At 46.8% G+C, this 71576-nt stretch overlaps 4 protein-coding genes and 2 pseudogenes across 4 annotated transcripts; 4 read left to right on the plus strand and 2 right to left on the minus strand.

Annotated features, from left to right (window-relative positions):
* Positions 1-5565: 5565 nt before the first annotated feature.
* LOC109742620 (oxalate oxidase GF-2.8-like) lies at positions 5566-6595 on the minus strand. Its single transcript, XM_020301720.4, has one exon. The coding sequence runs from the start codon at positions 6506-6508 to the stop codon at positions 5834-5836; it is 675 nt and encodes a 224-aa protein (XP_020157309.1). The 5' UTR covers positions 6509-6595; the 3' UTR covers positions 5566-5833.
* Positions 6596-10156: 3561 nt separating this feature from the next.
* LOC109742625 (oxalate oxidase GF-2.8-like) lies at positions 10157-11047 on the minus strand (annotated as a pseudogene).
* Positions 11048-16646: 5599 nt separating this feature from the next.
* LOC141021615 (uncharacterized) lies at positions 16647-18341 on the plus strand. The gene is made up of 6 exons (XM_073497456.1): positions 16647-16707; positions 16807-16863; positions 16969-17021; positions 17136-17560; positions 17694-17989; positions 18166-18341. Exons 1-6 carry the CDS (start codon positions 16647-16649, stop codon positions 18339-18341), a joined length of 1068 nt encoding a protein of 355 aa, XP_073353557.1.
* Positions 18342-22739: 4398 nt separating this feature from the next.
* On the plus strand, positions 22740-30934 carry LOC109742628 (oxalate oxidase 1-like). Its single transcript, XM_020301729.3, has 2 exons — positions 22740-23123; positions 30535-30934. Exons 1-2 carry the CDS (start codon positions 22740-22742, stop codon positions 30817-30819), a joined length of 669 nt encoding a protein of 222 aa, XP_020157318.1. The 3' UTR covers positions 30820-30934.
* A 32719-nt stretch (positions 30935-63653) lies between these two features.
* Positions 63654-64927, plus strand: LOC109742616 (oxalate oxidase 2-like). Its single transcript, XM_020301716.4, has one exon. It carries the CDS (start codon positions 64056-64058, stop codon positions 64674-64676), a length of 621 nt encoding a protein of 206 aa, XP_020157305.1. The 5' UTR covers positions 63654-64055; the 3' UTR covers positions 64677-64927.
* A 2015-nt stretch (positions 64928-66942) lies between these two features.
* Positions 66943-67806, plus strand: LOC109742626 (oxalate oxidase 2-like; annotated as a pseudogene).
* Positions 67807-71576: the final 3770 nt, after the last annotated feature.

The raw sequence follows: 71576 nt of genomic DNA on the forward strand, positions 1-71576 counted from the left end.
GAGGAGGAGCGAGAGGGGAAGGGCTGCGCCGAAAGAGAGACGTTCTCATGTCTTGGGCAGCCCCAAACCTCAACTATATATAGGGGGGGAAGGGGCTGCGCCCCCTCTAGGGTTTCCACCCCCAAGGGCTGGCGGCCAGCCCTAGATCCCATCTAGGGGGGGCGGCCAAGGGGAGGAGAGGGGGGCGCCACTAGGGTGGGCCTTAAGGCCCATCTGGACCTAGGGTTTGCCCCCTCCCACTCTCCCATGCGCCTTGGGCCTTGGTGGGGGGCGCACCAGCCCACCTGGGGCTGGTTCCCTCCCACACTTGGCCCACGCAGCCTTCTGGGGCTGGTGGCCCCACTTGGTGGACCCCCGGGACCCTCCCGGTGGTCCCGGTACATTACCGATATCACCCGAAACTTTTCCGGTGACCAAAACAGGACTTCCCATATATAAATCTTTACCTCCGGACCATTCCGGAACTCCTCGTGACGTCCGGGATCTCATCGGGGACTCCGAACAACATTCGGTAACCACGTACATGCTTTCCATATAACCCTAGCGTCATCGAACCTTAAGCGTGTAGACCCTACGGGTTCGGGAACCATGCAGACATGACCGAGACGTTCTCCGGTCAATAACCAACAGCGGGATCTGGATACCCATGTTGGCTCCCACATGTTCCACGATGATCTCATCGGATGAACCACGATGTCGGGGATTCAATCAATCCCGTATGCAATTCCCTTTATCTATCGATATGTTACTTGCCCGAGATTCGATCGTCGGTATCCCGATACCTTGTTCAATCTCGTTACCGGCAAGTCTCTTTACTCGTTCCGTAACTCACATCATCCCGTGATCAACTCCTTGGTCACACTGTGCACATTGTGATGATGTCCTACCGAATGGGCCCAGAAATACCTCTCCGTTTACACGGAGTGACAAATCCCAGTCTTGATTCGTGCCAACCCAACAGACACTTTCGGAGATACCTGTAGTGCACCTTTATAGTCACCCAGTTACGCTGTGACGTTTGGTACACCCAAAGCATTCCTACGGTATCTGGGAGTTGCACAATCTCATGGTCTAAGGAACTGATACTTGACATTAGAAAAGCTCTTAGCAAACGAACTACACGATCTGTTGCTAGGCTTAGGATTGGGTCTTGTCCATCACATCATTCTCCTAATGATGTGATCCCGTTATCAACGACATCCAATGTCCATGGTCAGGAAACCGTAACCATCTATTGATCAATGAGCTAGTCAACTAGAGGCTTACTAGGGACATGGTGTTGTCTATGTATCCACACATGTATCTGAGTTTCCTATCAATACAATTCTAGCATGGATAATAAACGATTATCATGAACAAGGAAATATAATAATAACCTATTTATTATTGCCTCTAGGGCATATTTTCCAACAGATACTACGTTTGTGAGTCCATCCGCCAAACGACCTATGAGCGGGGCTACTCTAAAAAACAATATGAAGTGCGTAAGCAATAATATTCACAATTTTCTTTTATTACCATCATTTGTGTTGAGTTTCATCCATATATATGTAGTGACTCCCTTTTTCAAATTAGATGTGGCAGATGCGGGATGAACTCCTACCATAAGATCGCATGAAAGCAATTCAAGAGGAATTGGCGGGATTCTTTCTTGACCACGTCATCAATAAAGCCGGAGAATACTATGTGGAAGTTGAGTACAGATATTAGGGGATTGTAAGAGATCTTATATTGTATATATGTAGCCAGTAGTAGCGTCGGATAGATATACGAAAACTTGTTGTTGGACCAATCTCTCGGAGAAGGAGAGGCCGATATCACTTCTCTCTGTATGCATATGTTCATGATGATCTTCTGTACTTAATGCTTTCCTTCATTTGCTTACTAGCTAGCGTGTCGAGTCCTCTCTATACGTATAGTATGTAGCGTCGATCAAGCACGAAGATAAGAGAGGACACTTCTCTCTATTAGCTAGCTAACACAATATATGAAACACCTAAATTAACCCTACAAAACCCCCAACCCCCCCCCCCTTCAGAAAAAAGAAACAAAAACCCTAGCCCCTGAACTGCTGACGCGTGGTAGATTATTGGTCCCGGTTGGTGCTACCAACCGGGACGAAAGGCCCCCCCTGCCAGGGCAAGCCACAGCGGCCACGTGGAGACCCATCTGTCCCGGTTGGTTTAAGAACCGGGACTAAGGGTGTAGGGCATTAGTACGGACCCTTTAGTCCTGGTGCCCGAACTGGGACAAATGGGCCTTATAAACTGGGACAAATAGCCCTTTTTCTACTAGTGTAAGGATGTCAATTTTACCCATAGACACGGATACATGTAAATACCTGACCCACATCGATTGGGTATGGGCACATTTCGTGCTATGGGAAGTATCCAAACCCTATCCGATTAATCATGAGTAGGGCATGTGTATAATTTTGTGTCAATAGGTACATTCAAATCCTATCTAATTATCTTACCAGTGGGTCACATGTGTTATAAACCCAAAGCTACCGCGTCATTTTATGTAAGGTCTGTTCCATATCCTTCTTTCAATAACGAATTTCAACCTATGGTTGGATGGTTAGGAAGATAATGGTGTTGCCAGCCCACCAATGTTCATGTCTTAAAGTTGACATTGGTGGTCCCATTTTTCTGGATTTAGGTGATGTGTGTTCAGTTGGAGGAGATGTTTCCGTCGATTAAGAAGACGCCTATGGCGACTTCGTCAATCACAAGATGATGTGTCGGCTCGGTCTCTTGGAGGTGCTAATAGGGACAGCATCTGCATGCCGTATGTATGTATGTATGTATGAGCATATTTGTCTGTAGTGTGTTAAAAAAACTCAATTCAACAACCATAGAAATCTCTCAGTTGCTCGCACCTCCATCACACATAAAATTAGCAATTACACCACCACTCCACATTTTCCCCTCCAAATTACAATATTGCAAACTTGCAATGCAAGACACCCTCTTACTTTGAATCGAAGTTTGACTACGAATGTTACTTGCAAAAGGTAAGTTATATATATCTCGCAAAAGGTATACTATTAGGACGAGTTCGAGAGCACCGGAGAGGAGACCTGATGCCCCACAGCGCCGCCTAAAAGCTGTGAACCCCACTAGGCTTTCTTTTCTAGCTTTAGCTATCTTTTCATGTACAAACTGCTCTCACATTATTTGAGGATTTTTCACTTGAAGGGAAAATACCCGTTTTTTCCTATTTTTTCAAATAGTAAGCTATAGCAACTTTGTAGCGCAAGGTCCCGCTAAATCTCACCTATGTATTATAATTAAGTTGTTTTAGTTGGATATAGTACCATTTAGCAGCGTTCTAGCGCCATTTAGCTTATTTTGAGTTTGATAGCTCGCTATTATAAACTTTTGCTTTTCCTGAAACCAAAAACACACAACAACTAACACTTGGCACTTCATTAATTTGTTAGTCCAAATAAATCATAAAACTATGCATATTTACTTATTTAGTTATATTAAAGCATGAAAGGTAATAATCTTATGGGTTCATTTAAAACATATCAATACCACAAGCATATTGATCCATGATGCCGCACAATTATTCATCTCGATTCTGGTGTTATTCATGAACACACATAAATATATGAGATATGTTACTCATATTCATCCACGACGATGTCACAACACAAGCACCTATGCATGAACCTCCTAAGCAGGGCAAGCACGAGCAGTAGATGATGAGCTCACTGAGAGTGTCCGTTGACGAGGTAGAGAAATGTGGTGTCATCCAACATGAGAAGTAGGAGGCAAAGGTGGAGTAGAAGAGGTCGAGGAGGCAAAGGCGGGTTGAACTTGGGGACGAGGCATCAACCGACGTCGGAGGTGAGCAGTGACAGCGGGGGTGGAGACCAAGGAGGGGGAGGGACACATGATTCAGCAGTGAGCGCGGAGACCATGCCATGTGCGGGGGGCACGCGGAGGCAGATGTGGTGCGCGGTGCTAGTGGCGGTAGTCGGTAGGCGGCACCGGAGTCAGCGTGCTCGATTGGGGATTAGCACATGTGATTTGGGAAAAAATTAAGTCCCGTGAGGGAAGTATATGACAAGCGTAACTCGTCATTGGTAAATCTTTACCAGTGACAAGCACCACATACTTCTCGAAAAAAACAAGCACACCACATATCGCTCACTCGTAGAACTTCTTAGATTTTACTGTTTGAGCTAGGCTTAAGGTCCTTTTTCTTGAAAATTTGACACCGAAGGCTCCAAACATTTCCTACATTTAACTTCCAACATCTCGAAGTTCATGTCAAAATTTTGCATTAATTTGCTAATTTTTAGGCACTAAGTGATTTTTATGGTTGATATAATTAAAATTTGAACTACAAGTATATTAAAACAATGCCTACAATTTGGAAGAAAGGTCATATTTAATTTCTTAAGTGCCGTAGGTGTAATCCAAGAGATGTATGGAAAATTCAAAAGTTTTAGTTGGTAACATTCTAACTCTTAGTTGCATTTATTTGTTTTATTTAATTCTAGAAAGGTAAATGAAATATGAAATATGAAATATGGCATGGCACCATGATATGACCTCAAGGGGTAGTGTTTAAAATTGGAATCAATTTCACAAAACTTGGGGTGTACATTGTCGAGCAACCGAAGCATCTCCGGGGAAGCATCATATGTTTCAAAGTGGAATTATGAGGTTTGAAGTCAAACTCACTATGGCTTCATCATTTCAACTTAAAATTTGTATTCCAACTTGATATTATACTATTATTCCTTATATGCCTTCATTCTGGATCTTGTTATGTAATACTCCGAATTTGTTTCTTGAAATAGGGAGTTAAGGCACCATACAAAGTACGTATGTATAGAAAATATTGATCCTGAAGGCTCCTGATTTTTTTGTAAAAATGAAAATACAAATTTTAAAAGTCCATATCAAAATTAAGCCTCATTCTGGATTGGTTTGCTATTTTTAGGCATTAAAATGAATTTATAAATATTGGAGGGATATAATTCAAACTGGAACTACAAGTATATTTAAAAGTACCTACTATTTAAAAGTGAAAAGGAATCATATTTAAGTTATGAAGTACCTTGGGAGATGTTATCCGAGAAATGTATGAAAAAAAATCGAACATCAATTTAAAATCGCCCTGAACAACACAATCCCCCCCCCCCCCCCCTCCCCCACTGTGGGTGAGCATGGAGGTCCACCATATAACTATACGTCGTGACCGTGAGCCACTTGACTGAAAGATGATGATACACGTCGTAACAAGAAGAAAAAAAAAGAATGAAATATTTTGAAACAAGATAATTTTTAGAACAAAAAGAAGTAGCATGAATCTCAAAGCAACAACGGACGGTGGATCCATGTACGGGATATTCCGTGCATGGTAGAAAAAACACTCTCAAGTTTTATGCACGTTCTGGAGATTGCTACAATGCATGGCACATTTTGCATTCTGACAATGTATTCACGTAATTTTGAGAGATTTTTTTCTGAATGATTTCGAGATCGCTCAACATATGCCGTCGTGACGTAAACTATAGAACATGTTTGACTTATAAAAGGTAATCGGACAAATATACAAAAATACTTATTATATATTCCGTTCAATCGAAAGAACAAAAAGACGACAATAAAAGGTAGTACATTCAATTCCTCATATTGGTTCTGATCGAAGGCTAAACCATGAGGCTAACTTATTCAATCTTATTATTACAACTGCATGCAAGAGATTAACCTGAAACTTGAATACATGTCTTCTGGTGAGAATTATTAAAGTTTGCTAGCATGCATATATGGAATTATATATTGACCATTTCAAGGAAGGCTCCCAGAAATTAAAACCCAGCGGCGAACTTGGACTTGAGAAGTTTCACGACCCCGGCCTCAACCCGGAGTGCCTTGGTGAGCACCGGCGTTGGGATGGGCGGGTTGGAGCCGAAGAGCGTGAGGGGCACGAAGACGATGCCGGGGTACTGGCTGTTGAAGGAGACGACCATGGAGGCCTCGGTCTTACCGACGTTGAACTGGAAGTGCATGAGGCCGCGTGGGATGAGGAAGGTCACTCCGGCACGCACCACCCTAGAGTAGAGCTTGTTCCCGGAGTCGAGGCTGCCGAGAATTCCCACGAGGAGCTCACCTTTCATCACGATGCCAATCTCGGTGGCACGTGGGTGGACGTGTGGTGGGTTGGTGCCTCCGGGAGCAAAGTCCACACGGTTCATGGACACACCCAGCGTATTCGTAGCGGGCCACTCGGCCACGTCGAGCTCCGTCACAGCCGAGCCGTTCGGGGTGGACGTGTTGCCGGCCTTGGCCAACTTGGACAAGAAGAGGAAGTCGTCGCCGGCTTCCGACATGGGCTTGCACGTGTGCCCGTTCACGGAGACTGCCTTGCCATCGAGGTCGGCGACACAGAAGTCCTGGAGAGGGTCTGGGTCGGTGGCCAAGACGGCCGGAGCTAGTAACAGCATGGCGAACAGGCCAGCTACTAGGGTTTTAGAGCACCCCATTGCTTGCTATGCAACTGATCAGCTAGAGTTTGTTGATTGAGAGTGTCTAAGGCACTGGTTGTTGCTGCTGCTAAGCTGTGGTGGATGAGTGAGTGGTGAGGCATATGGAGTCCTTTATATATATAGGGAATCGGTGCACGTAACGCATGCATGGAGCTAAGCTAATTAAGCTATGCATGTGCACGTCGTCATTGCATGCATGTGCAAATGGACACACGAGGCAAGGCGGAGCCTTTATCAAACATAGTATATTAGTTGCGTCGGGTTCAGGATGAGCTTGTGATGAAAATGGAGGTGCTCAGGGTCAGAGTCAAGGCCACTGCCGGCTGCTAAGGAAATGGGACCAACGAACAGAGACAAGGAGGAGGTGTATCTCAATGGATTGTTGCGCTTGGAAACGGATTCATAATATTCGTGCACACCTCTACTCGTCAATCATGCTTCATGCATATGGGTTTCGTCTAGGCTTATCAAGTTCAGGCCTTCAGGGGCCGGCGTGCTGATGGTGAAATGCCAGTGTCTTCTACCACCAAGCCCTTTGCTCCGTTGATGATCTATCCTGCAACCGTTGATGTGATGATTAGTCCACCATTATGCTGTTGAAGGCCTTGGCATTATTTCTCAGCAAACAGGTGACCACGGTGCGAGGATTTCATTCTGAGAGTAAGAACGTAGGTTGACTAATTATGCAATTTTTGCGTTTCTCGGCTGTCCACCGGCTAGCCGTGGCCGTTCTGTCCATCGTTGGGCTTGGGCGAGTGCGACGCTACATCAGAAACGGGAGGCTTCTCGCCGCGGCGTACCCACCTACCGTGAACCTGACCTGAACCTGGTCTCTCAAATTCTTTGTTTTGTTTCTCCTCTTGGTGGCTGCGATCGATCGACGACTTGCCAATAATAGCACGTTCGAGTAGGGAACGGATTCTCATTGGCTACGTGCGAGCCTGATGAGTGAGCAAATCAATGGCAGATCGATATCTCGACACAGTTTAAGGCCAGTCATAGTGGGAGTAACTTAGGTAGTAACACAGTGCACTTCAAGAAACTTTTGCTTATGTGGCATATAGTTAATAAGGAAAGAGGTGTTTAGAGTAACATAATATGTTACTGTCACATAGCACTTTCTGAGAAAGGATGAGTCTACAAGCTAATAAATGAAACAATCTATATGACACTACTACTATATTACTTTGCACTATGAAGATGGTAACTTACACCAATGTCATGTATCATATGCATGACACTGGTATAATTTACTCCCCACTATGACCAGCCTAAATATTCGCGAGACGCCAGCCAAACAACGAAAAAATGGTTGTCAGTGAGTCTCCTGAGTACCCGGCCGGCTGGCCCCTCCCCCAGTTCACGTCCCAGCAAGCACCCGACCTGCATGTGCCGTGTCAACTCGAAAGGAACAACATTTTTAGGGAGTGCTGTTGCAAGGCACCAGGTTACAATTTTACTAGCTCGTACTTTGACTAGCATATGAACATTGTAATAGAGGCTGCGTCAATTAATACAGGATCGACGGGAATGTTAAATTGTGTTTAAAAGAAAGATTTTTTTATTTGACTCACTCTTTATTTTATTAGCCAAAGTTCGACCCAAAATACTACGATGCCTTACAAACCATGATAGAGGGAGTATATGTCATGTAGGCTAGACCGCATTTTACTCGCAAGATCACTAAAAACTAAACTTTACACTGCCATTGCCCATTGCCCATGGCTTTTACACATCGAACCTAAACGCCATTACGTTTGTTGTTTCGCAAATGCGCCGATCATGCTAAAATTTATAACACAGTTTCCTGTTTACAAATTTCAAATTTTAGGCTACACATTGCTATTGTTTCAAACACCAATGGTTAGCACGGATATAATTCTCATCATTTAAACAAAACTGACTCACGCCCTGGTACATCGAGCTATCTCAATCTCTTCTTACACCCTGAAACCAACATGTGGTTGTATTTCTCTTCCACCAATGACCGCGTCGATAGCGTAGTCCTTGATGACATCGCCATTCTTGAAGCTCCACAATTCTCGTTGCACGTTTAAACACACATTTGGTAAAGGCTTGATAAGCATAAACGCATCATCAGCGAAAAGAGACAATCAATGCCGAACACCCTACTGTTCCAAACCTGCCAATATCACAATATGTCACTACTCTCAAATTTCAACACCATGGCGTTCGACATCCATAATCAAAAGAAAAAAGGAGAGGCGACCATGGCTCACCCCGGCTGAACCCACGCGCATGCCAAATTATGTTGCTCTGGTGTCCATTGATCAAAACTCTCGTGCTGGCCGAAGAAAGTATAGACAAAATCCAAGAGCATCACCTCACCCCAAAGCCACGAATCTACATCACATTCAGCAATAATGGCCACGAAACATTGTTGAAAGCCCTCGTGACATTGAACTTCAGTAATACCATAGGAATCTTCCTCTGATGGAATAACTTGATAGATTTTCTAACCAACATGAAATCATCTTGAATTGTCTGCCTTAGAATAAAAGTGCTATGTTTGTTGGCAATGAGATGATCCAAAATAGTGCCCAAACGAAGCGCAAGGGCCTCGGAGAAGATCTTGGGGATCCCATGAAGTAGATTAATGGAACGAAAGTCCACAATATCGGTCGCCCCATCTTTCTTAGTAAGGAGAGCAATGAAGGTCTTGTTGAGAGAATGAAAATTCCTACCATTACCACGAGCAATCTGTTGCATTGCCACCATAACCGCGTCCTTGATAATAATCCATCAAATCTTGTCAAAACGTGCAGAAAACCCCTCTGCCCCCTGTGGCTTGTCCAGGAAATTGGGATATTGCAATATGGAACAGTAAAAAGAAGATGTGGATACATTTACATATGTGTGCACAAAGCTTGAACCAATACATTTACAATGCCGGCCAATAACTTGCGAGCATGCTTTTTGGGGAAATGATATTCTACCATGCATGAATCCACAATCAGTGATTGCTTTGAGTTTCATGCTACTTTTTTGGTTGGTGTTAAAACTTAAAATATATCTTTCTTCGAAGAGTTACAAGATTTTTTCCTCTCGTTTAAAAGTGCATCCTAGTGGTTTGTTGTGTATCATCATTTATCAAAAAATCTGATTTAAAACAAGTGCATTTTATTATTGGTACATACTGAAATATGATGATACACATTGAAACAAAAAAAAAACATTAGGAAACAAGATAAAATTTGGCATTAACAAAAAAATAGCACAAATCTCAAAGCAAAAACGGATAGTGGATCCATGTACAGGATATCCCCTGCATGGTCGAAAAACCATTCTCATGTTCCTTTTGTACATTTTGGAGATTGCAAGAAGGCATTGACTGGTACATTTTGCATTCTGCCCGTAACTTGAGGACATGTTTTTTGAATGATTTGGGCAGTGCTCACCACGCCGTAGTAGTCTTGATAAATACTTTAAGACTTTGTTCCTCAGCCTAGTCTATATCCACAGTTGACGTTACTCCGTACCGATACCTTTCCCTTTTTGATGTAGAGTCGAGAGCATGTCTAACTTATAAAAGGGTAATCGAACAAATATAAAACAATGATATTATATATTCCGTTCAATGAAAAGAACAACGAAGACAATAAAAAGCAGTACATTTCAATTCCTCGTATTGGCTCTGAAGACTGAACCACGAGGCTAACTTATTCAATCTTGTTACAACTGCACGCGAGCTTAACCAGAAGGAACATGCATATATTAAATTATTGAGCATTTCAGGGAAGGCTCCCGGGAATTAAAACCCAGCGGCAAACTTGGACTTGAGAAGTTCCACGACCCCGGCCTCCACCCGGAGCGCCTGGGTGAGCACCGGCGTCGGGATGGGCGGGTTGGAGCCGAAGAGCGTGAGCGGCACAAATACGATGCCAGGGTTCTGGCTGTTGAAGGAGACGACCATGGAGGCCTCGGTCTTACCGACGTTAAACTGGAAGTGCATGAGGCCGCGTGGGATGAGGAAGGTCTCTCCGGCACGCACCACCCTGGATTAGAGCTTGTTCCCGGAGTCGAGGCTGCCGAGAATTCCCACGAGGAGCTCACCTTTCATCACGATGCCGATCTCAGTGGCACGCGGGTGGATGTGTGGTGGGTTGGTGCCTCCGGGAGCAAAGTCCACGCGGTTCATAGACACACCCAGCGTGTTCATACCAGGCCACTCGGCCACGTCGAGCTCCGTCACGGCCGAGCCGTTCGGGGTGGACGTGTTGCCGGCCTTGGCTAGCTTGGATGAGAAGAGGAAGTCGTCGCCGGCCTCCGACATTGGCTTGCACGTGCGCCCGTTCACAGAGACCGCCTTGCCGTGAGGTCAGCGACGCAAAAGTCCTGGAGAGGATCAGGGTCAGTGGCCAGGACGGCTGGAGCTAGTAACAGCATTGCGAACAGACCAGCTACTAGAGTTTTGGAGCACCCCATTGCTTGCTATGCAACTGATCAGCTAGAGTTTGTTGATCGAGAGTGTGTAAGGCACTGGTGGTTGCTGCTAAGCTGTGGTGGATGAGTGAGTAGTGAGGCATATGGAGCCCTTTACATAGGGAATCGGTTCATGCAACGAATGCATGGAGCTAATCAAACTATGCATGTCGTCACCGCATGCATGTGCAAATGGACACATGAGGCAAGAGTTTATTAAACATATGGTAGTATTACTTGCGTGGAGATCTCACCTTGTGATGAAAATGGAGATGCTCAGGGTCAGAGTCGGGATGAGCTAGCTTGTGATGAAAATGAAGATGGGGGCAAGGTGAGAGTCAAGGCCACTGCCGGCTGCTAAGGAAATGGGACCAACGAACAGGACAACCAGGAGGTGTTTCTAAACAGGACAACCAGGAGGTGTTTCTAACCAGGAGAGTATTGCGCTTGGAAACGGCGGGTTCATAATATTCGTGCACACCTCTACTTGTCAATCATATGGATTTCGTCTAGGCTTATGAAGTTCAGGGGCCGGCGTGCTGACGGTGAAATGCTAGTGTCTTCGACCACCAAGTCCTTTGCTCCGTTGATGTGATGATCAATCCACCATTATGCTGTTGAAGGCCTTTTGGCACTCCCTCCGATCTATATTACTTGTTGTTGGTTTAGTATAAAGTTAGTATTTCTCCTCATTCTGCAAGTACATACGTAGGTTAATTTTGCATTTCTCGATCGGCTGTATCCACCCACTTTTTCTGTCGTTGGACTTGGGCGAGTGCGACGTGTGTTGCCATTAATTTCAACCGTGCTAATTGGTCTCGCCGGAGAAACGTGTTGCAAGCTATTGGATCGGCAAGGCAGCCGTTGTGTGGTCGCCGGTTTATCTGCAGTTGTGTACTCGCTGAAGGGACGTCTCCATGCTAACGTTTAGCGTGTAGCATGATGGTCAGAGATGGGAAGCTTCTCCGGTCTCAAATAGTTTCTGTTTTGTTTCTCTTCTTCGTGGCTGCGATCGATCGACGACTTGCCAATAATAGCACGTTCGAGCAGAGAACGGATTCTCATTGGCTACTATAGTACTCCCTCGTAAACTAATATAAAAGCGTTTAGGCTGCTGCCAATGCATCGGTGCTTAGATGAGGTGTTAAGCACATTAAATAGTTTAGCAACTATACTTCTCAATGTATAGGTGCTTAGTGTGTGGTAGCTAAGCTTGCTTCATTTAATGATTTAGCAACTAAAACTCTTCATGTATTGGTGGGCTTCCTTCATTTAAATGTTTTGCCTAGGTTTACGCGCTTAGCATTGTTTCTTTCTGGGTCACCACACCCATCTCTCTTCTCTTAAATAACTTGCCACATCAAATTTTATGCCTACATGAAAGGCTTAGCACATGTACAAGATGGAGCATTGAAAGGGGCCTTAGATCACTAAAATAGTAATCTAAACGCTCTTATATTAGTTTACGAAGGAAGTATGTATGTGCCTCACCTGTAAAAAAAAAGTAAGTATGTGCCTGATGAGTGAGCAAATCAATGGCACATCGACATCTCTACACAGTTTAAATATTCGCGAGACGCCAGCGAAGCAACGAAAACATGCTTGTCAGTGACAATCAAGGAGCCTATTGTGTTGCAGGTCAGACTTTCTGACCGTGTTCGATCCATCCAGCGCACCGGAGTACCCGGCCCCTCCCCCGGTTCGCGTCCTAGCAAGCATCCGACCCGCATGTCACCGACCCGCATGTCACCGACCCGTCAATCATGCATCACCGATCAAGGCCTTCCCGCTTCTCGCCAAAGTTCGACCCAAAATACTACAATGCCTTACAAACAATGATAGAGGGAGTATATGCCATGTAGGCTAGACTGCATTTTACTCGCAAAATCGCTAATAACTAAACTTTACACTGCCATTGCCCATGGCTTTTACACATCAAACCTAAACACCATTACGTTTGTTGTTTAACAAATGCGCTGATCATGCTAAAATTTAGAACACAGTTTCCTGTTTACAAATTTCAAATTTTAGGCTACACATTGCTATTGTTTCAAACACCAATGGTTAGCACTGATACAATTCTCATCCTTTAAACAAAACTGACTCACACCCTGGTCCGTCGAGCTATCTCAGTCTCTTCTTACACCCTAGAACCAACATGTGGTTGTATATCTATCCCACCAATGACCATGTGGTTGTATATCTATCCCACCAATGACCATGTCGATAGTGAAGTCATTGCTGACTTCGCCATTCTTGAAGTTCCACAATTCTAGCCTTTAGTAGACTAGAATCGTTGCACGCTTACACGCCCACTTATCCTTCCCACCTTCCATTTTTTGAACATATTACCCACCTCTCCAAGGACCACTCTTAATCTTCATAAAACACCAACCAAATATTTATAATATCTGCAAAAAGATTGCTAGAACTGATATTTTTGCGTGACTCCCAAAATACTCCTTCCGTAAATTAATATAAGAGCGTTTAGATCACTACTTTAATAATCTAAATGCTCTGATATTAGTTTATAGAGGGAGTACAAGTGTATTGGGCTTTTGAAAACTCAAACTTCTTAATCTTTGAAAAAGTTTATTTTGTTATTTTCTAAAAGGTGTATCAATCTTTTTTTCGAAAGCTAAAAAATATGGTGTATTGATTTTTCTATAAGTCAAACTTCTTAATCTTTTAAAAAAATACAGTATCTTCAATATTTTGAAACGGAGGGAATATGAATTAATAATAGTTGTGGGTACTGATGTGACATTTTTGTATGAGTAATAATATGATATTTTTGCATGAGTACTTGTGGTGGACTGGTGGTTACTAATAGTGTGCTTATCCTTCTACCCTGCCATTTCTGCCTGAATTTCCGAAGCCTAGACAAAATCAAGATGATCGATGTGTACACGAATCTTGTGGACATCTGTTTCCAAGCGCAATACTCCATTGAGATACACCTCCTTGTTGTATCCGTTTGCAGGTCCATTTCCTTAGCAGCCCGGTATGGCTTGACTTCTGATCTCGGGCCATCTCTATTTTCATCACAAGGTGAGATCTCGACGCCAATAATATCAATAATATACTCTATCCTTCCCATTAACTCTGCTTCCAGTGTTCCCACATGCGGCATATGCATGCGGTGAAGACGAGTTAATTGCACAGAAGTACCACAACTGAGGCATCACATGCAGATTGGTATCACGATTCCTAATTTTTGCGTGTCAGTACAACATTGTTCTAGGTTGTTGCAAATAAGACTAAAACTTTGTTTTATACGTATTGACGCTATATCCGACAACTCGGGCCCACCCTTCAGGTGCCACGCTGGCCAATCGGCGTGTGCCCGCGCGCTGACTAGGACGAGCCGCCCTCAACCCCCGGTCCGGTCGCACCGGTTCGTCCCCCACCGCACCATGCCCCTCCCCTCCTCCTCCTCGACTCAAACCCTAGTCCATGGCGTCGGCGACTCCGGCAGGCGACGGCGAGGGCGTCGACGGCGGCGGTGACCTACCATTCTGGCTTAGAGGCCCAGCTGGCGTCGACGGCGACGGCGGCGACGACTCCAGCTCCGCGTACTCGACCGACGACGAGGAGGAGTCGATGTTACGCTCCATGGAGCAGCTGTTGCAGTTGGCGCAACTATGGGTGGCGAACCCTACCAGCAGCCATGAGTTGACGCATGGACTTGGCGGCGTGCTGTAAGTATCCTTCTCCTCCTCCTCCTCTGATTTATCAAATTGGGGATTTTTAGGGTTTGTTCATCTTCTGCTTTATCCAGTTGGGGATTAGGGTTTGTCCAATTAAAGTGAGTAGTCTAGGACAATTACAGTTACCTAGTAACCTAGTGTAGTGCGCTATCAAATTAGTTCAATTACAGTAACAATTTGGGATTAGGGTTTGACTAATTGAAGTATTCTGTCCTTGTGTTTTTCCTTGAATTTGCTATTGTGCTGAAATAGGAAACTACATTGATTCATGTTCTGTCATCTGTAATAGTAATAGTAAATTTGAGACTTACAGAAAAGTTACTTCAAATTTTCCTGTACTGTACTGTTGCTCTCCAAATTCAGAGTTATGGTAATGAATACATGAAATTTAATTTGTTCTATAGTTTGGATGAAGACATTTGGCAAGTAAGGATCCATTTTGATGCAAGAGAACCATTGGAGATGAAGCTGTGTAGTCCAGATATTACTTTTCTGAATTTGGTTGCAGTGATGGAAACCCAAGGATTTAATGCATATGATTGTTTGTATCACATTGAAAATCCAACTTTAGGAGAGAAGGGCTGGATTTGGTAGACAGTAATGCAGGATTACAGATGATAAAGAGGAAGATCCAGGACAAATTGGTGCTTAATTTGCTAGTTAGGGCTTGTCCACCCCCTGATAGAGATTTTGAGATGCAGCAATGTGAAAGGCCAGATTTGTCCACTGTTGTGTACCAAGAGCCTGTTGTTTATGATATGAGTGAGCCTCCTGTCTTAGCTGTTGATCAGCAAGGAGTAGTTTTTGAGAGTCAATGTAGCAGCTCTAGCACACCTCATCCTCCCGGTGGTTGCACACAAGAAAGCAAGAATGCAAATGCCAAGTTGAAAGCTGTTTTGGAAGAAGAAGAAGAGGGATATCAAGGATATGAGGTATATGAGGACAATGATGCTTGTGCCTCTGATGAGGATGGTCAAATTGGAAGTGACCCTAATTATATGTGTGATGATGAAGATGTAGAGGTGGAAGAGACAGAGAGAGCTAGAAGTACAAGAGGAAGAATCAGATGATGAGCAATCAGAGGAGGAACAAGTGCTGCATTATGAGGGTGACACTGAAGTTAAGGACCCATTTGAGGTAGAGGAAGATATGACTTTTGAAGAAGAACAACAAAATATAGTTGTACCTGTAAAGAAGCAGAAGCTGCCAGTTAGAAGAGGACCAACAACTAGGTCACATTCCAGTAAGCTACCAGAGGTTGAACCTGATTTCAGACCATCATCAGATGAAGAAGAGAAGGGGTTGTTGAGGAAGAGTGATGCTGATGGTTTTGAGCCACTCTCATTTGTCCTACCAAAGAAAAGGAAGAGTAGGGCAAAGAAAAGGCCTGCTAGGAAGTGGTACAATGAGAAAATGGAGCAACCACATGAACAACTATGTCTAAAGTTGTGTTTTAGGGATCAACATCAATTCAGAGATGCTTTGTTGAATTTGCACATCACTCAGGCCAGGAATTTCAAGTATCACAGGAATTCAGATCAGAGGATAATTGTTGAGTGTACAGATAAACAATGCCAGTTCTTTATGGTGGCAGCAGTTATAAAAGGGGAGAAAACCTTTGTAATTAAGAAGATGAGACTAGAGCACACTTGCCCTAGTACTACTGAGACCACCAAGGTTAGTGCTAAGTGGCTAGCACAGAAATATGAGCATCTCTTCAGATCTGATATATCTACTGGTATTCAGACTATAATTGATGCATGCATGGAAAAATATGGTGTAGATGTGCCCAAGTGTATGGCATATAGGGCAAAGAACATAGCTATTGAAGCTATGTTAGGAGATCACAAGAAGCAATATCCTAGGCTTAAAGACTATGCTCAGGCTGTCATGGACACAAACCTGGGAGTAGAGTAATAATCACTACTGTTACTCCAGTAGCAACTGCAAAAATACCCCACCCAGGCCCAAGATTTCATGCCATGTTCTTTTGCATGAATGGAGCAAGGGAGGGGTTTCTCAAGGGGTGCAGGCCATTCATTGGTTAGTTCCTGAACCTTGTGCAACATTTACATATTGTAGAGTACTCCATATTGCATCTCACTTAAATGTATTTAATGTTTGGAAATGTTGATTATGCAGGTGTTAATGGATGCTTCATTAAGCTCACTACAGGTGCTCAACTCCTTGCTGCCACTGGTAGAGATGGCAACAACAACATATATCCACTGGCATTTGGCATAGTTGGACAAGAGGATACACCTAGTTGGTGTTGGTTTCTACACAAACTCAAAATTTGCCTAGGGGGAGAAGTGGGGCAGTTTGGACCTTATACTATAATGTCAGATAGACAAAAGGTATGTGTTTGCATATTTCATTCTGTTTTGCACAAGTGTTTACAGTAGCATAGAGTTTCATTGGTGCATATTTCTTTAGCTTGTAGCTTAGACTTGTTAAATTGTTTGTGTCAGGGGTTACTGAATGCTGTGTTTCCAAATTGCAACCAAAGATTCTGCCTTAGACATTTATATGCAAATTTCCAAAATGCTGGGTTTAGGGGTGAAGATCTTAAGAAGTTCATGGATAATGCTAGCTATGCCTACAATGAACATAAATTTAATATTGCAATGAATGGTCTTAGAGCTGAAAGTGAGGAAGCTTGGGAGTGGCTTCCTGCAATACCAAAAAAAACATGGGCAAGGCATGGATTTTACACAAACTGCAAGACTGACTTGGTAGTGAACAACTTGTCTGAGGTGTTCAACAAGTACATTCTAGATGTTAGGAGAAAACCTATAAGGACAATGTGTGATGGGATAAAAGATAAGCAGATGGTGAGGTGGCACAGGAACAGAGAGTGGAAAGGCAGCAAGATGGGAAATAACACCTCATTACAGTGAGAAGCTAGAGGTTGAGAAGGAGAGGGCCAGATACTGCAAGCCAATACAAGCCGGGGTCAACTTATGGCAAGTTACAAGTGGGCAGCAAACACGTGCTGTCAACCTGGAACTTGAGACTTGTGGATGCAGGAAGTGGGGCCTTAGTGCCATACCATGCAACCATGCCATCTCTGCAATAAACAAGGCTAAAAGGAAACCACAGGATTATGTCAGCAAATTCTTCAAGAAAGATTTTTATGTTGCAGCTTATGAACCAATGATCTTTCCTGTGCCTGGAGAGCATGATTGGACAAGGGCCCCTGGTCCAGACATAGAACCACCTGCATTCAAAGTCAAGAGAGGAAGAAAGAAAGAAAAGAGGATCAAGGGCAAATTTGAAGTACCAAAGACAAAAGACAGTTCAAGAATGGGGACCATAACATGTGGCAATTGTGGTTTCCAAGGACATAGGTACACAAACCGTCTTAAACAGTTGAAGCCTGAGCTAGCTTTGAGGAAGAATAAACATGTGGTAATAATTTTTCACCTTGAAATATACTAATGTTTCCTTTCTTGTACATTTCTTTCTAGTATTATTAACCATTTTCCTTTTCTTTGCAAGGCTACTCGAAGCAACTCACGGCCAAGAGCTACTGGTCCTTCTCCTACACCAACAGCAAGACAGGCAAGAGCTGCTGCTTCTACTCCTACACCACCATCAAGACAAGGAAGAGCTGCTGCTACTTCTACTACATGACCACCATCTGGAAGAGGAGGAGCTGGCAGAGGAGGAGCTGACAGAGGAGGAGCTGGAAGAGGAGCTGGCAGAGGAGGAGATGGCAGAGGAGGAGCTGGAAGAGGTGTTCCAAGGCCATTCACTGCCCCCAGGCAATATGCTGCCTCAACTTATGTTGATATTCCTACTGATGGTACACACACTGGATGGATGTCCTACTTCACTTCTAGCAGAGGAAGAGGTGCCATGTAATGTTGAACTGATGTGGTGTTATTTTGGTTCATGCTTGAATGCTGTTATGCTACAAAATGATGCTCAAATGACTTGACTGAACTTGATGTTGATGTTAGTTGATGGAGTACTCTAGTTGATGTATATTTTGGATGCATATGTTGATGATTATGTAATGCTACAAAGTTTGCCTGTCTTGTTGTTGATGATTATGTAATGCTACAAAGTGAAACTCGTATGTTGATGATTATGTACAAGCATATATGGTGTTGCCAGTGCCTGTTGATGTGGTGTTATTTGTGAATTATGGTTGTTTGTTTAGTACAATCCAGTACAGTTAATTGCAAAGCAGTACCACATTTGGGAATACTTGTTGCATGTCAGTATCAAGACTTGTGCTACTTGTTGCATGTCAGTACCAACATTGGGGCATCACATTACCATGCAATACCACATTTGGGGATTCTGACAGGTGGGACCGATACCTCTCCTACTATTAATGGGACAGCACAAGCTTGTATCGAGCGAGTGGGGAACGAAACTAGGGTTCGTCAATGCGGTGTCAATCCGGAGCGCAGCAGAGGAGAGATCTGAGCGTGGAGGCGGTGACTGGGGCCGGTGGCGGAGAGGGAGATGTCGTGGTCGTCCAGTGTCGGGTCCGCTCGCGGATTCCGTTGAGCTGCAGGAAGGAGGGGGAGGAGACACGCTCGCCGGTGCGCTACCGCGAGAACCCAATGGCGTACGAGCCTCCGGTGATGTGCCACCGCAAACCTCCGAGGAAGGCGCCAAGATGGATCTCCTGGAGCAGGCTGAACCCTGGTAGGAGGTACTATAGTTGCGTGGATGCTATGGTGAGTGTGGTTTTTGGCCTAATTTTCTTCCTTTTTCTTCTGTGCAATAGGATTATTCTCGTTTTTCTTCTCTTATGTGAAATGATATATATTTGGAAATTTGTTTGTGCATCTTAGTAACACAGTGGCTGTGGATTTGTGGACTGGCATGATGATCCATTGCCCAAATTTTGGAATGAGCTCATTGGGGATCTGTGTCATGAAGTCTGGAGGCTTAAAGGTGCAACTGTTGCTCGATCTGAAGATCAATTTGCAATGCTAGCTCCCAGTGAAGATCAAGGCACAAGGGAGGCCATGGTTCTGTCTCTGCAAGCTCAATTGAGAGAGAAGAATGCAGAGATTGCTGGGATTAGGGCCAAATTTCATAATGTGATGTTTCTTTTCACTATATTTGTGCTTGGCTTAGTTGCAGGCAAGATCTTAAGTTAGTTGGTTTAGTTGCAGCCAATCTAAATGCAATGTACTGTCTGGTTTAGTTGAATTTGTACTGGACAAGTTAAGTTGTAGCCAAGTTAAGTTCTTGGTTTAGTTTAAGTCAAGTTGTCTTTTGTATGCTCTTGCTTAATGTGTAATGGATTAGCGAAGTTATCTTCTGATGCAATGAGATTGAGTCAGTCTTGATCCTCTTTTATTTTGTATGACATGAGTGTTTTGCTTCAACATTGTCATAATGTATCATCATTAACATATCCATCTTCATAATCAGCATATCCATCAACATAATGTATTCAAGGCTGATCCATGTCTAGCAATCGTATAAAATTTATTCAGACATGGCACTAAAAAATAAGAAACTGATCCATGTCTAGCAATCATAGCACACATTAGTTACTGGAGTTCAACTGATTATAGCCATACATAACCATTGTTACAATACATAGAGGAGTTCAAGTTCAAATGCATAGTTCATCCTTTTCTCACAAAAGGATGAATAGCATAACTACTACATACATACACAGCCATAGTTCACAATTAGTACAAGCATACAATACACAACCATAGTTCCTAGATGCCAGGTCATTACGCAACCATCATTCCCAAAAGGTCAGCAATGCCACTAATCTCATTTTCATCTTCTTCAGCTCTCCAAGATGGCCTGAATCCCCTTGAACTTCTCCTTCAGCTTTTCATTTCCCATCATGAGCTTAGCATTCTGAAGCTCTAACTGGCACTTCTCTTGAATATGCTTTTCCTTTCCCTTGAGCAGATCAACAACCTGAAGCTTCAACTCTAGCTTCTCTTGGGTGAGCTTCTCCTGACACTTTGTTAGCTCTCCATTCTTCAGCTCCAAATTCATCCTAGCATCAATCAGCACTTGCTTCTCTTTCATATTGTTCAACTTCAAGTTTTGAATGACTGTTGCTTGAGCTCTTGTCAGGTTAACTAGCAGTTCATACTTCTGAAGCTTTTGGGTCTCTGCATCTTTCTTTGCCATCTCAGTTGCCATTTGTGCCTTCATATCATCAATCAGTTCTTTTCTTACCTCCTGCTAATATGTAAGGTTAGACTACAGATAACTGAAATCAATCACCCTTTCCTTCTGGAAATTCATAAGTTTATGCACATCTTGGACTAACTTGTCATAGTTGGCCTCTAGCTTGTTCTTCTCTTCTGTCAGATTATGAATAGCTAAAGCACTTTCAAGATTATCATTGACCCTAAAACTTTTGGCATCTTAAACCATTGCCCACAGCTTCAACAATGCATTCTGCATTGTTGGGGGCCACTGGTGATCAACCCATTCAACAAAGCCACAATTGTTACCTTCCTGGAAAAAAACAACAACACCAATAGAGTTCATACACCAAGTAATTACAGAAGAGAGTAAGAGCAAGATCACTGAAAGAACAACAAGAATAGCTACATTTAGCATCAGAACAAGAAGAACACTACATTTCACAGGAGGAGCAGCCACTTGAGTAGCTGACTAAGTAGGTTAGTTACTCTAGTGGTAATTACTCTAGTTTCCATTTCAGTATTTTCAGCAACTTGTACTCTGAAAAACTAATGAATCTGAACTCCGCAACTGGTACTCCAAGCCATAGTTGATTTATAAATGGAATACTGATTTATAATGGGGAAACAATGAGCTTCATTTTGATTGATCATCACTTGGCTTCAGGGTTATCAGATTTCCATGTTTAGTGCAAAATCTGTATGCTACTCCATATCAACAGTTTAAAATCTTTGAGTAATATAAGATGCCTAGATCAGGATAAGTTGTTCATATCAAGGAGTGTTCAACCATTTTTAAACATATGTCCAGTTCAAAAATGCTCACAGCAAGCAAAATATATGGTCAGTATGAAAATGGTTCTTATTCATTTACTCCATTTTTAAATCAACAAGAAAATAGTGGCTGATCCATTATTCTAAATAAAGCACTGTACTCATGCTTGACCTAAATAAGCTACTCTAGTACAACTATGAACCAAAATGACTATGCCATTGTACTCCAGTTCAATATGCCACTGACAAACTAAGAGAAAAACCCACTATGCCTACAATTCATACCGGCTGTGCACATGCTAAAAACCTGTTGCTTGTGTCTGTTCCTTCAAAGGCAACAAGCCTCTCAGATGCCATGCCGTGCTTCTCACATGGGGACATCAAATCCAGCTCAAGCCCCTTGTAATCTGGATCGTCAAGGCTGAAAGGGACATGCAGAAGCTCGTACAAGGACAATGGCCAAATCAAAACCTACCTAAATCAACCAAATCAAGAAACCCCAAATCTGAAACCCTAACCCTAAACCTAGCTCAACTCACTATACTGACCTGGTTAAGCCCGTCGGTGGAGGAGCAAGAGTGCATGTACGGGAGGCTAGACTGGTCGTCGCTGCTTTCGTCCTCCAAAACCATGGCGTCGGTGGCGCGGTGCGGCAGCCGACAGTCGGGAACGCGGGCGGCGGCGACGGAGGGAACGAGCGAGGAGGAGGGGAGGGGAATGGTGCGGTAGGGGACGAACCGGTGCGACCGGACCAGGGGTTGAGGGCGGCTCGTCCTAGTCAGGGTGCGGGCACGCACCGATTGGCCAGTGTGGCACCTGACGGGTGGGCCCGAGCTGTCGGATATAGCGTCAATACGTATAAAACAAAGTTTTAGCCTTATTTGCAACAGCCTGGAACAATCTTGGTACTGACACGCAAAAATTAGGAATCGTGTTACCAAACTGCATGTGATGCCCCAATTGTGGTACTTCTGTGCAATTAACTCCATGCATTCATGAATGCACTGATCCAGGTCCTATATAAAGGACATCATATGCCTCAGCACTATCTCATCCACCACAGCTTAGCAGCAACCACCAGTGCCTTGGACACACTCGATCATAAACTCTAGCTGATCAGGCCTACCTAAGCTTGTTCCGTGGCAAGCAATGGGGTGCTCCAAACTCATAGCTGGCATGCTCACCATGCTCCTCCTTGCTCCAGCTGTCCATGCCACGGACCCTGACCCTCTCCAGGACTTTTGTGTCGTCGACCTTGATGGCAAGGCGGTCTCGATGAACGGACATCCATGCAAGCCCATGTCGGAGGCTGGTGATGACTTCCTCTTTTTGTCCAAGCTGCCCAAGGCCGGCAACACGTCCACCCCGAACGGCTCGGACATGACGGAGCTCGACGTGGCTGAGTGGCCCGGTATGAACACACTAGACGTGTCCATGAACCGCGTGGACTTCCCACCCGGAGGCACCAACCCGCCGCACATCCACCCGCGTGCCACCGAGATTGGCATCGTTGTCGGCGTTCTGGGAACGGGGGTCCCCAGACTTGCCTGCCTGCGGCCTGCGGCGTGGCTCACCAGCGGCCTGGTACGACCCGTCTTCATCAACAAACCTTCAAGACCCTCGCGAGGGACCAAGCCTCGTGAGGCGGACGACGCAAGACCTCCTCAGGGGCGGCCTCACCAGGCTGGCTCGCGAGGAGCGGAGAGATCAAGGCAAGGGGCACCTCGCGTGGTTCCAGTGACGCAAGCCATGACGACCAAGGCCAGGCGGGCGCCAGCCCGCGTAGTGTCCTCATTTCCTCTTTGGTGCTAAAGAGGCAGGCGCAGGCGAGGAGTCCCAAGGCGTCAAGCAAAGGTTTCCAATTGGTGCAACGAGACCAAGACCAGTAGGACGGCAGCATGGAGGTCACCGTGGAACCCAAGACGGCGTCACCACCACAGCCTTTGGCAGGCGAAGACCACCTTTAGTCAGGAGAACTTGTACTAGTTGTCCCCCTTCTAATTTGGTCGTTGTTGGATCCCTTCCCGCTCAATATTTGGGAAGAGGACCAGGGCCTCTATAAATAGGACTAGCCACCACCTTAGCAAGGGGGACGGATTTGGGAAATCATTCGAATCACTCTCAACCACACTAGCTCGCCAAGCGCAAGAACACCTCCCCTCCGGAGGCTGTTCTTCCCTTATATTGTTCATCCTCTGCCCAAGGGGCAATCCACCACCACACACTGGAATAGGGTTTTACACCACATTGGTGGCCCGAACCAGTATAAACCTTGTGTCCCTTGTTCTTCGGGCTCGACGCGCTAAGCCTTGAGATCGCGGTGTGGGCGTGAGTTAGGGAAGAGAGAGATCTTCGTGCGCACCCCAGAGTTCAAACTTAAGGGTTTTGCCGGAACCCGAAATCCGACATTTGGCGCGCCAGGTAGGGGTGCGCCGAAGCTTTTCTTCCACCGATCTACGTTCCATCGCTTCACCGCATCCATGTCGGACGCACGTCGAGCCCGCGCCGAGCGCCGGGCCGCCCTCGCCGCTTGGGTCGCTCAGACGGCTCCTGTCGGCGGGCCTCCCCGTCATTCGCCATCACCCGCTGCCAACACAGTCACCGGCCCGGCAAGAAACGAGTAGCAGGCGTCCTCGCTGCACCCCTCTATGCAGCGGGACGGCCGCACCGCCACCCCGTCGCTGACTCCAGCAGGCTCGTCGTCCCACGCTCAGTGTTCACCCGCCGACGCGCAGGCCGCGCTGCTCATGGCGCGCGAGCTCCTGCGTTACCGCCCCGTCGACGACCTCCACGAGGACTGGCTGGACCACATCGCCAAGCTCGTCAGCGCCGCTGGGGGCTCGCCTGTCCCCTCGTTCTCGCTACCTCGCCCTCCTCCAGCCGCGGGCGACGTGGCCCACGGAGCACCTCCGCCGCCTCCGCAACAAGACGGAGCTCTAGCGCCAAGGTGCACAGCCCCCCGGCGCGACCCGCCGCGCTGGGTGCCCGCGCTAGAAGAAGGAAGCTGTCAAGAAGTCCCTCGGCCTCGAGAAAATGCCCCGGCGCTCCCGGCGCCACCACGACAAGACTGCGTGCTGCCTGCGCTGGTAGCGCATAGACATCAAGGACAGGCTCCACCTCTCCAGAAGGCTCCGGTGGCCACGGCTGGTTGTCGTGCCTTCACTCCGGAGCTGCAGCGTCGTCTGGCCGGGCAAGTTCAAGCCTGACCTGCCTCCTCGCTACGACGGCACCCCCGACCCCGCGGAGTTCCTGCAGCTGTACGAGCTGAGCATCGAAGCAGCCAACGGCAACGAAAAAGTCATGGCAAACTGGTTCCCCATGGCTCTCAAGGACGGAGCTCGCTCGTGGCTCCTGAATCTGCCCCCAGGATCGATCTCCACCTGGGGTGAGATGCGCGACCGCTTCATCACCAACTTCCAGGGCACTCGCAACCGGCCGCCGGCCGCGGGGGACCTACGCCGAGTCAAGCAGCAGCCAGGGGAGACCCTGCAAAAGTACATCTAGCGCTTCAACATCGTTCGCCTCAAGATCCCCAAGGTGACAGATGAGGCCATCATTTCAGCGTTCTTCGATGGCGTTCGCGACGTCAAGATGAAGGAGGAGCTCGCCATCCACGAGGAGTTGTGCACGGCCCTGGAGCTGTTCAACATGGCGACCAAGTGCGCACGAGCTGAGGAGGGGCGCCTTTCCCTCCTCGAGCTCCCTGCAGTCGATTCGGAGGAGAAGAAAGCCAAGGCCAAGAACGTGAAGCACAAGGGAGTGGCCGTGCTCGCGGCCGAGCCGGACACGAAGCGTGCCCGGGACCACCCCGAGTCATCCAGGAGCAGCCACCCGTTCTGCGCCTTCCACAACATGCACAGCCACAACACCAACGACTGTCAAGAGCTTAGGGCCATTCGAGATGGACGCTTCGGTCGACGCCCCGAGCGCAACGATCGGGGATACGGCCGAGGAGGAGGACAAGGCGCAGGACGCTGGGACGATCGCGGCCCCCGCCAGGAGTGGCGTGACCGGCCTCGTGAGGATCGCTGGCAGGACCAGCCTTGTCAGGGCGCGTGTAGGGACCAGCCTCGTGAGGATCGTCCTCAGGGCAATGCAGGCCTTCCTCCACTGCCGCCGCCAAGGAGGAACGACGACCATCATCAGGATGAGGGGGCTGGGGGCTTCCAAGAGTCGCGCGCTATCGCCTGCATCTTGGGTGGAGCTCAGGCCCCAGCGTCCCAACGCCTCTTCAAGCAGTTTTCCCGTGAGGTGAACGCGGCTCTTCCCAGGCTCGAGGCCACACGCCCGCTTAGGTGGTACAAGTGTGCCATCACCTTCAGCTCGGCGGATCAGCTCAAATGCGCAGCCACTGCTGGCGCCCTCCCGATGCTTTGCTCACCCGTCATCAGCAACGTCCAAGTCACCAAGACCCTCATCGACGGCGGCGCAGGGCTTAATGTCCTGTCCGTCGAGACATTCGACAGTCTCCAAGTGCCATACGGTCAGCTACATCCTACCAAGCCCTTCTCGGGAGTTACCGACGGCTCCACCACCCCGATAGGGCAAGTCCGCCTCCCTGTCACCTTCGGCCAGCGCGACAACTACCGCACCGAGCTCATCAACTTCGACGTCACCCACATTCGTCTGCCGTACAATGCCGTCCTCGGGTATCCAGCCTTGGCCAAGTTCATGGCCGTGACCCACCATGGCTACAACGTCCTCAAGATGCCGGGAAGCGGCGGGATCATCACAGTCCCCTGCGAAGAAAGAGATGCGGTGTGCTCCCTCGAGCGCGCCTTCCAAGCCGCAGCAATCGAAGACCCCAACAACGAAGGCCCGCAGTACCGTCCTGAGGCCATCCCCAAGAAGAAGAAGCAGCTACTCCGCACCGGGCCTCAGGAGGGCGGCATCTCCAGCCACGCCACCTCAGGATCGGCGCTCACGCCTGGGGCGCCTCCCTCCCTTGCATAGGAAGGCGCGCCTGGCGCCCTCCTCGGGCAAAGCTCGGGGGCTCTCTTCTGGAGGGCCTCAGACCTAGCCAACATCACGAGGGAGGCGCTCGGGCACCACGTGGAGGCATGCTTTGCAGCACGTTTCCCTCAAGAGGGCACTGGGCAAGGAGCGCCTGGTGCTCAGGAGTTCATCGACAAGGCCACCCAGGAGCCTCAAGAAGCAAGAGCCATGCGCGGCGACCGCCGCCCACCTAGAGCAGCCCCCCATCCTGGCGAGGACGGCAGGCTACGCGTCTGCATCGACATCCCAGGGCTCAACAGAGCCGCGTCTCAGGAGCACTTCTGGCCTTCGCGCGCTGGGCGTTGCGAGGGTCCACCTCACAGCTTCGTCCGCATGCCATTCGGCTTGCCGAGTGTGGCGGCGGCCTACCAGCGTCACCTCCGGAGCATCCTGGCTGCTCAGGAGGCAAGGCATCATGCAGTCCTGGTGGAGATGGAGACGATCCTCAAGGAACCGCCCGAGCCCCCAGAGCCTCCCGAGTCTTAGGGTCTAGGCGGCTCATGAGGAGCGACTCCTTCGGCACGTGCCTTCAGCTACCCCAACTCTTCTTCGACGACGGAACCATGTGACATTTTCCGAGTTTATTCAGCTGGGAGCGCCCCTCGGGCTGCATTATTCCCAGGTCGCACGGGCCTGCCCCTGCGACTTATATCCCTTTTACATCTTTAGCTTACTTTGCTGGGGGCGCCCCTCGGGCTGCATATCCCCAAGCCGATCGGGTCCGTCCCAGTGGCCTCTATCGTTTTCGCGTTTATCTAAGCTAGCTCGCATCACCTCGTGAGTTATTATGGTTATCACCTGCTTGACTGTTACTTACCGTGGCCAGCCCTATCGCCGGTCGGCCCCTCGCTCATCCTGCAACGAGGACTGCTCATGCTGGCACATCGCTTGTGCTCGGGTCCGTCCCAGCAACGCTGACAAATCTGAGTGGTCAAGCTCTGGCTCATGGCACGCCCGCGCACGTCACCTCACCAGGCCCTCAGTGCCCTCCTCTCCTTGCGGAAACGGCTAGTGGCAGACTGGCAGGCGTGGCCGCCATTCGCGCCCCACCTTGTGTTAACTTGCAGGAACATCCCGAGGGCGGCGGCAGGCGGTACCACGGGCACTCTCCCTTTTTCCCACGTAATTCGCTCGCGCGTTAAAAGGGGGGCTCCTGAGCATCGCGACTCAGGAGCTCTTACTGGCTCTCCAGCCCTCACCCCCTGGCCTTGACCACGGCATCGCGACCTGGCATACCAGCGGCGGCTGAGCTCGCTCGAGGGTCGGGACCTGAGGACGTAGAGCACCTAGAAGAACATGGGGAAGAGGGGGAGACCCGCACGGGCCTAACCTCGCTGTGCTGCAGATGGCGACGCGCGAGTCCGGCGCGGTACAAGTAATCGACTCTAGACTGCCGAGATAAGTTTCGCTCCCAGATTAATCAAACGGCATAGGACCCTCACTTGTTGCAGCTTTGTTACGGCAACGCGGCCTCCCTTTTCTACCTCTCGGTGGCTGCTTGCACGCTAAAGGGGACCTCTTGGGCATCGCGCCTCAGGAGCTCCTACTGGACCTCGGGCCGCTCACCTCCTGGCCTTGACCACGGCATCGCGACCTGGCATACCAGCGACGGCTGCAGCCTGCCTGGGGACCGGGACCTGTCAGCATAGAGCACCAAGCTATCGCGGAGTGGGAAAGGGAGAGACTGAGCCGAAGCAAAACATGCATCCGTAAATCTCCATAATAAGGATGATTTCAACAAAAGGCATTACAGACCCTTTACACGCGCCCCCACGGGGTTCGACTCAATTCCTCGCAGGGAACAAAAGGAAAGGATCGCTAGAAGCCCTATCTACGCGCGCCTACTCCATCATCAACAGTGGGCCACGAAGGTCGGTGCCAACCCCATCCAGATCAACGGCGTCGGCGCCCGCGCACCGAGGCTTTGCTCCGGGCACGACGAGAGCTCGGAGGCACGTAGCTGTCGTCACTTGTCTCTGGAGTCTCAGGGCTCGGGAGAGTCATTGGACTCCCAAGCGCCGCCGCTACCAGAAGAGCTGCTGGTGAGGACGGTGGCTGGACAGGCCCCTGCCGCAGCACCATCCCGGCGGCCCCCTCCGGGGCAGCACTCCAGGCGGCGGCCTTCCTCGTTGAAGGCCTTGAAGAGCATCGTGGATGCGCCGTCGTCCTCGAAGTGGATGGCGAGGGCGCCTTCCGTCCGGCAGACATGAGATACCTCGCCCCAGCCGCGTGTCATGAAGATCTTACCTGGGGAGACGAGTTCAATCTCCGCTCCGGTCGCCGGGGCATCGCAGTCGGCTGTTGCAGCCATAGCTTGACGGGACCTCTCGGCGGCACCTCGGCGGAGAAGAACTGCGGGAAGCGAATCCAGGTGCGCGGAGGCATCGCCGCCCACATCACAAGCTCGCGCGAGGAGCCCTCGGCGTGAGTTCCTGGGGCGACGACGCGCGCCACCGTGGCGCGGCGACCGCTGTCGCGGCATGGGCGGCGCTGGATGTCGCCTCTCTCTCTCCGGAGCCCTCGCCTTGGGCGTACAGAGGCAGCGGATAACCGGGAGGAGGCCCCTCGTACCAAGGCCTCACCACCTCCGGTCTCGCGACCACGTCGCGGCGGTGGGCCAACCTCTTCTTCGGCGGAAGAGGCCCAAGCTCATCGCGGGGGGCTTTCCCCTTTTCGGCGGTCGAGAACCTCCGAATCGGCGCCATGAGAATCGATGCGGGTGAAGAGGCAAGGAGGAAGAAGCAAGCGGAGCAGGAAGAGATGAGCGACGGGGGTTCTGCCCCCTCCTCATTTATAGCCTGAAGGAGGCCAATCGTCGACCCCCACGATCGCAGGTAATGATAACCCGCTTTTGCATGCAGCAGGGACTCGTCAAATCGGGCAGTTGCCGAGGCAGCGTGGGGAAGCGGAGACGCCCACGTCCCATCAATCGCCACGCGTCAACCAAGGCTGCAGGCTGTTGGGGCCCGCGGCGCTCCGCACTCGAAGCCAAGTCCGAGCGCGCCTTGGGCCCGGGGCTACTTTCGGCGTTCTGGGAACGGGGGTCCCCAGACATGCCTGCCTGCGGCCTGCGGCGTGGCTCACCAGCGGCCTGGTATGACCCGTCTTCATCAACAAAGCTTCAAGAACCTCGCGAGGGACCAAGCCTCGCGAGGCGGACGACGCAAGACCTCCTCAGGGGCGGCCTCACCAGGCTGGCTCGCGAGGAGCGGAGAGATCAAGGCAAGGAGCACCTCGTGAGGTTCCAGTGACGCAAGCCATGACGACCAAGGCTAGGCGGGTGCCAGGCGGGCGCCAGCCCGCGCAGTGTCCTCATTTCCTCTTTGGTGCTAAAGAGGCAGGCGCAGGCGAGGAGTCCTGAGGTGTCAAGCAAAGGTTTCCATATTGGTGCAACAAGACCAAGACTAGGAGGACGGTAGGATGGAGGTCACCGTGGAGCCCAAGACGGCGTCACCACCACAGCCTTTGGTAGGCGAAGACCACCTTTAGTCAGGATAACTTGTACTAGTTGTCCCCCTTCAAATTTGGCCGTTGTTGGATCCCTTCCCGCTCAATATTTGGGGAGAGGACCAGGGCCTCTATAAATAGGACTAGCCACCACCTTAGCAAGGGGGATGGATTCGGGAAATCATTCGGATCACTCTCAACCACACTAGCTCGCCAAGCACAAGAACACATCCCCTCAGGAGGTTGTTCTTCCGTTGTACTGTTCATCCTCTCCCCAAGGGGCAATCCACCACCACACATTGGAGTAGGGTATTACACCATATTCATGGCCCGAACCAGTGTAAACCTTGTGTCCCTTGTTCTTCGGGCTTGACGCGCTAAGCCTTGAGATCGCGGTTTGGGCGTGAGTTAGGGAAGAGAGAGATCTTCGTGTGCACCCCAGAGTTCGAACCTTAAGGGTTTTGCCGAAACCCGAAATCCGACAATTGTGATGAAAGTTGAGCTCCTCGGCAGCCTTGACTCCGGGAACAAGCTCTACTCCAGGGTGGTGCGCGCCGGTGAGACGTTTCTCATCCCGCGCGGGCTCATGCACTTCCAGTTCAACATCGGTAAGACGGAGGCCTCGATGGTCGTCTCCTTCAACAGCCAGAACCCCGGCATCGTCTTCGTGCCACTCACGCTCTTCGGTTCCAACCCGCCCATCCCCACACCGGTGCTCACCAAGGCTCTCCGGGTGGAGGCTGGGGTCGTGGAACTTCTCAAATCCAAGTTCGTTGGTGGGTCTTAATTCCTGGGAGCCAGCCCTGAAATGATCAATATATAATTCGATATATGCATGCTAGCGAAATTTAATAATTCTCAACAGAAGACATGTATTCAAGCTTCTGGTTAAGCTCCATGCAGTTGTATTAAAATTGAATAAGTTAGCCTAGCAATTCAGCCTTTAGAACCGATACGAGGAATTGAAATGTACTACTTTTATTGTCGTCTTTGTTCTTTTCATTGAATGAAATATATAATTATCATTTTTGCAATTTGTCATGTTGCCCTTTTATAAGTCAAACATGCTCTCAAGTTTACGTCGCCACGGCGTGGTGCATAATCTCCAAACCATTTATAAAACATGTTCTCAAGTTACGGAAATATATTGTCAAAATGTAAATTGTGTCGGTTCAATGCATTGTAGCAATCTAGAAAATGTACGCAAATATGAGAGTGGGATTTTTCTACCATGCATAGGGTATCCCATATATATGGATCCATCATCGTTGTTGCTATGAGATTCGGGCTACTTTTTTGGTTGTTGTCAAATTGATCTTGTGTCATAATGTTTCGTTTGGGTTTCTTTTTCTTGTTTCAGTGTATCATCCTATCTCAGTATGTACCAATAATAAAATACACTTGTTTTAGATTAGATTTGTTGATAAACGGCGATACACAACAAACCATTATGATACAATTCTGAACGAGAGTAAAAACCTAATGCAACACTTTGAAAGAAGATAAATTTTAACAACAACCCAAAAGGTAGCATGAATCTCAAAGTGATCACTGACGGTGGATCCATGCATGGTAGAACATCATTTGTCGGAAAAGCATGCTCTCAAGTTATTGGTATGCACTGCAAATGTACCGGTTCAAGCTTTGTGTATATATGCAAATGCATCCACCTCTTCCTTTTATTGTTTCATCTTGAAAAATCCCAATTTCTCGGACAAGGCAATAGGGACAGAGGGCTTTTTGGCGCGCTTTTAACAGATTTGTCGATCTATTATCAAGGATGTGCTTATGGTGGCAATCCAGCAAATTCCTCGTGATAATGGTAGGAATTTTCATTCCCGCAATTAGGCCTACATTGCTCTCCTCCCTAAGAAAGATGGGGTGGCCAATATTGCGGATTTCCATCCCATTAGTCTACTTCATGGGATCCCTAAGATATTTTCCAAGGCCCTTGCAGTTTCTCTGGGCCCTATGTTGGATCATCTCATCATTGATAATAATCAAAGACAATCCAAGGTAATTTCATGTTGGTTAGCAAATCTATCAAGTAATTCCATCAGAGGAAGATTCCTATGCTATCCCTGAAGCTCAATGTTGTGAGGGCTTTCGACGTTGTTACGTGGCCATTCTTGCTGCACAGATGCTGATTGCGGCTTTGGGGCCAAGCAGTAGCGTACTCAGGGGGTGCCACGTGTACCATGGCATACCCAGATTTTTGGAAAATATTTTTTCATCATGTAAAAATTAGCTTATTTTTAAGACCCATGCAAGCTAATTGAAATAGACTTCAACTTTGTTGAAGTGTGCACACCCTTCATTTTATTTCTAGGTCTGTTACTGGGCTAGGTGGTGCTCGGGTGAAGTACGCGCCTGATCGATCAGTGAGCAAATCAACGACCGATCAAAGCATAGTTTAAAAATTCGTGAGACGCCTGCGAAACAACGAAAACGTGCTTGTCAGTGACAATCAACGAGCCTGTTGTGTCGAAGAGTTAGACTTCCTTTGTGACCGTCATCCATCCAGCGCATGCATCGGTCCGCCTCTCCCTGTCTCCGGACAATCTCTCCGGTGTACCCGGCCGCCTCAGCTGGCCCCTCCGCCAGGTGGAGCACAACATATCCGCATGTCACCCACCCATCAATTATCAATTTTTTTAAAAGGAGGATGACCCCGGTCTCTACATCTGAACAATGCATGCATTCATTTTATTAATTATTCGCAAAGACTTTACAAAGTAGTATATCAGTAAGTCTGAAGCCACCATCTTGGCAACATCTGCCACTGCTCATATCCAGTTAATGAAGGGGGGCCGAAAGTCCGAGCCAAATACCAAACATACCTCGCACCAAAGCCTAACATCTAAAGCCCGAGGCCCCAACCAAGCCTCATACCGGGTCTGGGGCACACACCGGTCCGACGAACTCTCAGAAGTCGACGCAGCCGTCTTCCACCGATCCATCTTCAGAGCAGGCACTCATGCATCGACCTTGCCAGACGCCCCCACGACACCAGACAGGGCCGTCGCCCTGCGCGAGTCCATCAACTCACGTCCGTCACCGAGACCCTGCTGCACCACGCCGCCCAGACTCACCGTCGTCGACACGGTAGATGTACACCGCTCCACTCCTTGCGTCCTCCATCTAGCAACTGCTCCAAAACAATGCCGAGAGTGACACTGAAAGCGTCGCCATCGTCCAATCCAGGATACCCGAATCTAGGGTTTCCCCGGAACAGCGTGAGTGAGAAGAAAGGTGTCTACAATGGCGATGCCTTCAACAAGGTAGCGACGCTTAGACGCCGCCATCGCCTGCCATGACCATAGTTGGAGCTCAGTTTTCACCAGCAGCCACGCCTCCCCAACTAGCCGCCGGGACTAGATGTGAGATCCAGAGATCCACCACAGCCAGTCGGCCGACCAACTCGGGCGGGGGAGTAGGCCGCCACTGCCCGAGCCTTCCCCATGCTGCGGGACTAGCCCAGGAGCACCTCCACGTACCTCCATCGGAGCCGTCGAGATGTAGTAGGGACAACCACATGTAGGATGTGGCCCGCCCAGACCCATCTGGTCCCAGAGAACTCTATTGGAGCCGGGAAGATTGGAAGGATGCCTTTCGAGACAACTTCCAGGGTACTTATGTCCGACCGCTGGACGCCGATGACCTTAGTCACATAGTCCAGCAACCCGGAGAGTCAGCCCGCAAACTCTGGACTCGGTTCTTAATTAAAAAAGAACCAAATTGTTGTCTGTCCAGACGCCAAAGCCTTAGCGGCCTTTAAGCACAGCGTCCGCGACGAATGGCTCGCACGACACCTCGGTCGGAAAAGCCGAAGACTATGGCAGCTCTTACTGCACTCATGACCCGCTTCTGCGCGGGCGAAGATAGCTGGTTGGCTCGTAGAAGCAACAGTACCAGCGAACCTGGCACTTCGGAGGCCAGGGATGGCAACGGAAGGCCACGATGTAACAAAAACAAGCGTCGGAACAATAATGACGAAACTGAAGAAACAACGGTCAACACCGGATTCAGTGGCTCTAAACCCGGTCAGCGGAAGAAGCCATTCAAAGAAAATAGGGATGGTCCATCTAATTTGGACAAGATATTCAATAGGCCTTGCCAGATTCATGGCACCCCCGACAAGCCTGCCAACCATTCCAACAGAAACTGCTAGGTTTTTAAACAGGCCGGTAAATTAAATACCGAACACAAGGGGAAACGGCCTCAAAGCGAGGACGATGACGAGCCCCGCCCACCGAACATAGGGGGACAGAAGAAATTTCCCCCTGAGGTGAAAACATTGAACATGATATATGTCACACATATCCCTAAGAGGGAGCACAAGCGCGCACTAAGGGACGTCTACGTCGTAGAGCCTGTCGCCCCAAAGTTTATCCCATGGTCGGCTTGTCCGATCACCTTCGATCGCAGGGACCACCCAACCAGTATCTGGCACGGAGGTTCAGCGGCCCTGGTACTCGACCCAATCATTGATGGATATCATCTCACTCGGGTCCTTACGGATGATGGCAGCGGTCAAACCTTGATTTATCTAGATACTATCCGTAAAATGGGTATTGACCCTTCAAGAATCAAGCCTAGTAACACCACCTTTAAAGGAGTGATACTCGGTGTAGAGGCCGCTGCACGGGCTCGTTAACATTGGAAGTAGTCTTCGGTTCACCGGATAACTTCCGAAGCGAAGACTTGATCTTCGACATTGTCCCCTTTCGCAGCGGTTATCACGCTCTGCTCGGACGAACTGCCTTCACGTGTTTCAATGCAGTCCCGCACTATGCGTATTTAAAGCTCAAAATGCCCAGACCGCGCGGCGTTATCAGTCAATGGAAACATGGAGCTCTCCCTCCGTACTGAGGAGCACACCGCGGCCCTTGCAGCCGAGATGCAGAGTGGTCTCATCAAGGCGAACACTTCATCGGTCATCAAGACCCCGTACACTGCTAAGCAAGTCCGGCCTACTATGCAAAACGACAACTCGGTGGATCGAGAGCTGGACTAGCAGTTTCGCCTCCGCCGATTGCCCCATAAAACTGCGGCATATGTACCCCGTGTGTGTGCATAATTACACACTTAAAATACCTTGGGCAACGACGGAGGCACACTGCGGACAAGGTCTATAGTGCGGCTTGACCCTATTTGGACCTCAACCTTTTTTTTCTCTTCCTTTTTTTCACATATTACAGGTCCATTAAAACCTAGCTACCCTACGGTCGTGCAAGGGCTCTTTTCCAGGCCCCTTTTGTATAAACGACCGTCGACTGCTCCTCTCAAAGGATTTTTTTACCAAGGAGAAACGACGCAGACGTGCGGCAGGGCATCATGACTACCTTTTCTTTTTAGGCCCTGTATACAGCTTCCCCTTGTGTATAAATTCTCGGCATGTAAAATAGCCTTGATGTTCACGGCATTATCCGTAATAGCACGTCCTGACGTATTAATCAGAGTATAAAGGAAACCGTTTATCGCCAACCCCTGTTCGGTATTGGTTTATTTTACCATCTGTATCCCCTCCTTGCTTCAGATTGCCACATATACTTTGGTCCGGCCAGAATGCCGGGGGCTCTATTCGGCCACGTATATTTTCAAAAGTCCGAACACCTATAGGGTACTCTTCGGCATCCCGAATACTGCATTATATGCATCAGCTCCGAATCATGTCTTTGGTCTATAGTTGGGTTGCCCGGCTCTTGTGTTTACCACCTTACGTTCCGCTAGTTCGGCTAAAATAGTAAAGGGAGAACTACTGCGATTGTGTTTCTAGTTCGTCCGGTCAAACACCTCAGTAGAGAAAGCTGAAAACTGACTGTCATGGTATGGCGAGAGCTGGTCGGCGATTCGGCGACTTACTACAAATCTTTAGTGATTTACTCCGTGTTATACGAGGGGCTGGTTTTCGCCCAGCCATGCGACAAAGGCATCCTTGTTCGGATTGCTGCTTACGCACCAGGGGCTAGTACTTAGCCCCACCATCAAACTCCTATGGCTAAGTGAAAGTAATAAAGCCGCATAGTACGGTTGCCTGGTTCACTGTGCGGACACCTCCTTTACGGACCAAGACATTGGATAAAGTGTGATCACGCGCTATACCAAACACCCCTGTAGCATCTACGCGGGGGCTGAAGCCGACGACTGGCAAACTTTCAGAATTAGAAACGGCCGCACAGGAGGAAAATAAGCCAAGATAAAAGCATAAATATATGAGAAGCCTTGGTTCACAAAATAAAGTTTTGACAGCCCGGATACATTCACTCAAACATAACATCCTTTGAGCATTGGCCCTCTACTATTCGGGCACCCGCTAGGACATCTTCGAAGTATCTCTCCGACTTGCGATGGTCCTTGCCTTCGGGCGGGCCTGCGGTCGCCATGTCGGTGGCCTTTATCTTTGCCCAGTGCATCTTGACACGGGCAAAGGCCATCCGCGCACCCTCTATGCACGCCGAGCGCTTCATAGCTTCAACTCGAGGCAGCGCATCGACGAGTCGCCTAACCAAGCCAAAGTAGCTACTAGGAATTGGTTCGGGTGGCCAAAGCCGGATTATGAGATCCTTCATGGCCAAGCCGGACATCCTATGCAGCTCCGACAGTTGCTTCATCTGGTTGTTCAGAAGCGCCGGATGCTCCGGCGCCAGGTGAAGGAAATATGCCCTAGAGGCAATAATGAAGTTGTTATTTATATTTCCTTATATCATGATAAATGTTTATTATTCATGCTAGAATTGTATTAACCGGAAACTTAGTACATGTGTGAATACATAGACAAAATAGAGTGTCCCTAGTATCCCTCTACTTGACTAGCTCGTTAATCAAAGATGGTTAAGTTTCCTAGCCATAGACATGTGTTGTCTTTTGATGAACGGGATCACATCATTAGGAGAATGATGTGATGGACAAGACCCATCCGTTAGCTTAGCATGTTGATCGTTCAGTTTTATTGCTGTTACTTTCTTCATGACTTATACATATTCCTTTGACTATGAGATTATGCAACTCCCGAATACCTGAGGAACACCTTGTGTGCTATCAAATGTCACAACGTAACTGGGTGATTATAAAGATGCTCTACAGGTGTCTCCGAAGGTGTTTGTTGGATTGGCATAGATCGAGATTAGGATTTGTCACTCCGAGTATCGGAGAGGTATCTCTGGGCCCTCTCGGTAATGCACATCACTATAAGCCTTGCAAGCAATGTGACTAATGAGTTAGTTACGGGATGATGCATTACGGAACAAGTAAAGAGACTTGCCGGTAACGAGATTGAACTAGGTATGAGGATACCGGCGATCAAATCTCGGGCAAGTAACATACCGATGGCAAAGGGAACAACGTATGTTGTTATGCGGTTTGACCGATAAAGATCTTCGTAGAATATGTAGGAACCAATATGAGCATCCAGGTTCCGCTATTCGTTATTGACCGAAGATGTGTCTCGGTCATTGATACGTCTCCGTCGTATCTATAATTTTTGATTGTTTCATGCCAATATTATACAAGTTTTATATACTATTCGAAACTTTTTATATGATTTATTGGACTAACCTATGGATCCAGTCCCAAGTGCCAATTCCTGTTTTCTGCATGTTTTTTGTATTGCAGAGTATCCATATCAAACGAAGTCCAAATGCAATAAAATTTCACGGAGAATTATTTTGGAATATATGTGATTTTTGGGAGTTGGAATCACCGCAAACGGAGGCCCGTGGTGGGCACAACCCACCAGGGCCTGCCAGAGGAGCTAGGTGTGCCATGGTGGGTTGTGCTCACCTCGTACGTCGGTTGGACCTCTACTTCAGGCGCAAGGAATCTTATATCCATAAAAAATCGTGTTAAAATCTCTGCGCAATCGGAGTTACGGATCTCTGGGAATATGAGAAACGTTTTTTGGCCAGATCTGGAGGACGCGAAACAGAAGAGAACAGAGAGGGAGATCCAATCTCGGAGGGGCCCCGCCCCTCCGCCACCATGGAGACCAAGGACCAGAGGGGGGACTCTCCTCCCATCTAGGGGGGAGGCCAAGGAAGAATAAGAAGGAGGGGGTCTCTCTCCCCCTCGCTTCCGGTGGCGCCGGAGTGCCGCCGGGGCAAGGATCGGGACAACGATCTGCATCAACAACCTTGCTACTGTCCACACCAACTTTCTCCCCCTCTATGCAGCGGTGTAACACCTCTTCCCCCCGATGTAACCTCTACTTAAACATGGTGCTCAACTCCATATATTATTTCCCTATGATCTATGGTTATCCTATGATGTTTGAGTATATCCGTTTTGTCCTGTGGGTTAATCGTGATCTTGGTTGGTATGATTCTATATTTTATTTATGGTGCTGTCCTACGGTTCCGTCCGTTCTTGCGCAAACGTGAGGGGCCCCCGCTGTAGGGTGCTGCAATATGTTCATGGTCCGCTTACGGTGGGTTGCGAGAGTGACAGAAACTTAAACCCGAGTAACTGGGGTATGACGTAAGGGAGTAAAGAGGACTTGATATTTAATGCTATGGTTGGGTTTCGCGACCTTAATGATCTTTAGTAGTTGCGGATGCTTGCTAGAGTTCCAATCATAAGTGCATATGCTCCAAGTAGAGAAAGTATGTTAGCTCATGCCTCTCCCTCATATAAAATTACAAGAATGATTACCTGTAACTTGTAATCGATTGCCTAGGGACAAATAACTTTCTTGTTGACAAAAGCTCTCTACTAAAATTAACTTAGTTGCGTATTTATCTTAACAGCCCCTAGATTTTATTTACACGCTCTTTATTATCTTGCAAACCTATCCTATCACACCTACAAAGTACTTCTAGTTTCATACTTGTTCTAGGTAAAGCGAACGTCAAGCGTGCGTAGAGTTGTATCGGTGGTCGATAGAACTTGAGGGAATATTTGTTCTACCTTTAGCTCCTCGTTGGGTTCGACACTCTTACTTATCGAAAGAGGCTACAATTGATCCCCTATACTTGTGGGTTATCAAGACCTTTTTTAGCGCCGTTGCCGGGGAGCAATAGCGTGGGGTGAATATTCCTATGTGTGCTTGTTTGCTTTATCACTAAATAGTTTTTATTTCCTGTTCTAAGTTGTTGTCACAGCCTGATTTTTGGCCCTTTCTTTTTCTTTTGTTTTTCTGAGGTTTTTGCTTGAGTTTTCTTTTTCCGTGGCTTTGTGGTCCGGAAACTGAAGAAGATGCCCTCTTCTTTCTTTTCAGAGTGGCTTGTCATCCTCAAACCCTTCCCAAGACCTTTCCATTTCACCTTGGACCAAATTCCAATATTCTTTTTATTGGGAATATTCCTTTTCTATTAAAGGAATAATCCTTTTTGCCCTAGGTTGTGAAGCAACCTATATTTCTATCACTCAAAAAATTCCCAAATAATTCCTATAAATTGTTTGGGTCATATCTTCCTCAAATATGGAAAAATCTTTCAGTTGCCATGTTTCCCATCATGCTCAATTAATTATTTTCCTATTCAGTCCTGAGTGGCAAATTCTGAAGCAAGTGCCATTTATCTTTGCCCAATTGACCCCAAACTTCTTGGACACCTTTTCATGTCCATATTATTGCCTCATGCCAAAATTCAACTTAATTTGCCTAGTAAATATTCATGAGCAATTTTTCAAAGTTCCTGTCTCAGGGAATTGATTGTGAAGGAAGTACAAGGTAGGCATATCCAATTGAGTTGAAATTTTGCAAGGCCCTTCATATGATCAAATCATGACTCTCCACCAAATATGAGCTCATGTAACTCATCTATGTGAGCCCAGCTCGAAATCTTGGTTTCTGGTCAGATTTTCAGGATGAGAAGCAACTATATTTTATATTGCTTCATTTAAGCTGAAATTTTCCAGGGCATTCTAATATCCATATAAACACTCTCCGCCAAAATTTGGCTCAATCCATTTCATCATTTGCCCTGTGTAATTTTTCCAAGTTTCTGTCCAGAGCAAAGCTATATGAAGCAAGTGCTATTTTGGTTCATCCAAATAGCATGAGACTTTTTGAGCATCTTCATAGGACCAAATGACTCCGCCTTGCCCAATTTCAGCTCAACTTGCCTCTCCATGTGAGTGCATCATCATGCTCACGTTTCTGGACTATTTTCGTCAGTTGCAAAGCAAGTGTATTAAACCTTGACACATTGCTCTTCAAACTCCCAAGGACTGTAGTCCTTCCTACCCTAAACCTCCAAGACATCACACTTGCCCCCTAGCCCTTCTCAGTTGATCACGCTAACTTGATCAAGTTTGCAACAGCAAACTTCAGAGGTTAAAGCCCACTTAACCAGAGAACCTTTTACCAAGCCACCACCCCAATTGAGATCTCCACTGGAGGGACTAAACCCCAGACACGTTTTGGCCGAACCCCGTGCACTGTGTGCACCAGTGCCCGTGGTGACCACCGTTTTGGCGTGCAATGGCCGTGTCCAGAGCGTTGTTTTGCCTCGGCCCTGCTCGTCCTCATCGTCTTCGCGCGCGTGAGCCTGTCCAGCGTGTTCCCCTCGTCGTCGCCACCTCTCTGGACCCCTCTCCCCCTCCGTCCGCTTCCTCACCGACGCTCGCTACCGAACACCCACGGGAGCACAGTGCGCCGACCATCGTCTTCCTCCTCGTCCCTTCCTCCCCGTGCTCTCTTGTCTCTCTCTGCCTCCTGAGCTCGTCCATGTTCCTCCCCGGCACCTACCTCCGAGCTCATGTGCGTGCATACGCGTCCGCGGCGACGACAACGCGGCACCTCCCTCTCCTGCCTATTTAAGGCAGCCCCGACCCTCTCCCGAGCACCCCATCGCCCTTGCCTCACTCCTACACTCCTCCCTAGCTCCATGCCCTAGCCCCGGAGCCTCTCCTAGTCTCAGATGGCCGCCATGGCCACCGCGAAGCTCGGCTTATATTCGAGACATCCGAGCCCGCAATAGCTCCACCCAGTCTCCGGTGACCCTCCCCTGCCGTTTCCCTCATCCTCTGGCGCACCAGGGCGACATGCCCATCTCCTCCCGACGCCGCCGTCCGCCGGCCTCGTAGCCACTGCTGCCTGAGGCCACCACACCGGTCGTGGGTGGCACCACCAGATGCACCTCTCCGCGCTAAGCTCGCCCATAGGTGGAGCGCCGCGGGAGACGGCCGGAGTCGCCAGCAAGCCTCGCCGGAGTCCGCACCTCCATCGGCCAAGCGCGGGCACGATGGAGACGACGTCGCCCCCGCCAGCTGGCCAGTGGACCCCGCAGGCCCCGCGCGTCAGCCTCTCCGAGTGTTGACTTGGACCCTGTGACGTGGATAAGTGGACATGACTTTTGCCCATGTACGCTTTCATCCACCGTAAGCGCATTTTCCTCTTCTTCGGCCCTGAATACGTTTTCATCTCTGGAAAACGTATTCTCAGAAAAGACACGTTCGGTTTAAACTACCAGGGACCTATTTGCAGAAGTATTTTTACAAACTAGTCCCTGAGCTTTAAACGTCCGTATCTTTTTACCCGTAGCTCGGAATGAGGTGATTCCAAAGCCCATTTCTTTGTCTCGTCGAGCCCGTTCTGTTGGTATCATTTTCACCATGTGTTAACATTCTGAAATGACCATTTTGCCCTTGCGCTTAATCAGCCCCCTCCGAGAGAGAACGTTTTTCGGCAATTCTTTCCGCGAGCTTCTCGCACTTCTTCCCAGTGATTTCTTGCACCCTAGGAAAGCCACAATACCCACTTGCATGATAGTCATGAAGTAGCCATGGTTTTTAACTTGAATATTTAATCAATGTTTGCTTGTTTAAAATATGGTTACCATTGTTCCGGTGATGCGTGGAGTTTCATGTTCACTCTCGTGCTATATTGTCTTGCATTTGGTTATCATGTATTCCAGCTAGTATTCCTTTCATGCTTATGCTTACTAGTAGTGCATGTTGATGTCGGTGATGGTCTTCGGTGCATGACTGCCGTCTGTTCCGAGTGCCGTTGTTATGCATGTTCCATTGCATCCAGTTGGTTAAATGCTTGCATGGTAGCATTGTTGATATGTTCTTGCATGATATTTATCGTTGATGCTAGTAGTTCTGCTATGTTTATAAGTAGTGTTGTACTTGGGATATTCATGATCGTCATTATGCCATGCTTAGTTGGATATGATTCATTGTTGATATGGTTGTCGCACCCCATGCTCATATATTGTAGTTGCATCATGTTATTTTCGTATGACTCAACTTATTGCACTCAAGTTTAACCGGACTTAATTGAACTTGAACAACTGTTGGCTGAGTCATGGTGCCACCATATCGGGCTGACAAGTGCAACCACATTTGCCTTTATGGGGAGGCCGTTCGTCCTCCGTTGGCATGCCTTTTGTCGGTGCCTCCAATTAGGGAAGGTTATTGGCATGCGTTACCCTGGCCCGGTAAGCAGACATAATATTGTGGGCCTGTTGTTGTTATGGCACCGTGTCCCCGTTTGGGACTGTTTATTTGCCACGATGGTGGTAGTTTTGCCTTTGGTAGGCTGGGTCACCCAGGACTAAGCCTAGTGGGGTGTTGGTCGGAGTGGCCGTAAGAGTGTCATGGCAATGGGAGAGTTTTGTCGGAATGCCGTTGGTCCACCCGAATGGGAGTGCGAGGCCATGGGTTCCGTGGTGTGGGTAAAGTGCGCTACCTCTGCAGAGTGTATTAAATCTATCGATAGCCGCGCCCACGGATAAGGGCCTAGTTTGTAGTTGGTCACACTATGGGTCAACAGTAATAATAATAACTTGCTTAATAACTACCCTGGTACGATGATGAGAAAGAGATTGGTTGTGATCGTGAGGTGATCACCGTGGTATCGAGGATACCGAGTTGATGGATAATTGGTTGTGATCGTGAGATGATCACCGTGGTATCGAGGATACCGAGTTGTTGGATATTCGTGATGTTGTGCGAGAGTCAAGGGTAAAGATCAAGCTCCTTGTGGTCATTTAATGATTACTACGGTATTGTTTATACCAAGCTTGATTTGATCCTGAGATGATCGTGTGATGTCCGAAGCTGCTAAGTGATGCATGTGATGGTTACGAGGTAACCCGAGTAGAATAAGTGGTGCATATAGTGTCATCATGTTGCATGCTAGTATCGTCAGATTTATATGTTCATGCCATGCTCATATTGTTCTAGCTGTATCATGTTCATGTTGTTCATGCCATGTTATTCTGATGATCCAATGATAATTCCTGCTTAACCTGTAATTGCCATGCCGTTGTCTGTCTTGATTGCTTTGGTTGCTGTGAGCTTGCAAGTACATTCAATGTACAGACCTGGCGTGTAATGCCAGTTTGCAGGTCATGCCGGACTTGATTGCTTGTTTGCCATGGATTCCTTGTTTGCAAGATAGGATAAGCGTTCTAGCCAGAGTCCCTGCGGAGTGGAGTTCACCATCGTCGTCGTTGTTCCGCTGCTAGAAGTTATTCCGCTACTTCGAGTTGTTCTGCTACTTGCATATGAGCAACAGTGGCAGGCGTAGTGTCACCGTGCCGATGTAATTCCTCGTTATATCGGAACCCCTTGTACCCAATATAGATTGTAATAAAGAGCTGATTTGTTCTATGCTAAGCAGTGACGTATTCCAGAAGACTTCTCCTCGATCTCTGGGCTGGAATATGGGGCATTCCGGTTTCTCTGAGTCGGGGTGCCACAGGCTTGGTATCAGAGTAGGTCTAGCTGTAGGACGCCATAGCCCGCGCGAACGTTAGAATGCGGTAGTATTGACCCCAGTTGGTTTGTTGCACTTGATTGCTGCATTTGTTTGTCGCATAGCATGCATATAGATTATTATTTAGTCGCTAACAGTTAATATGGTGAGTATAGCTGGTATTGGTTTCGATCCACTACCTGCACCCTCCTTCTTAGCATGCCTGCTCTTCGGTGTTTGGCGTCATCTCTGTCCCAGCAGAGTGATGCCCTGGTGCCAAGTGTTCCAGACGCCATTCGCAGGAGTTATGCTCAGGTATCGCATCGATATCTTTCCATCACCCACCCATAATATTTCGGTGATAGACTTGTCTCTATCCCGAATCGTGTCATCCATCTCGTCCCTTTGGCAACCCTTACTGCTATTTGTTATTAGAAAAGGGCAATGCCAGCAAGCCTTGCCTTTCCACCCACATATTGCCTTGCCATTCCATTCTTTGGACTTGTACGGTTCCCCTTTGTACGCTTGATGATGATGTGGTCGTGACCTTGTGTCTCGCTACTTAATCACCAAGTCCGTCCTCATCTCCGTATCTATCTAGATCCAGCCGGTGTTTAGCCAGCGCTTGGTGTAGCCTTGGTTACGCCAACTCCTTCCACATGTAAATTCACTTTCGTGCACACCGCCACAGCATGTTAGACCACAGTACCAAAGTTTCCGCGAGATTTGTGTTCTTAGGCGTGCATGCATATTATTGTTGTGAGTAGCGGTAATATGTAATGTTGCTTGATTATTTATATTATTCGTATGCTCTGTGTGTTTTTGTTTTCGTCGTTTCTTTTGCTTATTCCTTTGGGCCCTCGGTGTTCCATATTTTCCCCTCATTAAAGTTGTTCGTCAACCGACGTTGGACCCAAAGAGTCAGCAAGGAATGCATATATTTGGAAACTCAGCTAAATCGAATGGAATTTTCAGCAGACTGCAGTGAAATTCGGAATATCTTGTCTGGATACAGAAGAAATCCTGGATGGACCGTCAGTATCAAGTTTGCATTAGTGTGTCCTCCTCACAATAGTATGAAATTCTCAGCCGACTGCTTTGAGATTGGGGATATCTGATCATGATTCTGAATAATCAAGTTTGTCTCAGTGTGCACTCTTCATAGCAGAAATGATCAAATCAGCAAGAAGATAAATTGTGTGCAAGATTGACAAAATATTATCAGTCAAAGGTATGGCTCAGAAAAAAGTTTGATTCTTTGTTGAGGATGATTTTGAAACACGATATGCCTGGAAGCAAGCAAAAATATGGCATGTATTCAATACTCCTAAGGAAGGATAGTCCTGCAAAACCCCGTTTCATACAAGAAATCAGCATCAGAAATATTAAGATGGTATGGACAGGTGGTAATCGGTCCGCATATCACAATGAGAAGCTTCTGGTGTAAGCAACCCACTTTTCCCTCGCAAGCAACCAGAGAAGCTTCCAAGGCAAGGATCATCTATCTTCCTCAGCATGATACATGGATGATTTCCCGTGCAAGGTACTCTGCCGTCTTCAGTAAGCAACCGCAAAAGCTTCCGACATAAGGTACCGAGTCTTTCCCCAGCAAAGTCTTTAAGGGGGCAAGCTTCTGAAGCACGATACCTGGTCTTCCTCAGCAAGATACTCTCGATGGTTTTCCGCATAAGTCATCCAATTTTCCTCAGTGTGGCATGGGTACAACATATGACACGGCAAATTGACAACATATGACCGTGAATCCCAAGAATCAGGTTCGCAACAGTTTGGTCAGAAGCAAGAATCATTCAGAAACCAAGTCTGCCTTAGGAATTAAATTCTCATTTATATTGTGAGCATGCTGCCAAGCTCTTGCAAGTCAGTGGTAAAATGATGATGGCCAGGTGAGGATCCGGAAATCTCACGAGTCATGCCAAAATAAGAAAGTCCATTATACACCTCAGTTGGTGATGCAAGAACCGACAACTTTTGGAGAAAAACAACATGGGACAGCAAATTTTGTCAGTACTCAGTCAGGCCAGATTCCTCATACCCGACAAGGTGATATCATTCGCCACCACTTGGTATGTTTTATAGCAAAAATGAGTTAGATGGAAGCACATGTGAACCTGGTATAGTTCCCACGGTACATGAACAAGGATAAGTTATGTGTGCCGAAATATTGCACCCGACAGTCCCTATGGCCAGACGAAGAATGCAATATGATAAAGCTATTTCAGCAAAGAATTCAGAATAAGAGCACAGTAATGAAGGAGCAAGACCGGCAATGCAGGTATGAAAAATTGTTGCATGACCCACATGGTGCAGACACCCTGGACAGTCTGAGTCAGTATAAATAACCATGAATATTCATCTGCGGGGTCTACTCAATTTTGGTAAGGACCTCATATCAAGGAAAGACCCGCTCAATTAATAGTATATGTTCAGATTTGTCGGTATCGAATATCTGGTTTTATCAAGTCAGACCAAAGGTCAATCCAACAGTTGATTCCAGCAACTATGGTAAAACATCACACAGCCTACTATCCCCATGGATTTGCCGACAGAATGAATGATGAGTATGAGGAATAATAGTCTCGAAGCATGTGCCCCTCACTTATGTTAATCACCAAAGGATAGCCTGTCTGGAACAAAATTCTTCTGCCAGAACCACCGTCAGTCAGGACCGCGGATACTATCATATAAGGTCGTACCCCTTTTATGCTGGCCATGACAGGCGATAATCAAATATTTGGTATGAATCTGAGACTCAAGATAGTGGAGCCAGTTAGGATGATTCAGAAATTCCTGCGATAAGTCAGAATCTGTCAGAAAAACGGTTATGCCTCAACTCACTGTTTGGAACCCGAAGTACCCACATTTATTGGAAGAAACCAATGCAAGGAGTAAGAGCTTGGGGGTTCATCAAGAAAAATCTGATCACCAATTCATGGAAGTTTGCCAGTACAGCCACAGCAATCGAAAATCACTCTCGGATTTGTGAGGCGGAGATATATTTCAGTCATGATAACAAATCACACTCCGCCAAGTTAGCAGATATGAAAAGAATTGGAGCCACTATAAGCATGAAAATGGGAAGTAAGGTCTGTCAGGATATGGATACAGTAAAGTAAACCACCCCAGAGCCAGTCAGGTAAGTCAGATGAAGAATTTTATGGGAACAATCAATAAAGGAAAAAGGATACCCGAGTTGGAAACGGTCTCCTTAAGTCAGTATATGCATACTTGTTCCCTGAGCAACCAAATCTCGAGGACGAGATTTCTTTAAGGGGGGAAGAGTTATCACAGCCTGATTTTTGGCCCTTTCTTTTTCTGATGTTTTTCAGAGGTTTTTGCTTGAGTTTTTTTTTCCGTGGCTTTGTGGTCTGGAAACTGAAGATGATGCCCTCTTCTTTCTCTCCAGAGTGGCTTGTCATCCTCAAACCCTTCCCAAGACCTTTCCATTTCACCTTGGACCAAATCCCAATATTCTTTTTATTGGGAATATTCCTTTTCTATTAAAGGAATAATCCTTTTTGCCCTAGGTTGTGAAGCAACCTATATTTCTATCACTCCCAGAATTCCCAAATAATTCTCATAAACTGTTTGGGTCATTTCTTCCTCAAATATGGCAAAATATTTCATTTGCCATGTTTCCCATCATGCTCAATTAATTATTTTCCTATTCTGTCCTGAGTGGCAGATTGTGAAGCAAGTGCCATTTATCTTTGCCCAATTGACCCCAAACTTCTTGGACACCTTTTCATGACCATATTATCGCCTCATGCCAAAATTCAACTTAATTTACCTAGTAAATATTCGTGAGCAATTTTTCAAATTTCCTGTCTGAGGGAATTGATTGTGAAGGAAGTACAAGGTAGGCAAATCCAATTGAGTTGAAATTTTGCAAGGCCCTTCATATGATCAAATCATGACTCTCCACCAAATATGAGCTCATGTAACTCATCTATGTGAGCCGAGCTCCAAATCTTGGTTTCTGGTCAGATTTTCAGGATGAGAAGCAACTATATTTTATATTGCTTCATTTAAGCTGAAACTTTTCCAGGGCATTCTAATATCCATATAAACACTCTCCACCAAAATTTGGCTCAATCCATTTCATCATTTGCCCTGTGCAATTTTTCCAAGTTTATGTCCAGAGCAAAGCTATATGAAGCAAGTGCTATTTTGGTTCATCCAAATAGCATGAGACTTTTTGAGCATCTTCATAGGACCAAAATGACTCTGCCTTGCCCAATTTCAGCTCAACTTGCCTCTCCATGTGAGTGCATCATGATGCTCACGTTTCTGGACTATTTTGGTCAGTTGCAAAGCAAGTGTATTAAACCTTGACTCGCTCTTCAAACTCCCCAGGAATGTAGTCCTTCCTGCCCTAAAGCTCCAAGACATCACACTTGGCCCCTAGCCCTTCTCAGTTGATCACACTAACTTGATCAAGTTTGCAACAGCAAACTTCAGAGGTTAAATCCCACTTAACCAAAGAACCTTTTACCAAGCCACCACCTCAGTTGAGATCTCCACTGGAGGGACTAAACCCTAGACATGTTTTGGCCGAAGCCCATGCACTGTGTGCACCAGTGACCGTGGTGACCACCGTTTTGGCGTGCAATGGTCGTGTCCAGAGTGTCGTTTTGCCTCGGCCCTGCTCGTGCGCGTCGTCTTCGCGCGCGTGAGCCTGTCCAGCGTGTTCCCCTCGTCGTCGCCACCTCTCTGGACACCTCTCCCTCTCTGTCCGCTTCCTCACCGACGCTCGCCGCCGAACGCCCATGGGAGCACAGTGCGCCGACCGTCGTCTTCCTCCTCGTCCCTTCCTCCCCATGCTCTCTTGGCTCTCTCTGCCCCGTGAGCTCGTCCCTGTTCCTCCCCGATGCCTACCTCCGAGCTCATGCGCGTGCACATGCGTCCGCGGCGCCGGCCACGCATCCGTGGCGAGGCCAGCGCGGCACCTCCCGCTCCTTCCTATTTAAGGCAGCCCTAAGCCTCTCCCGAGCACCCCATCACCCTTGCCTCACTCCCACACTCCTCCCTGGCTACTTGCCGGAGCCCTGGAGCCTCTCCTCGTCTCAGATGGCCGCCATGACCGCCGTGAAGCTCGGCTTAAATCCGAGCCATCCGAGCCCTCCCCCTCCCTCCTGACCTCACCATAGCTCCACCCAGTCTCCGGCGACCCTCCCCTGCCGTTTCCCTCATCCTTTGGCGCACCAGGGCGCCGTGCCCATCTCCTCCTGACGCCACCGTCCGCCGGCCTCGTAGCCACCACCGCCTCGGTCCACCTCATCGGTCGTGGGTGGCACCACCAGATGCGCCTCTCCGAGCTGAGCTCGCCCATAGGCGGAGCGCCGCGGGAGACGGCCGGAGTTACGGCAAGCCTCGCCGGAGTCCGCTCCTCCCTCGGCCAGGCTCGGGCGCGATGGAGACAACGACGTCGCCCCCGCCAGCTGGCCAGTCGACCCCGCTGGCCCCGCGCGTCAGCCTCACCGAGCATTGACTTGGACCCGGTGACGTGGATATGTGGACACGGCTTTTCTCCGTGTACGCTTTCATCCAACGAAAGCGAATTTTCCTATTCTTCGGCCCTTAATTCGTTTTCATCTCTGGAAAGCGTATTCTAAAAAAAAACACATTCAGTTTAAACTACCAGGGACCTGTTTGTAGAAGTATTTTTACAGACTAGTCCCTAAGCTTTAAACGTCCGTATCTTTTTACCCGTAGCTCCAAATGAGGTGATTCCAAAGCCCATTTCTTCGTCTCGTCGAGACCGTTCTGTTGGTGTCATTTTCACCATGTGTTAACATTCTAAAAATGACCATTTTGCCCTTGCGCTTAATCAGCCCCCTTCGAGAGAGAACGTTTTCCGGCGATACTTTCCGCGAGCTTCTTGTTGGAAATATGCCCTAGAGGCAATAATAAAATGGTTATTATTATATTTCCTTGTTCTTGATAATTGTCTATTGTTCATGCTATAATTATATTAACCGGAAACCGTTATACATGTGTGAATACATAGACCGTAATATGTCCCTAGTAAGTCTCTAGTTGACTAGCTCGTTGATCAATAGATGGTCGTGGTTTCCTGACCATGGACATTGGATGTCATTGATAACGGGATCACATCATTAGGAGAATGATGAGATGGACAAGAACCAATCTTAAGCATAGCACAAGATCGTGTAGTTTGTTTGCTAAAGCTTTTCTAATGTCAAGTATCATTTCCTTGGACCATGAGATTGTGCAACTCACGGATACCGTAGGAATGCTTTGGGTGTACCAAACGTGACAACGTAACTGGGTGGCTATAAAGGTGCACTACAGGTATCTCTGAAAGTGTATGTTGGGTTGTCACGAATCGAGACTGGGATTTGTCACTCCGTATGATGAAGAGGTATCTCTGGGCCCGCTCGGCAATGCATCATCATAATGAGCTCAATGTTACTAAGTAGTTAGCCACGGGATCATGCGTTACGGAACGAGTAAAGAGACTTGCCGGTAACGAGATTGAACGAGGTATGGGGATACCGACGATCGAATCTCGGGCAAGTAACATATCGATGGACAAAGGGAATTGTATACGGGATTGATTGAATCCTCGACATCGTGGTTCATCCGATGAGATCATCGTGCAATACATGGGAGCCAACATGAGTATCCAGATCCCGCTATTGGTTATTGGCCGGAGAACGTCTCGGTCATGTCTGCATGGTTCCCGAACCCATAGGGTCTACACACTTAAGGTTCGGTGACGCTAGAGTTGTATGGGAAATAGTATGTGGTTACCGAAGGTTGTTCGGAGTCCCGGATGAGATCCCGGACGTCATGAGGAGTTCCGGAATGGTCCGGAGATGAAGATTTATATATGGGAAGTCCTTATTCGGTCTCCGGAAGTGTTCGGGGGTTACCGGTATTGTACCAGGACCACCGAAGGGGTTCCGGGGGTCCACCAGAGGGTCCACCGGGAGGGTCCACCTGCCCCGGAGGGCCCTATGGGTTGAATATGGAGGGGAACCAGCCCCTAAGTGGGCTGGGCGCCGTCCCCCCTAGGGCCCATCCGCCTAGGGTTGAGGGGAAACCCTAAAGGGGGCGCCCCCCTTGGCTTGGGGGGCAAGTTTCCCCTCCCTGGCCGCCGCCCCTCCCCTAGATGGGATCTGAGGGGGCCGGCCCCCTTCCCCCTTCACCCTATAAATAGAGGGGGTGGGAGGGCAGCAGCACCCCTTCCAGAGGTGCAGCCCCTCCCTCCTCCAACACCTCCTCCTCCTCCATAGTGTTTGGCGAAGCCCTGCTGGAGAACCACAAGCTCCTCCACCACCACGCCGTCGTTCTGTTGGACTTCTCCCTCAACTTCTCCTCTCCCCTTGTTGGATCAAGAAGGAAGAGACGTCCCCGGGCTATACGTGTGTTGAACGCGGAGGTGCCGTCCGTTCGGCACTTGATCGGATCTTTCGCGATTTGAATCCCCGCGAGTACGACTCCATCAACCGCGTTCCCGTAACGCTTCCGCTTAGCGATCTTCAAGGGTATGAAGATGCACTCCTTCTCTCTCGTTGCTAGCACCTCCTAGATTGATCTTGGTGACACGTAGGAAAATTTTGAATTATTGCTACGTTCCCCAACACTTCTCGCACTTCTTCCCGGTGATTTCTTCCACCCCAGGCAAGCCACAATATCCACTTGCATGATAGTCATGTAGTAGCCATGGTTTTTAACTTGAATATTTAATCAATGTTTGCTCGTTTGAAATATGGTTACCGTTGTTCCGGTGATGCTTAGAGTTTCATGTTCACTCTCGTTCTATGTTGTCTTGCATTTGGTTATCATGTATTCCTGCTAGTATTCCTTTCATATGCTTATGCTTGCTAGTAGTACATGTTGATGTCGGCGATGGTCTTCGGTGCATGACTGCCGTCTGTTCCGAGTGTCGTTGTTATGCATGTTTCATTGCATCCAGTTGGTTAAATGCTTGCATGGTAGCATTGTTGATATGTTCTTGCATGATATTTATCGTTGATGCTAGTAGTTCTGCTATGTTTATGAGTAGTGTTGTACTTGGGATATTCATGCTTATCATTATGCCATGCTCAGTTCGATATGATTCATTCTTGATATGGTTGTCGCACCCCATGCTTATGTCATGCTCATGTATTGTAGTTGCATCATGTTATTTTCGTATGACTCAGCTTATTGCACTCAAGTTTAGCCGGACTTAATTGAACTTGAACAACCACATTTGCCTTTATGGGGAGGTCGTTGGTCCTCCGTTGTCATGCTTTTTGTCGGTGCCTCCAATTAGGGAAGGTTATTGGCATGCGTTACCCTGGCCCGGTAAGCAGACATAATATTGTGGGCCTGTTGTTGTTATGGCACCGTGTCCCCGTTTGGGACTGTTTATTTGCCACGATGGTGGTAGTTTTGCCTTTGGTAGGCTGGGTCACCTAGGACTAAGCCCGGTGGGGAGTTGGTCGGAGTGGCTGTAAGAGTGTCATGGCAATGGGAGGGTTTTGTTGGAATGCCGTTGGTCCACCCGAATGGGAGTGCGAGGCCATGGGTTCCGTGGTACGGGTAAAGTGCGCTACCTCTGCAGAGTGTATTAAATCTATCGATAGCTGCGCCCACGGTTAAGGGCCTAGTTTGTAGTTGGTCACACTATGGGTCAACAGTAATAATAATAACTTGCTTAATAACAACCCTGATTCGATGATGAGAAAGAGATTGGTTGTGATCGTGAGGTGATCACCGTGGTATCGAGGATACCGAGTTGATGGATAATTGGTTGTGATCGTGAGATGATCACCGTGGTATCGAGGATACCGAGTTGTTGGATATTCGTGATGTTGTGCGAGAGTCAAGGGTAAAGATCAAGCTCCTTGTGGTCATTTAATGATTACTACGGTATTGTTTATACCAAGCTTGATTTGATCCTGAGATGGTCGTGTGATGTCCGAGGCTGGTAAGTGATGCATGTGATGGTTACGAGGTAACCCGAGCAGAATATGTGGTGCATATAGTGTCATCATGTTGAATGCTAGTATCGTCAGATTTATATGTTCATGCCATGCTCATATTGTTCTAGCTGTATCATGTTCATGTTGTTCATGCCATGTTATTCTGATGATCTCATGATAATTCCTGCTTAACCTGTAATGGCCCGTTGAATGCTAGTATCGTCAGATAGATATGATCAACATAGTGATGTTCACCATTGAAAACTACTCCATCTCACGTGATGATCGGACATGGTTTAGTTGATATGGATCGCGTGATCATTTAGATGACTAGAGGGATGTCTATCTAAGTTGGAGTTCTTAAGTAATATGATTAATTGAACTTTAATTTATCATGAACTTAGTACCTGATAGTATTTTGCATGTCTATGTTGTTGTAGATAAATGGCCCGTTCTACTGTTCCTTTGAATTTTAATGCGTTCCTAGAAAAAGCTAAGTTGAAAGATGATGGTAGCAACTACACGGACTGGGTCCGTAACTTGAGGATTATCCTCATTGCTGCACAGAAGAATTACGTCCTGGAAGCACTGCTGGGTGCCAAACCCGCTGCAGCAGCAACTCCGGACGTTACGAACGTCTGGCAGACCAAAGATGATGACTACTCGATAGTTCAGTGTACCATGCTTTACGGCTTAGAACCGGGACTTCAATGTCATTTTGAACATCATGGAGCATATGAGATGTTCCAGGAGTTGAAGTTAACATTTCAAGCAAATGCCCGGATTGAGAGATATGAAGTCTCCAATAAGTTCTACAACTGCAAAATGGAGGAGAATAGTTCTGCCAGTGAACATATACTCAGAATGTCTGGGTACCACAATCACTTGACTCAACTGGGAGTTAATCTTCCTGTTGATAGTGTCATTGACAGAGTTCTTCAATCACTGCCACCAAGCTACAAAAGCTTCACGATGAACTATAATATGCAAGGGATGGATGATACAATTCCCGAGCTCTTCGCGATGCTAAAGGCTGCGGAGGTAGAAATCAAGAAGGAGCATCAAGTGTTGATGGTTAACAAGACCACTAGTTTCAAGAAAAAGGGCAAAGGGAAGAAGGGGAACTTCAAGAAGAACGGCAACCAAGTTGCTGCTCAAGTGAAGAAGCCAAAGCCTAGACCTAAGCCTGAGACTGAGTGCTTCTACTGCAAAGGGACTGGTCACTGGAAGCAGAACTGCCCCAAGTATTTGGCGGATAAGAAGGATGGCAAAGTGAAAGGTATATTTGATATACATGTTATTGATGTGTACCTTACTAATGCTCGTAGTAGCGCCTGGATATTTGATACTGGTTCTGTTTCTCATATTTGCAACTCGAAACAGGGCTACGGATTAAGCGAATATTGGCTAAGGATGAGGTGACGATGCACGTGGGAAATGGTTCCAAAGTCGATGTGTCGTGGTCGGCACGCTACCTCTACATCTACCTTCAGGATTAGTTTTAGACCTGAATAATTGTTATTTGGTGCCAGCATTAAGCATGAACATTATATCTGGATCTTGTTTGATGCGAGACGGCTATTCATTTAAATCAGAGAATAATGGTTGTTCTATTTATATGAGTAATATCTTTTATGGTCATGCACCCTTGATGAGTGGTCTATTTTATTGAATCTCGATAGTAGTGATACACATATTCATAGTATTGAAGCCAAAAGATACAAGTTTAATAATGATAGTGCAACTTATTTGTGGCACTGCCGTTTAGGTCATATTGGTGTAAAGCGCATGAAGAAACTCCATGCTGATGGGCTTTTGGAATCACTTGATTATGAATCACTTGATTATGAATCACTTGATGCTTGCGAACCATGCCTCATGGGCAAGATGACTAAGACTCCGTTCTCCGGAACAATGGAGCGAGCAACAGACTTATTGGAAATAATACATACTGATGTATGCGGTCCAATGTGCGTTGATGCTCGCGACGGGTATCGTTATTTTCTGACCTCCACAGATGATTTGAGCATATATGGGTATATCTACTTGATGAAACATAAGCCTGAAACATTTGAAAAGTTCAAAGAATTTCAGAGTGAAGTGGAAAATCATCGTAACAAGAAAATAAAGTTTCTACGATCTGATCATGGAGGTGAATATTTGAGTTATGAGTTTAGTTTTCATTTGAAACAATGTGGAATAGTTTCGCAACTCACGCCACCTGGAACACCACAGCGTAATGGTGTGTCCGAACATCGTAACCGCACTTTATTAGATATTGTGCGATCTATTATGTCTCTTACTGATTTACCGCTATTGTTTTGGGGTTATGCTTTAGAGACGGCTGCATTCACGTTAAATAGGGCACCATCTAAATCCGTTGAGACGACACCATATGAACTGTGGTTTGGCAAGAAACCCAAGTTGTCGTTTCTTAAAGTTTGGGGCTGCGATGCTTACGTGAAAAAGCTTCAACCTGATAAGCTCGAACCCAAATCGGAGAAATGTGTCTTCATAGGATACCCAAAGGAAACTGTTGGGTACACCTTCTATCACAGATCCGAAGGCAGGATATTCGTTGCTAAGAATGGATCCTTTCTAGAGAAGGATTTTCTCTCGAAAGAAGTTAGTGGGAGGAAAGTAGAACTTAATGAGGTAATTGTACCTTCTCCCGAATTGGAAAATAGTTCATCACAGAAATCAGTTCCAGTGATTCCTACACCAATCAGTGAGGAAGCTAATGATAATGATCATGAAACTTCTGATCAAGTTACTACTGAACCTCGTAGGTCAACCAGAGTAAGATCCGCACCAGAGTGGTACAGTAATCCTGTTCTGGAAGTCATGTTACTTGACCATGACGAACCTAGGAGCTATGAGGAAGCGATGATGAGCCCAGATTCCGCGAGATGGCTTGAGGCCATGAAATCTGAGATGGCATCCATGTATGAGAACAAAGTATGGACTTTGATTGACTTGACCGATGATTGGCGAGCCATTGAGATTAAATGGATCTTCAAGAGGAAGACGGGAACTGATAGTAGTGTTACTATCTATAAAGCTCGAATTGTCGCAAAAGGTTTTCTACAAGTTCAAGGTGTTGACTACGATGAGATTTTCTCACTCGTAGCGATGCTTAAGTGTGTCCGAATCATGTTAGCAATTGCCACATTTTATGAAATCAGGCAAATGAATGTCAAAACTGCATTCCTTAACGGATTTCTTACAGAAGAGTTGTATATGATACAACCAGAAGGTTTTGTCGATCCAAAAGGTGCTAACAAAGTGTGCAAGCTCCAGCGATCCATTTATGGACTGGTGCAAGCCTCTCGGAGTTGGAATATATGCTTTGATAGTGTGATCAAAGCATATGGTTGTATACAGACTTTTGGAGAAGCCTGTATTTACAAGAAATTGAGTGGGAGCTTGTAGCATTTCTGATATTATATGTGGATGACATATTGTTGATCGAAAATGATACTGATTTTCTGAATAGCATAAAAGGATACTTGAATAAGAATTTTTCAATGAAAGACCTCAGTGAAGCTGCTTATATATTGGGCATCAAGATCTACAGAGATAGATCAAGACTCTTAATTGGACTTTCACAAAGCACATACCTTGATAAAGTTTTGAAGAAGTTCAAAATGGATCAAGCAAAGAAAGGGTTCTTGCCTGTGTAAGAAGGTGTGAAGTTGAGTAAAGACTCAAAACCCGACCACGGCAGAAAATAGAAAGAGAATGAAAAGTCATTCCCTATGCCTCAGTCATAGGTTCTTTAAAGCATGCTATGCTGTGTACCATACCTATTGTGTACCTCATCATGAGTTTGGTAAAAGGGTACAATAGTGATCCGGGAGTGGATCACTGGACAGCGGTCAAAATTATCCTTAGTGAAATAAGGACATGTTTCTTGGTTATGGAGGTGACAAAAAGTTTGTCATAAAGGGTTACTTTGATGCAAGCTTTGACACTGATCCGGATGACTCTAAGTCTCAATCTGGATACATATTAAAAGTGGGAGCAATTAGCTAGAGTAGCTCCATGCAGAGCATTGTTGACATAGAAAATTTGCAAAATACATACGGCTCTGAATGTGGCAAGCCCATTGACTAAACTTGTTATTTATATTTCCTTATATCATGATAAATGTTTATTATTCATGCTAGAATTGTATTAACCAGAAACTTAGTGCATGTGTGAATACATAGACAAAATAGAGTGTCCCTAGTATGCCTCTACTTGACTAGATCGTTAATCAAAGATGGTTAAGTTTCCTGGCCAAAGACATGTGTTGTCATTTGATGAACGGGGTCACATCATTAGGAGAATGATGTGATGGACAAGACCCATCCGTTAGCTTAGCATGTTGATCGTTCAGTTTTATTGCTATTGCTTTCTTCATGACTTATACATATTCCTTTGACTATGAGATTATGCAACTCCCGAATACCGAAGGAATACCTTGTGTGCTATCAAACGTCACAACGTAACTGGGTGACTATAAAGATGCTCTACGGGTGTCTACGAAGGTGTTTGTTGGGTTGGCATAGATCAAGATTAGGATTTGTCACTTCGAGTATCGGAGACGTATCTCTGGGCCCTCTCGGTAATGCACATCACAATAAGCCTTGCAAGCAATGTGACTAATGAGTTAGTTACGGGTTGATGCATTACGGAACGAGTAAAGAGACTTGCCGGTAATGAGATTGAACTAGGTATGAGGATACCGACGATCGAATCTCGGGCAAGTAACATACCGATGACAAAGGGAACAACGTATTTTGTTATGCGGTTTGACCGATAAAGATCTTCGTAGAATATGTAGGAACCAATATGAGCATCTAGGTTCCGCTATTCGTTATTGACCGGAGATGTGTCTCGATCATCTCTACATAGTTCTCGAACCCGTAGGGTCCGCACGCTTAACGCTCGATGATGATTTGTATTATGAGTTATGTGATTTGATGTACCGAAGTTTGTTCGGAATCCTGGATGAGATCACGGACATGACGAGGAGTCTCGAAATGGTCGATACATAAAGATTAATATATTGGAAGGTTATGTTTGGACACCGGAATGGTTTCGGATAGGTTCGAGCATTTACCGGAGTACCGGGGGCTTATCGGAACCCCTCGGGGGGTTAATGGGCCTTCATGGGCCATAGTGGAAGAGAGGAGGCGGCGGCCAGGTGGAGGCGCACGCCCCCCCCCCAAGCCCAATCCGAATTGGACTAGGGTTGGGGAGGGCGGCCCCCCTTTCCTTCTCTCCTCCTCCTCTTTCCCCTTCTCCTTGTAGGAATAGGAAAAGGGGGCCGAATCCTACTTGGACCGGGAGTCCAAGTAGGACTCCCCCCCTTGGCGCGCCACACCTATGGCCGGCCTCCTCTCCTCCCCCCTTTATATACGTGGGAGGGGGCACCCCAAAGGCATACCAAAGTTTCTCTTAGTCGTGTGCGGTGCCCCCCTCCACAGTTACACACCTCGGTCATATCGCCGTAGTGCTTAGGTGAAGCCCTACGCCGGTAAACTTCATCATCACCGTCGCCACGCCGTCGTGCTGACGGAACTCACCCTCGACCTCTACTGGATCAAGAGTTTGAGGGACGTCACCGAGCTGAACGTGTACTGATCGCGGAGGTGCCGTTTGTTCGGTACTTGGATCGGTTGGATCGCGAAGACGTTCGACTACATCAACCGCGTTACTAAACGCTTCCGCTTTCAGTCTACGAGGGTACGTGGACACACTCTCCCCGCTCGTTGCTATGTATCTCCTATATGGATCTTGCATGATCGTAGGTAAAAAATTTGAAATACTGCGTTCCCCAACACCAGGAACTGTGACCAGAACAGCTTCTCGGTTGAGTTCCCCTCCTGGGCTCGGAAGAACTGTGCGGCATTGGTGGCACTCCTCGGAAGATCCGCAAAGGCGTCTGGAGAACTCCACAGTCGAGTGAGCAAGGAATATCTTTGACCCCCAAAAATACTCTGTAAGAGAAAGGGCTTACCAGCCGCTATCTGTTCGGCCTGCCGGATCTCTTCACGAGCGCTCCAGGACTGGGTTCGCGCCTCTTTGGCCTCTTGGAGGGCTTTGGCGAGTTCGGCCGCTTGGGCCGAAGTCTTCTCCTCCAGGGCCTCGCACTTCCCAATGGTGTCCTTCAGCTCTTGCTCCACTTCGACCACCTTCTCTTCGTCTTGGCGGCGGGCGACTTGTTCGGTCTTTAGTTCTGAGCCGCTTTATCAGCGGCTGCTTTATTCGCCTTCGCCTCCTCCTTGGCCTGGGCAAGGGCGCTCTTGAGGGTCTCGGCCTCGGCTGCGCCAGCTGCACTCATAATCACAGCAGTACATGAGTTAAACTCTGAATTTGCATATCATTTCAGGTATATGATCAACCTTTTAAAAGTACACACATACCTTGCGACTCATCGAACCGCTTGTTAATGCGGTCGATTTTGTCATCGGCCAACTTCAGTTTACGATTAAGCTAGGAAACTTCGGCGGCCTGGGCAGTCGCTGCCAACAGGGAAGCCTATTATAAAATAGAGAAGTATGTCACCTCTTCCCGAATATTATGTGATCCTCTGTCCAGCTTTTTCAAAATCGGATAGAGTTTCAGGGGCTACTATCTATATACAGGTATATTTCCTTCATATGAAAAAGCGTCTAGAGCATTACGTCGCATACCTCGAAGCCTGTTAGTAGGCTGGTGAAGGCTTCGTTCAGCCCGCTCTTGGCGGACTGAACCTTCTCTACCACTGCACCCATTAGGGTGCGGTGCTCCTCCATGATGGAAGCACGTCGTAGTGCTTCCACTAGAGTATTCGGCGCCTCCGGATTAGTGGAGGCCGCCGCTGCAGCTGATGCTCCACCATCCTTCAAAGGGGGTTGCTCACCCGATTCCGGAGCCACGTTGGTCTCCGAATAATGTTCGGCTGGGGGCCAGACTAGTCAGGGCCCCCGCCGTCGGTCACCATGGGGGTCGCACCCCCATGTCTTCGGCAACCGAGGTATTACCCTCAGGCGCCGTCTCGGCAGCTTCGCCCACCCCTCCGCGGCCTGGAGAGGTCCTTCAGGACAACACCTCGGTGTCATCCGCGATGATTGGCGGAGCAGCTCACGGAGGCATCTCGCTCTCTGCCATCTCGGGCGGCAGAGAACTCCCCTGAGATAGCGAAGGGTTGGGGAGGTCGCGAGCAGGGCTGAAAGGCATACGGTGTAATATGTTATACTATAAAAACATAAAGGACCGAAGACATATAATAAATCCTTTTGATACTTACGATTCGGCCAAGGGCTTCACCATGGGAAGCCTCTTAGGGATGGGCTCGGCCTCCGAATCTGAACCATCCGAGAGGGTCATCTTCCCCCTCTTGGGCGCCTCCTCCTCCGGATCTGTGGAGGCTGCCCTCTTCTTCTTCCTCCCCTTAAGAGGGGAGTTGTTTTCCGCCTCCTCCTCCTCTTCGTCTTCATCTCCCTCGTGGGAGGAGGGGATTTCGGTCTCTCCGGACACTACGTCTGAAGGACACTTTCGGCAGAGGTCGCCCTTGGCCTCCTTGCCCCTTATCTTCTTGGCCTTCTTCTCCGGCGCCTGATAGGGCGCCGGGACCAGCATCTTCCGTCAGCTGGGGTTCGGTCGGGTCTTCAGGCAGCGGGGCCGGACACTTAATCCGCTCTACCTTTGCTATCCAGCCCTGTACAGGGGACATAAAACTCATTATGTTTAAAGAATTTATTGACCGAATATATGTTCGGGAAAATCATGCTTACTGGAGTGGCCGCTTCTCGCTGTCAAGACCGATGTCTTCAATCTTCTTCGGCCATGCTTTTTGGGCCTTAAACAGCAGCTTCCAGATGTCTTCGTGAGTCGTGCCGAAGAAGTGCTTCAGGGTCCGTGGATCTTCCGGATTGAACTCCCACATGTGAGAGGGTCGGAGTTGGCAAGGAAGAATCCGGCGGAAGAGCATCACCTGAATCACGTTAGTGAGACTGGTGTTCTTGCCTATCATGTTTGTGATGCGCTTTTGCAACATCAACACTTCCGCTATGGATCCCCAGTCCAGACCCTTGGCGGTCCATGAGGTGAGCCGCATAGGGGTCCGGATCTGAACTCAGAGTGGCCGACCACTTGGCATCGCGGGGTTCAGTGATGTAGAACCACTCCTGCTGCCACACCTTGACAGTCCCCACGAAGGCCCCCTTAGGCCAAACAGCGTTGGGGAGCTTGCTCACCATGGCGCCGTCGCAATCCGCATGCTGCCCATCGACCACCTTCGGCTTCAGATTGAAGACTTTTAGCCATAGGCTGAAGTGTGGGGGTGCGGAGTAGCGCCTCACACACGACGATGAACGCCGATATGTGGAGGAAAGAATTTGGGGCTAGATCATGGAAATCTAGTCCGTAGTAGAACATGAGGCGCCGAACGAAGGGGTGGAGGGGAAACTCTAGCCTGCGGAGAAAGTGGGGGATGAATACAACCCTTTCGCCGGGCTCCGGAGTGGGGATGACTTGGTCCTTGGCAGGGATCCTGTGCGCGATGTCTGCAGACAGATACCCCGCCTCCCGGAGCTCCTTGATGTCCTTCTCGGTGATGGAGGAGGCCTCCCACTTGCCCTTTGAACCGGATCCAGACATGGCTGGAGAGGCTGGTGGCGGTCGGAAAGATTGAAGTTTGGGCGCTGGAGCTTGGAGATGGGAAGGCAGGAGAAGAAAGAAGGCGTGGGGGAAAAGAGGAATCTTTATCCTCTTATATAGGCAGTGAATATCAAACGCCCCCCTCAAGCCTTAAAACTCGCCTGTTCCCAAGGGGTCGTGCGAATGGCACGGGTGGATTACCCAAAACTGTATTGATGAGGATCCCGTAATGAGCCTGTGCCTCAAAACGTGAAGCGGGAGGCAGAAAAAGGGTTCGAAATGTTAAGAGGCCAGACGTGACGTTTCGCCGAAAAAAGTTGTCAGTTGACAGACACTATTTTGATTAAATATCTTGCCTTCATGACTAAGGGTTGTATACAGAGCCGGATATAGTTCTTTTATTCAGAAGATTGCTTTGAAGTACTCAGGAGGAGGAACCCGCCTTGCAATACCGAAGACAACCCGCGTGCCGAACATATCGTCATTGAAGACTGGTTCAGGGGCTACTGAGGGAGTCCTAGATTAGGGGGTCCTCGGGTGTCCGGGCTATGTGATATGGGCCGGACTGATGGGCCGTGAAGATACAAGGCAAAAGACCTTCCCCCGTGTCCGGGTAGGACGCTCCTATGCGTGGATGGCAAGATTGCTGTCGGATATGTCCTTCCTCTGCAAACCGACATTGTACAACCCTAAGCCCCTCTGGTGTGTATATAAACCTGAGGGTTTAGTCCGTAGAGGCCATCAAAATTTACATATGCTAGACAACTAGGGTTTAGCTATTACGATCTCTAGGTAGATCAACTCTTGTAACCCCTATACTCATCAAAGACAATCAAGCAGGACGTAGGGTTTTAACTTCATTAAGAGGGCCCGAACCTGGGTAAACATCGTGTCCCCTTTGTCCCTTGTTACCTTCGATCCTCAGACGCACAGTTCGGGCCCCCTACCCGAGATCGGCCGGTTTTGACACCGACACCTGCCAGCACCACGCCGCCGCCACCCACTGCCGTCTACGCCGATCGCCGCCGCAACCATGTCGAGCCGTGCTGGCCGCCGCCACCCTGCAGCACTGCTGCCAATGAGGCCGGGACGGGCGCCGCCGCCGCGATCCAGATCGTCAACCGAGGAGATCCGCCGCCGCCGCGCCGCACGGGCTTTGCCCGGCGACGACCCCGGCGGCGCAGGGGAGGACAGTTAGTGGCCGGCGGTGAAGAGCCCCGGTAAGGCATTGCCCACTTCTTGAGTGGACATGGTGTGAATGTGTGCATATGATGATGGTGTGTGTGTGCGCGCGCCAGTGCATCTATATTGCACTCGTTCTCTAAAAAAATCTCCACTTACAAGCTCACTTATCCTTCCCACCTTGCCACTTTTTCAAACATATTGCCCACCTCTTCAAGGCACCACTTTTAATCTCTATAAAACACTAACCAAATATTTATAATACAGTATCTGCACAAAGATTGGTCTATCTGATATTTTTGCGGTAGTCCCTATTTTCAAAGTACAAGTGTATTAGGCTTTTGAAAAGTCAAACTTCTTAGTCCTTGACCAAGTCTATTGGAAAAAATATAAATATCTACCATACGAAGTTAGTATCATTATATTTACCCTCAAATATATATTTTTGGCAAATGTAGGTATTTCTTGCTATAATATTATTTGAACATAGAAAGATTTGGCTTTTAGAAAAAATAAGCATATTGTATTGTGAAATGGACAGAGTATGAAATTGTAGTTGGGTACTAACGTGATATTTTTGTGCAAGTAATAATATGATATATATTTTTGCGGGTAACTAATACTTTTTGCGAACACGCAAAAGGCTTGTGTCTCGATGTATTAGAAGAGAGAGAGCAAACAATACAAGTTCGTTTACAGCTTGTTGCGGCACCACGAATGGCGCTGGTGGTAGCCTTACGGGAGGGCCGCCGCAAACTAATATGATATTTTTGTCTGGGTACTTATATGAACTAATAGTGGTGGACTGGTGGTTACTAATAGTTGCGCTTATCCTTCTATACCTTGCCATTTTTGCCTGAATTTCTGAATCCTAGACGAAATCAAGATCATCGTTGAGTAGAGGTGTGCACGAATCTTGTGAACATCTGTTTCCAAGCGCAATACTCCATTGATTTGAGATACACCTCCTAGTTGTCTTTTTTTTTTGTTACCTCCTCGTTGTCTCTGTTCGCAGCAGGTCCCATTTTCCTTAGCAGCCGGTATGGCCTTGACTTCTGACCTTGGGCCATCTTCAATTTCTTCACAAGGTGAGATCTCGACGCCAATATATCAATAATATACTCTATCCTCAGCAAAATAACTCTGCTTCCAGTGTTCACACATGCGGCATAGGCAAGCATGCATGCATGCCACCTATATAAAGGACTCCATATGCCTCATCGCTAACTCATCCACCACAGCTTAGCAGCAACCACCAGTGCCTCAAAGACTCTTTGATCAACAAACTCTAGCTGATCAGTGCTAGCTAAGTGTTAACAGCACTCTTCTCACAGAGATCTATTCCTCATCAATTAGAACTACAAGCCATGGATTCACCAAGGTCTAGCCATTACAGAGGAGAGGAACACGAGAGGGAGGAGATACAGAAGCAGAGGAGGCCGAAGCCGTCCAGTTCCTAGCCAAGTTGTTCGTAACTCTATCCCTTGTATTTGTAGTTGTCGTGTTGCCTGGCTACCGAGCAGCCCAAGCCCAGTAGTTATGGCCCATTGTCGATCCCATGGGAGAGCAGGGGAAGTCGCTAACACTAAGCTTGCTACATAGCAAGCCATGGGTTACTCCAAAAACCTAGGGGCTGGCCTGTTTGCCATGCTGCTCCTTGCTCCGGCCGTCCTGGCCTCGGACCCTGACCCTCTCCAGGACTTCTGCGTTGCCGACCTCAACGGCAAGGCGGTCTCGGTGAACGGGCATCCATGCAAACCCTTGTTAGAGGCCGGCGTCGACTTCCTCTTCTCGTCCAAGCTGGCCAAGGCCGGCAACACGTCCACCCCGAATGGCTCGGCTGTGACGGAGCTCGACGTGGCCGAGTGGCCCGGTACGAACACGCTGGGTGTGTCCATGAACCGCGTGGACTTCGCGCCGGGAGGCACCAACCCGCCTCACATCCACCCGCGCGGGACCGAGATCGGCATGGTGATGAAAGGTGAGCTCCTCGTTGCTGGAGAGACGTTCCTCATCCCGCGCGGGCTCATGCACTTCCAGTTCAACGTTGGTAAGACGGATGCCTACATGGTTGTCTCCTTCAACAGCCAGAACCCCGGCATCGTCTTCGTGCCGCTCACGCTCTTCGGTTCCAACCCGCCAATCCCCACGCCGGTGCTCACCAAGGCGCTAAGGGTGGAGGCCGGGGTCGTCGAACTTCTCAAGTCCAAGTTCGCTGGTGGGTCTTAATCCTTGGCAGCTTGCCCTAAAATGGTCTCAGTATATAATTGGATATATGCATGCCAGTGAAATTTAATAATTGTTCAGCAGAAGACACGTATTCAAGCTTCTAGCTAAGCTCGCATGCAGTTGTAATAAGATTGAATAAGTTAGCCTCGCGGTTTAGCCTTCAGAGCCAATACGAGGAATCAAAATGTACTACTTTTTATTGTCGTATTTGTTCTTTGCGTTGAACGGAATATATAAGTATCATTTTCATATATTTGTCCGAGTATGATTTTATAAGTCAGACATGCTCTCAAGTTTGCGTGGTGACCGTGTGGTGAGCAATCTTCAAATCATTCAGAAAACATGCTCTCAAGTTACGGGAATACATTGTGAGAATGCAAAATATACCGGTTCAGTGCATTGTAGCAATCTCCAAAATGAAAAAGAAAATATGAGTTTTTTTTCTATAGTGCACGGGATGGATCCACCGTGCGGTGTTGCTTTGAGTTCGTGCTACTTTTTTGGTTGTTGTCAAAATTTATTTTGTTTCATAATGTTTCGTTTGGGTTTTTTTTTCTCGGTTCAAAGTGTGTCACCAATTCATCATATTCATTATGTACCAACAAGAAAATGCACTTGTTTCAGGTTGGATCTGCTGACAAACGATGATACACAATGAACCATTATGATAGTCTTTTGAACAAGAGGAAACACCTGCTTTAACACTTTGAAACAAGATAAAAAAACCGCAAAAAAGAAAGAAGATAAATTTTAACAACAACCAAAAAAGTAGCACGAATCTCAAGCAATCACCGACAGTGGATCCATGCATGGTAGAATAGCGTTTCTTCAAAAAAGACATCAAGTTGCAAGAATGCATTGTAAATGTACCAGTTCAAGATTTTGTGGACGTATGTAAATGCATCCACATCTTCTTTTCTTTGTCCGTATAAAAAATCTCATTTTCCCAGACAAGTCGTTGGGCCAGAGGACTTTTCCACGTGCTTTTACCAGATTTGCTGGCATATTACCAAGGACCCCGTTATGGCGGCAATCCAGCTGAGATGATCGTGGTGATGGTAGGAATTTCCATTCTCTCGATCAGGCCACCATACAAAATTTCACATCTTAAATCGAACAACAAATAAATGCCACTCAAGGTTTGTATTTTGCCAACTAGATGTTTAATATATTTTTTCATACATCTCTCAGATAGTATCTCCCGAGATACTTAAGAAATTAAATATGATTTGTTTTTTCCAAATTGCGGGCATTTTAAAATATACTTGTAGTTCCGGTTTTAATTATATCCATTAAATACCTATAAATTAGTTTGAATCCCTAAAAATAGCAAATCAATTCAGAACAACGCCTAATTCCTATATGAACTTTGTAACTTTTGTACGTTCATATAAAAATATTACGAACCTTCAAGATCAATATTTTTTGTACATACTTTGTATGGTGCCTTCGCTGTTTTAAAAAAATAGGAAATTCAAAGCATTACATAATAATATGGAAAAATGAAGGTATATTATTAGTATATAATAGTGTAATATCAAAGTTGTAATACAAATTTTAATTTTTTTAGGGGTATACAAATTTTAAATGGGGGTACTGGAGATAGGGAGTGGTGGGCGAGTGTGCTGGATGGATCACGGTCAGAAAGTCTGACTCGTAACAGCCCGTTGATTTCCACTGACAACCATGTTTTCGTTGTTTTGCTGGCGCCATATCTTGCTTGGCCAGTCGAATATTTAAACTGCAAGGAGACAGACAGGATGCCATATAGTAGTATATCTGAACTTGATTTGCTCCCTGATCGATCAGGCAGTAGCCAATGAGAATCCCTTCTCTGCGCGAACGTGCTACATATTATTGGCAACAAGTCATCGACCGAGAAAAGAAACAAAAGAACTACTTATTTGAGAGAGACCGTAGCCAGGTTCAGTTCAGGGTAGGTACGCCGCGACCAGAAGCTTCCCATTTCTGACCATCGCTAAGAGCATCTCCAACAGACGCCGTGCTACCGTGTTCGTTGGTCCCATTTCCTTAGCAGCCGGCAGTGGCCTTGACTCTCACCTTGCCCCCATCTCCATTTCCATCACAAGCTAGCTGATCCCGACAGCGACGCATGCACATTTGCCTTGTGTGCACATTTGCACATGCATGCGGTGACGACATGCATAGCTTAATTAGCTCCATGCATGCGTTACGTGCACCGATTCCCTATATAAAGGACTCCATATGCCTCACCACTCACCCATCCACCAGTGCCTTGCACACACTCTCAACAAACTCTAGCTGATCAGTCCTGGCTAAGCTTGTTGCATAGCAAGCAATGGGGTACTGTAAAACCCTAGCGGTTAGCCTGTTCGCCATGTTGCTCCGCTCCGGCCCTCCTCGCCACCGACCCTGACCCTCTCTAGGACCACTATGTCGCCGACCTCGATGGCAAGGCGGTCCTGTGAACAGGCACACGTGCAAGCCCGTGTCGGAGGCTGGCAACGACTTCCTCTTCTCGTCCAAGCTGGCCAAGGCCGGCAACACGTCTACCCCGAACGGCTCGGCCATGACGGAGCTTCACGTGGTCGAGTGGCCCGCTAGGAACACGATGGGCGTGTCCATGAACCGCGTGGACTTCGCGCCAGGAGGCACCAACACGCCGCACATCCACCCACGCGCCACTGAGATCGGCATGGTGATGAAAGGTGAGCTCCTCGTTGGAATCCTCGGCAGCCTCGACTCCGGAAACAAGCTCTACTCCAGGGTGGTGCGTGCTAGTGAGACGTTCCTCATCCCGCGCGGCCTCATGCACTTTCAGTTCAACATCGGCAAGACAGGGGCCTCCATAGTTGTCTCCTTCAACAACCAGAACCCTGGCATTGTCTTCGTGCCGCTCACGCTCTTCAACTCCAACCCGTCCATCCCCACGCCGGTGCTCACAAGGTGCACAGGGTGGAGGTCGGGTCATCGAACTTCTCAAGTCCAAGTCCGCCGGTGGGTCTTAATTCCTAGGAGCCTGCCATGTATGCTAGCTAAGTTTAATAATTCTTAGAAGAAGACATGTATTCAAGCTTCTAATTAAGCTCGCCTGTAGTTGTAATAAGATTGAATAAGTAAGCCTCGCAGTTCAGCCTTCACAACCAATGCGAAGAATTGTGAAATATACCATAATAAGAATATATAAATTGTAGCATTTTTCGTATGTTTGCTCCATTACCCATTTGTATTTCATTCTCTATTAGCCTTTTTCAAGTGTTGTACATTACTGGGCCGGTCCATTCTTAGCGCTCGCTCGTGCACTGGTAGTTGGGTACAATGCGTTTTTCTTTGTTTTTTGTCATTTCATTCTACTTTTTTTCTTTCGTGTTCTTTTTTCTTCAGGGGGTTCTCGGCATTATTTGTTTTACCATTCTTTTTTCACCGTTTCTTTGTTTTATTCCTCTTTTCTTCTTTTCTTTTTTTCAGTTCTTTTTCATTTGTTTCTCGGTTTTCTCCAGTTTTCTTGTTTTCTTTGCTTCCTCTTATTTTTTTTGTGCACTGTTTTTCTCCCATTTTCTTGTTTTTTCTTTGGTTTTTTATTTCTTAGGGGGTTTTTATTGTTCTTCATTATGCTTCGGTTTTGTTTTGTTTTTATTCGGTTTCCATTATGTCTCTTTCTCGGTTTTCATCATTTTATATTCTTCTTCAAAATGTATATATTTTCCAGTGCTCAATTCATATTTCAGTATACAAGTGAAAGTTTTTTTGGATACACGACATACGTTTCTCAAATACATTATGTACATTTTTCTAAATACATGTTATTAACACTTTTTGGAATACATGGGCAAGATTTTTTTTTCAAATACACGCTGAACATTTTTTCTGATAATAAGAATTTTGTCAAAACTATGCATACATTATTATAAATACATCATGAACATTTTTAAAACATAATGTTTTGGTGTTCACTTCTTCAATACACATTTTTACATTTTTTTCTACATATCGGGGATATTACTTATACACATTTAACATTTTTTTAAATGCATGAACAACATTTTTCATACAGATTGTATAATATTTATATACTTTTTTCAAAATGAAAAATATTTTTTATATAATTTTATCAAATTTTCAAGTTCTTGATTAACAATTTTCAAATACTCATAAGAATTTTTTTAGAATGCTCCATTAAGAAAATAAATACATGATCAACTTTTTCAAAAGCATTGTATTTTTTTGTATAGATTTTTTATATACATAATTGTTTTCCCTATACACATTTTCCTTTTCTAAATGCTTGATTTAACTTTTTGAAAATATTTGATTATCATTTTTTCAAATACTTGATTAATGTTTTTTACAAATACACGATTGACGTTTCGCACATAGATTGTATTTTTTTGACATTTTTGTATACATGAGAAATATTTTTTTCTATACATATTTCACATTCTTTAAACACTTGATTGACATATGTTAAATTTTTCATATTTTTATCATATACACTTTTATAATATTGGAAATATAAGAGCATGAAAGAAAGAAATAAAAAACATAAACGAAAAACCAGGAAAAAAACAAGGTGTGGCATGTAGCCTCGCGTTGGGTCAGCCCAGTCCAGCGTTCAGTCCCGGTGAGGCTGCCTACGTCCGTGGCATTTCCTATTCAGTGCCTTCAGCGCCCGTTAATGTGTATTTCGTTAAGTGTTGCTGAAGGTGGTCTTACCTGGGCAGACGCATATACCATTGTGTTTTTTTCAAACTCCCAAAAAATGTGCAAGCGACAGGCATCTGACAAGCAACCACTGCATTCAAACGAATGCGAAGAAACCACTCGACTATCCCACCAGTTTCGAAATCTATGCTTTTTCTTTTATTTGTTTTTTCAGTTTGTGGTTTTTTCTCCGGACGTTTTAATCGTTTTTTTTCTTTTTCACCCCTTTTTTTATTAAATACGTGGACTCCTTTCAAATTGAGAATTTTTTTTCCAAATGCATGAACTTATACTCAAATTTGTAAACATTATTTAGGAAATCAATGAACCTTTTCAATTTTTGGAACTTCTTAAAAACGATGAACTTTTTTCCAATTTGATGAACTTTTTTACAAATTTGATAAACAATTTTCAAGTTCGATGAGCATTCTTCAAGTTCGTTTTCAAGATTTATGAACTATTTCCCCAATTAAATGATTTGTTTTCAAAATGAATGAACTTTTCTTGAAATTTGTGAACGTTTTTTTTAATTGATGATCTTTATTCAGACTTGATTAATTTTTTCCAAATTTGTGTACTGTTTTTGAAGTTTGTGAACTAATTTTGAAAAATCCATGAACGTTTTTGCATTCAATACTTCTTTTTTTCTTCAAACATTTTTGTTTTTTCTTTACTGGTTGTTTTGGATTATTGTTTTCTCAATGTTTTTCTTCACTTTTTATCGGTTTTTGCCAGTTTTTCTTTACTGGTTGTTTTGGATTATTGTTTTCTCAATGTTTTTCTTTACTGGTTGTTTTGGATTATTGTTTTCTCAATGTTTTTCTTCACTTTTTATCGGTTTTTGCCAGTTTTTCTTCAAACACTTTCATCATTTTTTTATACATTAGAAACATTATTGTATACATGATTAATATTTTTTTGAAATCTTAAAATTTTTATGTTTACTTTTTTCATACATGCTATTTATATTATCGTTTTCATGAAAATTTTATTACAAAGAAGATGCCATTTTTTATTATTAAGAGGTTGGCAGGTTTATTATTAAGAGCATGCCAATTTAATAATAAGAGTATTGCATTTTAATGAATAAGAGGAGACAGTTACATTACTATGCACATGACATTTTGATAATTAAGAGGATGGGAATTTTATTTCCAATGGCACTGCATTTTTTAATGATTTTTTTGCACAGCAAACCAAATAAAGTTAAGTTTAACAGGATGGTATATTTGTTTTTTGGTCCATGGCAAAAAAAATGTTCTCTATTTATACAACATGAAAATTTCAAAAAAATTCTTCAGATCCTGGCATTTTATAAAAAATGATATTCATGGCATTTAAAAAAATTAAGGAGTTAAATTGGCCTCTGGGCCAATGAGGGGTCGCCCTAGACCCCCACCACAGCGAACAATCGGAAAAGGATGATTACCTCAAAAAAAATCGGCTGCAGTTGTATGCAGAGACAGGGATGGAAATTTTCTGGGTAGCAGCTCACTTGTCATCGGAGGCGTGGATGATCCATTGGTCTTGGAGACTATCTCATGCAGGGAGGCTTTGGCACTGGCAGAAGATCTCCACCTTCATCGTATTGTCTTTGCCTCAGACGCCAAACAGGTGATTCGTGATATTTGGAGTGGGAGTCGAGGAAGCAATGGAGCAATGATTAGCGAGATTAAATTACAAGCATCTTTACTTGATTGTAATTTTTTAAAAGTCGTGTTGTCAATGTTGAAGCACATATTCTAGCCAGGTTCTCATTGTCGTTGGGTCTGGGACGCCACGTTTGGTTTGACCAATCCCATGATCCAAACTCTATCCACATTTTGTGGTGTTCGAATGCATCCTCCGATCCTCCTCATGAACGACAACCAGCTATTGGGGTAAAAAATCCAAGCACTCGCTAGTACTACCAATACCGCTCTGTTTCTTGTAGATGTAGTATATTGTTTCATTCCTGGGGAGAAGAGGACATGTCGTTTGTTTCACGCAGAAGAGGGTTTGTCCACAGACCACATGACAGGAGAAAAAACCCAATAATTTGACGATTATGGTCATCTTGCTAATACAAATTGACAAAGTAGCCAAGAAGAAAACATGTGAATGATGACCGAAACGTGCTGATTTACACATATTTCCCACGTTTTCCATAAGCAGAATGGCATAAATCTGATCCATGCATGGATAAACCCTTGTCAATACATGGCCTTGTGTTTTCTG

The sequence above is a fragment of the Aegilops tauschii genome, chromosome 4, assembly GCF_002575655.3.
Source record: "Aegilops tauschii subsp. strangulata cultivar AL8/78 chromosome 4, Aet v6.0, whole genome shotgun sequence".
NCBI lineage: Eukaryota > Viridiplantae > Streptophyta > Magnoliopsida > Poales > Poaceae > Aegilops > Aegilops tauschii.

What these genes read in the sequence shown, in the direction of transcription:
- LOC109742620 (XM_020301720.4), bottom strand. Translation starts at nt 6,508, where the DNA reads ATGGGGTGCTCTAAAACCCTAGTAGCTGGCCTGTTCGCCATGCTGTTA.
- LOC109742616 (XM_020301716.4), top strand. Translation starts at nt 64,056, where the DNA reads ATGGGTTACTCCAAAAACCTAGGGGCTGGCCTGTTTGCCATGCTGCTC.
- LOC109742628 (XM_020301729.3), top strand. Translation starts at nt 22,740, where the DNA reads ATGGGGTGCTCCAAACTCATAGCTGGCATGCTCACCATGCTCCTCCTT. An exon ending in TCGGCGTTCTGGGAACGGGG is followed by an intron (nt 23,124 to 30,534) that starts GTCCCCAGACTT and finishes ATGAAAGTTGAG; the next exon opens with CTCCTCGGCAGCCTTGACTC.
- LOC141021615 (XM_073497456.1), top strand. Translation starts at nt 16,647, where the DNA reads ATGTTCTTTTGCATGAATGGAGCAAGGGAGGGGTTTCTCAAGGGGTGC. An exon ending in TCAACTCCTTGCTGCCACTG is followed by an intron (nt 16,864 to 16,968) that starts GTAGAGATGGCA and finishes AAATTTGCCTAG; the next exon opens with GGGGAGAAGTGGGGCAGTTT. An exon ending in TAATGTCAGATAGACAAAAG is followed by an intron (nt 17,022 to 17,135) that starts GTATGTGTTTGC and finishes TGTTTGTGTCAG; the next exon opens with GGGTTACTGAATGCTGTGTT.